Raw genomic sequence first — 72,089 nt, 5'->3', positions numbered from 1 at the left:
TCACTATCTGCCACATTATGACATTTGCAGAAGCACAGTGCTTTTGTGTTCCAAGGAGGGAACTATTCTGGTGTCTTCAGTATCAGGGTGGTCACTATAGCTTTTTATTAAGTATAAATCACTGCACATCACATACAAGTTGAAAATGGTAATCAACTCAAATCTAATCTAAAAATAGAGTACTTTACAAAACCTCTACGTGAACGCAGACAAAGAATATATAAGAAAAAGTTGGGAAGAGGACATCTGGATAATTCTGTGTTTCTTGCCTTTTCTGTGTGAGACTGCCTCTACCCTTTAGAGGCTTGACTGGATTGCAGCATTTACTGCTGCTAAAAATCCACTGAGGAAAAAAATGAATAGAGCTGTTTTCACCTGGTGAGTACTTGCTAATTTATAAGCAATGTTACAAAGTCCTTAGCTCCAGGAAAAGAGTAAATTTTGACACTTTGCCTGAATCTCTGAATAAGTCACTAGTTTTGTAGTATCTGCTTTCACCTTACTTGCCAAACAGTTTTTAAAAAAGCTAGTCTCAAATTCTTCCTTCTTTCTCTGATGCTTTGATAGATAAACTTAAATAGAATGTTTGGAACCAGCTATATTGCTAATAAGTGGAAGGCTTTAACATCAAGCATCAGTATTCACCTGATAGTAATTCTCAGCTGAAAACCTTTGTGTGTTCTCTAGAAGAGGACATAATGCAATTAAATATATAAATATATATATGTTTGTATATAATATACAAGTAACACAAGTGTACATAAATATATAAATAGAATTTATGAAATATATTTATGAAATACAGAAAGTAAATAATAAAATATATAGTAATGAAAAGGTAGTATATAAAATGGATAAAAATTTATATAACTATATATATATACACATGTTGTGAAAAAAGTGAGGAAGGGAATGAAGTTCAAATGAGCAGATAAATTTTAAATCTTATCATTGGTCCATGCTATGTCCATTCCACACAGGCCTGAAGAGCCCTGATGGCATGTGCAAATCAATGGGTTAAGTGTTTTCCACTTTGGTCATCAGAAGGAAGTGTAGGTGTAGGATGAACCTTACATATCATGAGGGTTTTGTTAACCTACACAATCTGAAAGCTTTCTCTACTTTGTGGATGGAAAGTAGTACTCATTCTTGTGCAAGCAGGACTTAAGCCCACACTGATTTGAAAAATGGGATAAAATGAAGAGAAAGGGAGGAAATACGGAAAAGAAAATTTACAATAGAGAAGCTTATTTCCAGCCTGACCTGTTTGAAGACAAACTAAATTGGAGTCCGAGTACTATTGATGCACAAACCTCTGGCCTCTCCAGTGCTGAAGGGGAAAACATTAACTTCCCTCAGTCTGCTGACCATGCTCTCTCTCTCTGAGCACACTAGGATTTTGGCATGCTCATGAGGGCAGAACACTGGTAGTTAATGTGAATAACCTGATTCTTTCTCATCACGCCTGTTATTCAGTCAGTTGCTTCCCAGCAGTAATTAAATGGGATTTTTATTCTTTTATCACTTGCTCTGCAGAATTTTGCGTCTCTTATAACTGAATTTCTCACATTTTCTGCTGGCTCCAGTTACAAAGTTTATCATGGTCCCAGTGGACTAAACTCTATAATTTGGCACTATAATTTTTTATCCTAATTTAGTACCATTTGAAAAGGTGCTGAGGGTGCAGACCATTTCATAATTCAGATGAGAATTGAATAATAGCAGTCCAGCATTGACCCTTGGGCTGTTATTTGTTATTGGCTGCCAACCAAATATTAAGCCAACAAGAGCTACCCTTTTAGCCCCCTTGCCTAACTAACATTTAACCCATCCAATGTTCTGTTCATCCAATCCATATTTTCTTCATTTTCAAAATAGAATTGATTGAATATTTTATTGTTTTCCTATCACTGTAAATTATGCCTTCTTCAGCTTACAGTAAATATGCAAATATTGACAGTATCTAAAATAGACAACTCAGTGATAAATCTTTAGAAAAATCCTAAGGTTATATCAAAAGTTCTATCTTTATGATATTCAACAGGCTTCCTCTATCTTAATAAACTATACAACAATCAGACAGTATATTTTCATTCTTTTAGTGAACTATATCTGGTTTAATAGACAATCTTTTCTCTGAAGTCTTTCAAAAGATATGGAATAGCTTAACATTTCATCCCCCAGATTTATTTTCTTTCTTGTTAAGTAGGAAGCAGTCTAGTCAACCTTAAATTGGAATAAAGTTTCTTTCCCTTCCATAGACAAGAAAATATGTCTTCCTTGTAGTATTTGTTCATGTTTGGAAGTGAATAGAGTAATAAACAACTCTTTGCTTCAATGAAGTGTTAAAACTCTGACTTCCATCCTCCTCTCTCAATAATTCTAAGGCATTCTTCAGTGGGAAAGTTCAATTAACCTAATGTTCTAAAAAACATTTTTCCTTTACATTAAAAACATACATAATTCACACAGCTGTAGTCTTACTGTATGCAGTGTATAATTGAATTTTGATAGAGACCAAACAAACAGAAATCAAATTACTTTGGGTAAAAGGTCCATTAGGAGTGATTGAGCTCCAACATCTTCCTTTTAGACATGCTGTAAAACTGCTTTATATATCATCATTATAACTGAAAGATAGAATAATCAGAGCCATGTTCTCACTGTTGGTCAAAACAAAGATGACTAATTAGATGAACCATATCATAGAGACAGATTTTAGAGTAGTAAACCTCTGTTGAAATACAGTGCAAAAATGTCAGAATGTTATTTCTGAGTCTGAGTCAGATATAACCTTGTTTAGGATTAGATCTACTACAGATGTTAAGCATTAAAATGTGGTTTTCAGTGAAAACCACCTCTACCAGTCTTTGGGATAAAAAAATAATAGTAAATAAATATTTCCCTTTAAAAAAAAAGAAAAAAAGTTTTAATTTGAAACTATAGTCACTAGAAGAAAGATAGCAGATCTCTAAGTTCTAAGAATATCAGACATGGCTTTCTCAAAAGCAGACTCTATGGTAAGTAAAATCATCTCTTTTGCAAAATCAAACAGCAGCTTCCTTCATTCCTCCAAGAACTGTGAAAGTCAACATTTTGCAGTAATGTAGTTGAATAGTTCATGTCACTGAATAGGAACGACAAAGGGACATAGAAAAGGTGCACATTAAATACATGGACACAAAGATAAAATGAGTAGAGCTTAAGTTGAAATTATTAAAATACTGCCTCTCTCAATCTGTATCACAGAGAAGAAAAATAATATATGGAAGGTAAGATAGATTATATAGAAAATACAGATATTATAAATAATTCAGTTAGAGGAGTAAAATTACTATCTCCTTTTCTGTGGGAAGTAGGAAAAAGTGGGAAGTAGGGACTCAGGACAAAGGGTAAATGAATATGCTATATCTCTACACTATTTTAAAGCTTATTTAAATAGCAGAAATACAAGCAATAAGTTTCACAAATATAACAAGTCTTTTGGGTAAGTCCAGAGAAATACAAATAGATGTAAGTTCCAGCATTACCAGAGATACTGAGGGTGGTTTTTCTGAAAGATAAGGGTTGCATTGTGTTCGGCATTATACAGAATCACCACATCAGAAGCTTTGGATCAGCTCATCAGTGGCAACTTAGCTAGAACAGGAGCCATGTGGTGCTATTGTCTTTTTTCAATTACTTTTTCCACTTATTTTGATGAATGCACAGAAAAACACGATTTATAAAAGTTCCTAGGATTAAGGGAAAAGGACAATGATGTCAAAAACAGTACTGAAAGGCTAAACTGCTAGAACAACATTTTTGAGAAATGTGATTCTGCTATAGGGAAAAAAAAAAGCAAGAACAAGTTTTGATTAGGATACAGTGAAAAATTTCACACGGAAGATAGTATTGTCCAAGTAAAATTGGGAAAGAGAGTACATTCTCTTAAAAGGGTAAATTGAAAAGGAGGAAAATAATAAAGACTGGCAAAAAGAAAGATCGTGTTATAAAATGTGAGATAAAGACCTTAGTTCTCATATTGCTGGTATTGATTAAAAAATATAACTCAGTTATTAAATAGGGCAAGTTAAAGAGATTCAAATGAAATCTAGACAATCAGGTCAAAATATTATCACATTGCTATCTTAAATCACAGTGAATTCAGCTGGCAATTCATTTAAAATTAAAATTACTACTACTTCTATCCAGAACTCAAGTCAGGCCCCAGGAATTTCATATTATAAAACATTTCATCTTCTTTGACCTTCCTTCAAATTTGGAGCTTAGGTTTTTCATTTCATGTCTTTTCATTTGAAAGGGATACAAACTTAGTTTGTATCTGCAGCAGTATCCTTAAATGGAAGCAATATCCCTCATACAGCAAAAATTAGAAGGTGCTGAGGCTTTAAAAACATTAAATATTATATGCCTGTGGTAAAGTTATGGAAGCTTGCTGATAAAATAACTCAAGTGTGCAGCTGTTTGCTGATTAAGGATCCAAAAAAAAAAAAAGAGGAAAAATGAAGTTAATGGAGTTGCAGTGTTTTGTAGTAGAAACATTAAGGGAGGACTGACCTTGATAAGCATTTGGGATTAATTACGATGAAAAGTAGTATACAAAGAATCAGTCATTAGCAAAATGGTTTTGCTCTCTCTGTAGGTCAAGATAGCAAAGTAGACTTACCACTTCATTAAAAATGATGATGATAAAATATATGTATTTCATAGCTGTCACTGCAAACACATATCAATCTAATGTAAGAGACCATGAAGAGTTTATCCTGTTGCCACTTCAGAACAGTTTTAGATTTACATTAGACTTAGAAAATTCTGAGCAAATTTCTGAAGACATATTTGTAGTTCATATGTGATGAAGAGTGATCATTCAAATGCCATATTATTTTTTGCTTGCTTTGTTCCCTTCAGGTAGACAAACTGAACTCAATATTAGCAAACAGAATTAATTTACTTCATGGAAAACTGTGACTATCAGCTGTAGAAAACACCAGAAATAGAAGTGCATTAGGCTAATATACATTGTGTTCTTGGAACAAGAAACAACACAATCTATATCAATAGAGTTTTCACTCTAGGTCAAAAAACAGACCTCCTATCCTGCCTGGTATGTCAGTGTTATTCTATAATATTAAAATGATGGACAAAATAATGTTATTTAAAATGAAATTGCTCATGGTAAACTGTTTCAAAGAAAGTCATTGTTGAACTTACATTGAAATAGTAGGGCAACTTTTTAGCAGGTAAAAACCTCCTCTCTCTGGGAGAATTTCACTTCAAAAATACTGTTGGGAATCAGTTCTTGCATTTTAGTATAATTATTTAGTAGGCTTGTTGTTCTTGATGACTGGATAATTTAAGAGATTTGCAGGTCATTTGTAACCATGGAAATCATGCTGCCTGCATATCTAATAGACTAATTTCCACATGAAGCAAGGCAGTAGTTCTGTTTATTTACTAGCTTGTTAAATGCTATTTTGAACTACCTTGTTTTCCTCAGGGGAATTGTCACTCAATTTCTGAAAAGAAAAACAACAAAGTAATACTGTGTCCTTACTGAACCTCAATGAATATGCACTTTCTTATATTTTCAGTAAATGTATATTTGATCATATTTGTAGAGCCAAACCTTTGTTTGAGTCTCATCTTTTACATGTAAGGTAGAGATTGAAAGTGTTTAAGGATTAAATGAGTTAAAGACATGCATGAGATTTCAAAATTTTCAGTTACTGGCCTCAGTACATAGGGGTATGAATTAGTGATTGAGTCAGGGCAGCTTAACTGTGTTAAAATTTACTAGCCAACTGATTGCATATGTATGTTTCTTATTCTGTCCCATTTGTGGGTCAAAATGTTTAAATCATATTAATTTCAACATAGTAAAGTATGTCAAACTAAGAGTTCTTAAGAAAAGATAGGAGAAATTTGAGGAGATAAATTAGTTTCTGTATACTTCTAATTCACTATTTATGAAAAGCAGTGTCAAATTCCTAGCTCAGAGGGCTTAAATGACAATAATAGAGACTTTTTAGAATAGGAAGTATATAGTCCAAACTCCAGATTGCAGAAATTTTAAGCTATTATTATTAAGGGTTTGTGTTTGTTTTGGCAGTTTTTTTGGTTGTTTTGGGGGTTGATTTTGATTATTTTGCAGGGGTTTTCTATGCAACCTTTAGTTAAAGAGATCTGGGATGTCAAAACATTTTCTTTTCTGTTAGTTGATGTAATCTCAAGATTCAAAGGTCCATTTTTCAGATGCAAGATGTACATCATATCTACGAAGTACCATTCAAGCAGGCATCTCTTAAAAGGTCACTAAAACCATGAGTCACAAGGTGACTCACCTATCCTCTGCAGTGTTTTCTCTGCCTTCATGACTGTGATGCTGTCTTCATGCCCCAAAACATTAAACTCACATTGTATTTTATTACTCCCATCACTAATTTAGCTAAAATACTTTTATATTTCCATAGTACTTTTTTGATTTGAAGTTCATGTCACGGCCATTGACAATTTAAACTGTCTTCATCTTCACTAATCTTAAAGCTGTCTACAAGCTATTATCAATCACTTGTTAAAATGACAATACTCTCTCGGCATCTAAATTATTTTAATAGGCAAATTGCACAGCAATGTGATGTTGAAATATTAGATGAAAAATATTTTTAAAAATTTGCTTCCCAAACTTTTTCAATTGAATGAGCACTTGGAAACAAAAGAGGAACTTGACAAAATAGTAACAACATATTAGGCTTTAATCACACAAAGCAATAGTATCAGAATTGTCATTTCTATCCAATCAGAGGAACATATTTAAAAGATAAATCAAAATAAATGTAATGTGGAAATAAACCAATCAATTCTTAACCAATAAACTAATACATTCTCTACTTCATCACCATCTCTGTATAAGAAACAAGAGATATCCCTGTTTAAATGCTAAACAACAAAAATTTCTTCCCAAGAACAGTAGTTCATTCTTCAATACTCTCAAAAATTTAAGAATTAGCATGTTTTAATTTTTGCTGTGCCGTAGCAGCCTTGCACTTTTTATATCATAGAATCATGGGATGGTTTGTGTTGGAGCAGGACCTTGAAGATCTGACATGGACAGGAACGCCTTCCACTAGACCAGGTTCCTCAGTCCCATCCTGCCAGGCCTTAAACAATTCCAGGGGTGGGACAGCCACAATTTCTCGGGGCCATCATTCTAGTGCCTCACCACCCTCACAGTAAATAATTTTTTCCTCATATCTAATGGAAACCTACCCTTATTCAATTTGAACTAATTACCCCTTTGAATCCATTTGACCTTATATGCTCTTGTAAACAGTCCTGCCCACCTTTCCTGTAGGCTCCTTTCAGGTGATGGAAGGACACAATTCAGTCATCCCAAAGCCTTCTCTTCTTCAGGCTGAACAATTCCAATTTTCTCAGCCTTTCCTCATAGCATCATTTTGATGTCCCTCCTCTGGATGTGCTCCAACAGTTCCATGTCCTTCCTGTGCTGGGGTACCCCAGAGATGGATGCAGCCCTACAGGTGAGGTCTTACCATAGCAGAGTAGAGGGACAGTGTCACCTTCCCTGACCTGCTGGACACACTGCTTTTGGTGCAGCCCAGGATACATTTGGCCTTCTGGTCCATGAGATCTCATTGACAGATCATATCTATTCTCTCATATACCAGCACCACCAAGTCCTTCTGGGCAGGGCTGCTCTTGATCTGTTTGTCCCCCAGTCAGTGTTGATACCAGGGGTTGCCCCAGCCCAGGTGCAGCACCTGGTGCTTGGTCTCATTAAACCTCATGAGATTCCCATGGACCCACTTTTCCAGCCTGTCCAGATCCCTCTGGATGTCATCACATCCTTCAGGTGTGACAACTCAGCTTGATGGGATCTGCAAACTTGCTGAGGGTGCATTCAATTTCTTCATTTATGTAATCAATGAAGATATTAAATAATACTGGTCACATGGTTTTCCTTTCTTCAATTTTTAAAGATGGTTACTATGTTTCCCTTTTACCAGTCAGCCAGGACTTCCTCTGAGAGACATGACTTTTCAGATATCAAGGATATACACATATATTTTATAGAGTCAGGTGATATCAGAAGTGACCTAACCAGTAAATATATTGAAACAAATGTGACTGGCAAAAGTGGAGCAACCTTGACATCCTGTCTTGGGAAAATTTTGTTGAGGTGCAACTGAATAGCAGGTCTACAACATTAATGAAGCTCATTTTTATAAACTGTACTAAGCAATGGACAGAAATTTTAGCTAAACATTAAATAACTTGTGATAAGTTTCATAGCAAATTTCAAGCAATATATCAACTGGAAAATATACTCAGTGGAATTCTATGACAATTAAACTAACCAATTTCAATCATCTGCAGTAAATGAATGAGTGATGTTACATTCTCTCTTTTTCCTCTTTGGGGTATAAAGAGAACTTAGATAACAAGGTCATATAAAGATGGCTAAAGCTGTCTGAAAAAAAAGCTGTAATGTGAATTGACTCAATGTGGTAATCACCTTTTTTTTCTACCTGTAATATTATGAAATATTACAGGTTGTGACTTACCTAGATACATACATTATGTCATTTCTGGACCCTATAGAGAAAAATTAATTTTTTTCATGCTGCCACAAGGAATTCAGGGAGAAGAAAGAGGAGGGCTGGGCAATGTCAGAGAGACTTCAGATTATATAGGGAGGCTGCTTAGGCTGGGATACTGTTTCCTCCACTGTATGTTTCAAGCTTCATCTGTACAGTAAGATCTCAGAAAACTTCCCGCGTCTTTTCACCTTCCTTTCCCTTCCTCAATGCATTCACATTTCTCCTGAAAGAAAACCATATGTAGAAAAGGAATTGTGAAACCCTTTGGAAGTTGCAACCAGACAGCTGGAGAGGATGAGGGGTAGTATTCTAGAGAGCACTGACCACTTTTTAGATTAACCTTCAAGTTGTGATTTGATGGACACAATCATCAAAATATATTTTAGTTCTGCATCTCGTAGGAAGAAAATGATTGACAAAGCTGACTTTCTTACATATATGTGAAAAAGATAATTATTACAAAATTGAAATGGTAGAATATATGAGTCTTAAAATGGACTTTATTTATGGGGGAAATAGGCCTCAAAAATACAAGTTGCATCCATCAAAGACGCAATAGAGCATAAACCCGGAAGTTCAGATGTAAACCCATAATGTCAGGTCAAGAAGCTTGTCAAGAATCTGTATATTTAAGTTGTAAAGGCTCAAAATAAAATCTTTTCAAACATATCATGAGCAGAGGGCTTCTCAGAGAGTGAAAGGTATCAGCAGACAAAGAAAGATTGTGAGCAACACTCATACAATAAGTTTGCATGAGAAAAATACAGAATAAAGAAGTGATTTTCTAAAATTTTGCTCAATCCAAAGGTAATTCAGAAGATTCTCATATCAGATCCTAATTTTGCAGCATGAATTTGAGGAAGTACTTCCAAACAAATCTTTTGAGTAAAAAAAAACTATAAATAAGCAAGAGCAGTGAACTGAATACAACAAAATGATTTTTAATGAACTTTTAGAGAACTCTGATATAAAGCCATGAGGATTTCACTTCTATGTGTAACCTACTTCTTTAATCAATAGGCAGAGGAATGGAAGGAGAAAAATATGAAAAAATATTTAAAGGTGTGAAAACTAAGGATTTGACTGGTATGTATCAATCTAACTGATAAAGCCTATAAAAAGAAAGGAACTAGCAAACACAGGATATATAAAGAATATTGATAAGGAGTAAATATGAACTTAGCAAGGAAAAAACGCACCTTACGAATTTTTCTGCTTTTTTAAAGTATCACTGAGTATGTGGATAAGAATGATCTAATTATATTTCTATTTTCAAAAAGCTTTCTTTACATTAATTTCTTAAATTTGGGTACTGTGTACTATTGGCTGCTCAATATATGCTTAAAAGTTTGAAAACATGATAAATAACAAAGCAGTGATGTTTTCAAATAATTTAAAATTCCTCTACATAGTCAAAATCAAAAGTGTCTGTAAGGAGCTCAAGAGGATTTCTCTACAGTCAGTGACTCAAGGATGAAATAGCATATGAAATATAAAATTAGTAAGCATAGACTAATGAACATAAAAGGAAAACAAAAGCATCTACAAAACCTAGTTATATTGAAAATCTCTAATTTGGGTATGCAGAAAGAAACCTCCAGTCAATATGTACAGGTCCCTGGGAAAGTAGATTACCCATTGATGACTTTGAATAAATAACTGCCATCTGGAATGTTACATTAAAAATATTATCTCTGATTTAAAAACAGACTATGGCAGAACTAGAAAAAATGTTATAACAAAGAACAATTAGACATATGTTACCTCACCCACATAAAGTGCAACTGAGTCTGAAAAGGCATGATAGGGGAAAAATAGCATCAAGATCTGTATAATTTTGGAAAAGAAATTGTAAAGGTGGTTATGAATCATAGTATCTTTATTTTAACATTATAATTATGGATTTTCATCAAAAGTTCATCACCTATACAGTAAACACTGTTTTTCTCACACAGCACTGTGTTGAATGCAGTGTTGAGTTCTTTGTTACAGTAATTTTGGAGATCAAACGTGCAAATGCATCCAGAAAATGGATTGAAAACATGGTCTCAGGCATTTAGACCAGTGTAATGGCATTTAGGCCAGGCCTATACTTCAGGTGTAATATTTACAGGTAGGTTTTAAATGGCTAATTACCAGAAAGCAAGAGTTGGCTAAAAGATGGATCACCCAGTGCTTCCTACATTTCCTAAGCATTGGTGTTTCTTCCAAGGACAGCATGCCAAAATGTGTTTAACTTTGGTTGGATTCTATGAAGCAGTTGCTGCATTCCTTGTCTAATATAATGTAAATAAAGCATGAAATAAAGGACTTAAATATAGACAGCTAGGTATTTTAAAATATTTGACCATATCCTTTTAACCACTTCAAAATTCTGTTTTAACTATTCTATCTATGCAAACCTTAAGTCCTTAAACTATTAAAGAATTTATTACCTTGGACTTGTGCAGCAATTCCTCCCTTTCATGAGATGATGAAAGAGATATCCATTTTAGGGTGAAATATGCGACTCTGAAGATGTTGTTGTTTACAGCAAAGGGAATCTAAGGAAATTACCCTAGATTTAGGAAACTAATTTTTGAATATTTATATTATATAAAATTAAGCCCATTCAAGAAATGTTATGTCTTGAAGTTAAGATTGTTACCTATTTAGTATAATATGAACAAATTAAGATATCTCTTGCTCTTGCTGCAATCACCAGGTTGTCTAAATGGCAAAAAAAAAAAAAGTAAATATTCAAAAGCAAATAATCTAAATTATTTGTACTTACCACACTGTAGCCACATGAACTATTACTTAACCTTGCTTCTAATTTTTTCCTTGTTACACACTGAAGGACTAGTAAAACCAGTTTGCATTGAGTCAAGGCAGGAATCATCATGAAAGTGATATGTTATGAAGTGTGTTCTTCACAACCTATCATAAAATTCACTCTTGGGAATGAAAGTTCTAAAAACCAGAGGACACTACTATAAGTGCTGCAGGTTTGACAGCCCTTCATCTTTACATACGTCTGTATCTTGCAGAGCAGATTTTGAATAATGTATGTCATGGCATATTTTCATGCCATGAATGAAACTGTAGATCAGCAAAGTTCTTCATTGTTAAATGCCAGTATTTCTAAGGGAATATAACCTGTCAACCCTGAGAGGGAGAGAAAATTGCTACTATTTTCAGAGGAATCACAGAACTGTGTTTGATAGAAAACGCTTCTAGAGGACAGCTAGACCAACCTGTCCAGTCAGAGTAGGGCTATCACTCAAATGGTGCAAATGATGGCTGTCAAATGGTCCAGGTACTGTTTGTTTACTAACCACAAATCCAGAATCATAATCCCTGTGGCTACGTCTATACTAGCAGGTATGATCAGCAAATGGCTTCACACATAGCGCTTAGCATTGCTCTACAATAATTTGCTACCTGACACAATTTTTGGCCTACACCCTTGTTAACAAAAGCTAAAATGTAAGACAATTACTGCAGCTACATTAATGATCTGATCGGAAGACTACAAAGGGCTTGAAGTAACCCAATAGGTAAGAAAGATGAGACAGTTCTCTTTGGGAGGGAGAGAGAATTTGGCTGTATAGATTCATATTGTATTGTCAAACTTGCTCTTGGTTAGTGAGATGAGCCTTTGAGTTTTTCCAGTTACCAGAATATGCTCCATCAGCTGGTTATTCAAGTAAGAAGAGAATTTCTTTTCCCTAGTTCCAAAACTAATATTCTTCTCTTCCATTAAAATATTGTGATTAAATGGTGCTCGCTGACTCAGTGCATTTCCTATGCAGTTTAAATGCAATTAGTTCCATTTACTACTGCACAAGTGAGTTTTTTGTGTATCTGTTTATATATACACAAATATATCTGTATATATATGTGTGTGTTGTAGATCTTCACTGCCATTTCTTACAAGGTAGTATTTTGAAGTTTGTGGGAAAATGGTTGTACCAGTTAATGCTGTTTGGAGAGAGGATAAATTTATGCTAAGGGCTGCCAAGATTCTCGGTTTCCTCTTGTATGGAGACAGCTTTATCCTGACACTATCCTTTAAATAACAATACTCTTAGTATTAAAAAGTAGTAAAATTGTTTGCAATAAATATAGGAGAAACACAAACTCTTTCCACTCATATAATAAACATTTCCTGATTTCTTTGTACCAAGAAAAACTTCCCTTCTGACCCTGTTTCTGTTTCTATCATGCATTGCATCAACAATGCTGATACAAATTGCTTTACGTTACTAACAGAGACTGTTAACATTTAAAATCAGAACTTAAATGCTTTAACTTATTTTACATCTAGGCTAGAGAAACTATCCTTAAGAATTGATTGCCTGCCTTTATCTCAGAGAATCAAAGAAGAATCTGGCCTCACTGAAGAAAGTTAATGAAACAGGTAAGTCTCAAATCCTGCCTGCCTTTCTGAGCACTCTTTTTGTTTTCCTACTGGAATACCAAGGACACATTCTTTCCTGTCTAACTCACTACGAGCAATCCTTGCCTAGAATCAATATTCAAGGTTGACTCTACAAAAATATTACTCTGGAAAACTACCTGCTTCCTGTAAGAAAGGGGTAAAAACTTTAATATACCTTAACTTCCTTTTCTGAATAGTAACACCTTCCTTCCTCAAAATCAGTAGGCAGAGTAAATACTCATGAACACCAGATGTCCACACTGACTCGGGAAGTCAGAATGATAAAATTCCATGTGCACACAAGAACATATTCTCAGCATTAGCAGAATGAAATAGAGACATCAGATAAGTGAAAACAGATGTTGTTAAAATGTCAAGTGCAGCAGATGTGTGTATACAAGACAAGCTTTGAAAAGATTAAACTTTGATCCTGGTTGGGCTGTAGGAATTTATGTTAATCAGGTAGAAACATTAATCTACTTTGGAACAGCTATTTCCACCTTTACTATAATAGGTTATTATACATTGTTCCTAATGGAAATAACTCTGAAATATTAACCAGTTGAGCATGAGCAGTGGTAATATGTTGGCTGTGTAGGCTTTGTGTTCCCATAAATCTGCTTTCATGAGTAGCCAGAGTTCTCAGTAAATACTTTTCTAGTCACCTACCCGCATTTTCATCCAGTGGAGGAGAGGGAAGGATGCTGGATGACACGATGTGCATTCAGGTCTCATCCTGATATGCTGTCAGCATACATCCAGGCACCATGTGGCAGTTCCACAGTTTAGATGTGGGTCATATTTTTTACATCTTCCACTTAAAAGGTAAATATTCTTCCCCTTTGGTTTTAGAGACTTCCAAATATGAATTTCTGGATGGAAAATCTGACTTGGTTGTGATTTTGGAGTTATGGCTGCATTTTTCCACGTCTGCTTCAAGATTTGCTTCATCAAGGAGAAGATTTTTGATCTGTGTCTGTTTTATAGTATCAGGACCTTATTTTGTCAACAGTCCCAACCATGAACATGTGTTACTAAATGTCTTGTATATATCTGCTGGAGAAAGGAACAAGGAACTACCTAATAGAAGCATTCTACTTCAGAGGTACTCTTTGGTGTTGTCTCCACAGGGGACCAAAAAGCTGTCAGGTTTTATTTCAGTCCTAAATGCCTACAATTTACTGCTTCATGTAACACCTTTCTCTACACCCATGCCCCAGATCTGTGTACTTTGTTAGTAGAACTGATTCAGTGCGGAGTCAAGGTTCATCAGGGACTCTTACCATTCCCCTGATGACTGGGAGCTGGTAGGCTTAGCTGTGCATATTTCTGGTATAAAAGCTGCCACATGCAGCTTTTTGGGCCATAGCTCTTTCATTTGTCTCAGAGACATATGACAGATCAGGGTTTTTTCCAAGCCTTCATGGTGATGAAATCTCAATTCCATTGTGTCCACGCTCTCTTCTCTTTACTTTCTTATAGGAAGGTCATGTTGTTGGCTGCCATATTCATCTCACATACACCATGTGGACAAAGCAACCTAATCCACCAGAGGTTCAAAATAACCGTTCTGTCTCTCTACAACCTAGTGTTACACACAGATGACATACAGAAAAGTGGCAGCTTACATTTTACAAATATTGGGTAATGATTTCTTGTTACTATTAAGTATTAAGAAGCACATTTATTTCTACCTTTTAGTATCTGAACATAATTATTCTTCAGTTTAGATTACTTAGTACAAGAGTCTTACTCAGATTTTTAGATTATTGAAATTTACAGCAAATAGATACTGCTTACCTTTAATAGTCTTTTGCTCCTGATAACCAAGAGAAACCAAGGTGCAATTATACCACTTGTATGCATCTTCTTTTTGTATTGTTCAATAAAACTACTTGATTTTTTAGGTAAGAATTTCTATTGAATGAAGTTGATGGAGGGACTTTTTCTGGTATCACAGTGGCACTTTAATACCTCAGCTCTTTGTGAGTTACAGCTGCAAAAAGCTCTAACCTTTAAAGGAATTTTCAATAAGTGCTTTTTCTTTTGCAGAGATAACACCTCACAGACTTGTGCTCTGAGATCAACTTCAAGATACCTTATTGCTTTTAGGGACTTTAAAGTCATAATAGAATAGTTTTATTTTATTACCCAGATCAGAACCTTCTCATCCATCCAAACTCGTTTAAGTTACACTTTGGTTATACTTTCAAGTTTTTATAGCACTTTTTATATGGTCTTGAACATTGCACTTTCTGTCTGTATCAACAAGGATACTTGTGCTCATAACTGGGAGTTGGCAACTAGGCACATTTCTAGCAGGTCAAACTTGCCTTGTAAGTTTTCTGTTAATATCTATTTAAATAAAATTATTCTTGCTTTTTAGTGCAAAATAATTGACTTTGAATAAGAAAGTAAATTTTAAGTTAATTTTAATATTAATTTTAATTAATACTTTTTAAATATTCCATGTCCATTCACATAAGATCCCAAAATATTCAATTGTCTTAAGTGTTCTCCTTCACTCTATATGTGTTTGAAATTTGTGCAGCCAGTATCAATTTATTTGATAAAACTAACTCCAAGTATCTTTTTGGAGAGTTTATTATGAACATAGATTTCACATTGAGCATGTTACCAAAAGTTTTAAAGCATTGTAATAAGTAGGAGAAAAAAAAGAAAGCAAATATTGGATGTTGCCTTTCTAGTGGATCATCCCACCTTTATGATAGGCTTCTAGAATTTGAACAAATGGCTAGTAAGTCACATCCTTTTCTGCATTTTTTTGAACTTTCTCTGGTTTTACTATATATCACAACTTGAGCAGCATGAAAATGTCCCAGGACATGTCTCTGCTGAGGCAAGTAAATTTTCTAGTTCTTCACTGAGTGGAGGCTCAGGGGCATGACTGGCATGAATGGTCAGTGCCCATTCCTGGTTTTTTTTAATTACACAGTAGAACAAAGTGTTTTTTTTAAAAAGTGTTTCTTTTAAAAAAAATTATCAGTGACAGAGAATGCACCATTGTATGCTTTTTTCTTTAATATATATCCACAGAAAACAAGGAAACCAGACTTTTAAAAACTCTCTGCAGGGGACAGAATTCCTAACTGTGGGTACACCCTGTCTAAGCTAAGTCATTATGTTTTCAGCATTGCTGAGAAGTCTAAAGATGTGCTGGGATTACATGCACATACTGCTCTGGGTCAGAAGAAATTAAAATGGTATTAAAAAAAAATCAGCATGCATATATGTGATACTCTGCTTGTACAGCAGCAGTGTCCTTACAGAGTTACACTCTGCTTTTCAAATGACTCTTAACTGGGATAGGCTTTGCCTGAAATATCCGATTTTCTTTCACTGAGAGTAAGAGCAGCCTTGAATACAGCACTATCAAGTATACCAAGGGAATTCAGCACCCACAGTGATGATGAGTTCTGATGAGAACATACCAGTGGTGAGTATGAGTAAAAACTGTTTAAAGAATGCAACTATGTTAAATTTTAAGTCACTCTTAAAGATGGCATAAGAGTCATATTTAACACAAGAAATAACATCTGCAAAATGCAAAGTTTCAAAAAGTGAAATACATAGGGTATTTCAATGTATTGTATCACTTCTCTGGGTCTCAAGCAGTATTTAAGATGGAGAAATTTGCTTTCTTCTCTGGTTTCTTGGTCATAACTACACTTTTATTGATGAAAATTTTTGAAAACATTCATGAATATGTTTACTATAATAATTTTCAAGTAAAACAGGAAAGTTTGGCAATGCTCATGTAATGGAAACAGCTTTTCACAGCAGGGAGTATCAGGCAGCTCTAAAAATAGAGACTGCTACTAGTTCTGCCTAGAATAACATGCCTGAAAGAAGAATACACATTTACACAGCTGGCTTTATATGACCCTTGTTTATGCAATAAAACAAAAGGAAATTACCTCTTCTGAGTTTTTATTTTTTTTAGCAGGCACTGATTAAATAATGATTAGTTCAAAGTATCATGAGTCATTTTTTCGTATGCATACTTATCCTTTTTCAAAGAGCAATTGTCTCCCTGAGGTAATATAGAACATCAGTGATCTGTGCTCTGCTCTAACAACCTTTCAGTTCAGTCGATTCAGTTTCAGCAGTTGCATAACCTTTGTTTTGTCTCAAACCATTGTCAGAGTAATGGCTCCTTCCTATGTGGAAGTGATCAAAGCTGAATTTGGTCAGAAATTGTCAGCTGAACACTTAAATTCTGTTTAGATCAATGGGAAACTTGCCATGTCTTTCACAGTGTTTCTTTAGGATTGCAGTCTTTCAGCGCTTTATTTCTTCTTGAAAGCTCTCTCTCTCACTCTCATATTTTTTCCCCAAAAAAAATCACTCATTGATACGTCCGTGTGTGTCCCATTATTCTATTTTTTTTTCTTCACAAATACTATCCAGGAAGTCTCACAGACAGTGCATTTCATTTAATTCCTCCCTAGCAAGCTCATAATGGAATTTAATTGTGTTTCCCTTATCTGAAACCTTTCTGCTCCCCTGAGTAGTTTTCTCCTTCCTTCAATATATCAGAATATTCCCTAGTATTGTTAAGATGTTAATCTCATTTATGTCCTCTTTTCTAATTATTCCATACCTGCACAGATGACAAGCAATATTTTACCAACAGCATTGCATAAAGACAAGATTTTTTTAAAAAAAAATATAGCAGTCAATCAAAATTGTTTTCCTGAGAAATCTTGCTTTATTTTTTCCACAATCCTTTATAATATTTTGAAGGAGAAAAATGAGAAAATCTGTAAAGATTTTAATTTAAAAAATAATAAAAAAACTCCATGTTGTCTGAAGCCTTTGCCTGCTTTACAATTTTTATTTAGGCAATTTAATTTTTCTTAGTTCCTGGCTTGCTCAGTCTGAAAAAAACCTTATTACTATGGAAAACTGCAAAACAGGGGAAAAGACTAAAATATATATTTTGTTCCAAAAATTGAAAGAAAGTGAGCTTCCTTTCAGGTTATCTGTCACTACATTTATGGTGGTCTTACTAGGCTGTTCTGATCCTATATATTTTTTACAGATTGATCTCAGGTTCTACCATATCTCCAAAAATAAATTAGAAAGAAAACAAAGATTTGTACGTGTGAGGCTTTTTCAGCCAATGTGTCAGACTGGCAAAATGCCCTCTTTGAAGATAGAATAGAGCTGACATGTAATTGTTGCCCTTACCTTTGTTGCCACTGACACTAGAGTCTGAACCCTCCTTGGAGACCTGAAAACAATTTTGCTGTGACACTCTGAGAAGTTACCACTGGTATTTTACAAATACTGTGAGGTCACAGATTTTGACCTATACAGAGCCAAGCAAGCCTCTGGAGGGCGTTGTGTTTTATGGGAAAAATGTTTCCATTGATTTTTAGATTAGCATTTTACTGCAACATAGAACAGATCAGTAGCCATGAAAGACAAAATTCACATTACAGTAGCAAGAAAAGTACCACAGCCTAAGATGTGCTTAAAATCTAAACTTTTTTTTTTAATATTCTTTTATACATGATTTTCCAGAGTCACAGCAGGAATATAAAGACTGATGACTAATACCATGTAATTTTATCAAATAAAAATATACCATGCTTCTTCTATGTGGCATTCAGTATTTCCTGAAAGCCTGAAAGGGTTAAAACTAGTCCTTTAGCATAAATCCTAATTTAGCACTTAATAACATTGTCATATGTAGAATCTCTCCTTCTTTTTCTGGATGTCTATAAATACAACACTTACAACTATTTTGCAAGAGTAAGCACCAAAGTTACGTACCTGATTAAATTTTAAAACATTGTCCAGATAACATACAAGTTTATTAAGTTAGATAGCCAATGGCAGAATTTTCTAAGGCAATTACCTCTAAAAAAGAGCTTGTTCTCAAATACATTCATTCTGAGGCTGCCATTTATCCACAAAATAAGTCATAATATTTGCAGAGATATGTTAATATTTGGTGAATTAAATATTTTCATAAATTACTCCTAGTAATTCAACAGATTTTAAGGTGGAAAAGGCATGAGTGCTCCGTCCCTCACACCTGTAGAGCATTTTGTGTTCTCATCTCTTCTTTAAGGCAGGGACTGAGCACAATGTCACAGCACAAGTGACATCTCTTGACCTCCTTTCTTATGAAGACAGGATGCACAACACTCATTTGAGAATAGAGAACAGATGAGATATAAAAGTGGTTCATTTTAAAAGCTACTTTAAATGTATGTGGAAAGATTTTTTCATTAGATAGAATCAGAGTATTAAAGTCTACATATAAGACTTCCCAAGGCATTTCCTATTATTAGATTATTGCTATTATTTTCCTGTTAATTCAATAAAAGCCTTTGTTTTTTTTACTTTTTTTACTTCTGGGAAAGATTTTCCTTGTTGAAGAAGGATTAAGAGTTGTCAGTCTAGGCACTAATGTGATATATGTTAAAAAAACACAAGCATTTAATATTTGAAAATTTGCCTTTTGTATGGTTTATTTATTTTAACATGATACTATGTCAAAATAAAAACTTCTACATTTATCATATTCAGCAGGCATCAAGAATTCCAACATAATGGATGTGTTGAGACAATCTGGTAAGACAACTGTGAAGAGTATTTTGTTAAATACTCTTAAATTACTGCCATTAAGAAATACCTTTTTACAAGAGAGACTTGAAAAGCAAGGGCTTGCAAAAAAGGTAAAGTTCTAAATATTTTTTGAGATACATTGGAGAAATTTTCTTTACAAGAAATTTTTTGTGTAAAGTTACTCCTTTTGCTGCCTTTTTTTGTTTCATCCCTCATTTGGACATTGAAAAACAGAAGAGGAAAAATTGGTACACACCTAAACAAAGCTTCATGTTTTTATTGATAATTATTACTAGATCTTTTGCCTAATTAAAATATTTTACATTATGAAATGCTTTTCATTGCACAGGAATATTGATTTTTTAACATAGGCTTTTTGCATGGAAAAAGGTCTACCCTCCAACTAAAGAAATAATGAAGATGAGACTCATGAATGAAAAAATATGTGGTTTTTTCCAATGTTTATGAATTCATTACAGCATGCTATTCCTTCAGATATGAGAAATTCCAAGAAATCAAGTGTTATCACGATTAACTACTAAAACATTAGACCTAAGCTTTATGGAATACTCTTACATACTCACTACCATGGTGGTAGTTTCACAGACAAACAAGCAGAGAGGAAGGAAGGTCAAAGAAAATTCTGCAATGTATTTGTCAAAACCCGGGAAATGACTAAAGGACTTGAGAATCCTGGCCCACAGCCCAATACTTATGACCACAAAATAAATACTGCACTCTAATATATCCAATCTAGCCAAAGTGTTTTAGTCTACATGACAGGGCTACCCAGAACTGACAGGATATTAATTCTAAAATTGATCCCCATTGTTTTTTTAGGCAACTTTATATTAATCCTCCTGCAAGCCACGCAATGCACAATTTTCATCTTACATTTACTTTTCATCATGTGCACATTATTTCCTATTAAAGCAGTTGTGGTGCTATCTGATAGGGTTTTGGGAGGTTTCCACAGTTCAGCGCTGCTGCTGATAGTGAGGACCTCTCTCCAAATAATCATCCTTAATCTCTTTAAAAGAGAGGAGAGAGAGAGAGAAGGTGGTGATGGCAAGTGTGGGCCAGGCTGTGAGCACAGCAGGTGGGCAGAGGCTCTCAGTGCCAGGCTCTCAGGGTGTCCCCACAGGGCAGCAAGGAGAACCCACTCCCACAGCCATCTTGGCTTCACTGCTTACTGACCCCCTGCTGAAAGCCCACCCTTCCCCCATGGAAAATGAGTAATAAAAAATTATGATGCTAAAATGAATTTGGCTCATCCCTAACTCTCCATAATAAAATCAGAGGTGCACCTAGTGTTCTGCACATTGTAAGATTATTACTTGCATGTTTACTTTTTTTTTGTTGAAGTGAGAGGAAGAATCAAATCCAAATTAATTAAGCTTCATGTAAGACTGGCATTGGTAGATACAGTTAATTTTCATCTTCTACCAAAGAGATTAGAGTTCATATCTCAAAGGTAATTGAAAGCCCATATTTGAAAGGAAATAATTCCCTTAGGTTCAGAAGCAGGATTTACTTAACCTACAATGAATGAAGGAGTGGTGCAGTGAGTTTAGCTAATATAACAGCTTTATGCTCTTCAGATATTTTTTCACTGAAATTTCCCTCCTGCTTCCTGTGTTTGACATTTTAAGGAGTACATTTAGTTGAGTTTTTCAATGAGTCTCTATGGTAACAGTAAAAATGCCCAATCAAAATACTTTACCTGCTCTGCCTTCTTGCCTGTTCACCCAGCAGAAGCTGCAAAGCAGAGAAGTGAGAATCACTGGTTCTTTCAAGTGTAATGGGAGTGTATTATAAAGTAGGAAGAAATGATCTGTAGATTTCAAGACTACTAATGATCACACTAACTAGAGAAAGAAGTAATCATTTGTCAAGTAGCAGCTCCAGCATCAAATAATTTTAGTTTCAAAATTAAATCTTTTTTATAAAAAACTGAATAATTTATACTTTGTTTTGTATTAAATCTAAGAATTGTTCTTTCAGTTTATCAGCCAACACTGGGCTCTACTGGAGTACAGCAGCAGGTGCAATATATTCGTAAATTATTTTACCATAAGTAACCACAAAATGCCAATTTTCTGGAAATGTGTATATATTTTTCTGGAAAAGTAATAATCACCAACTCCCTTTTTTGCACACGTAAAACAAAGACATATGTTAATAGATTGCCTGAATTAAAAAAAAAAAAAATAGGAGGAAAGCAGAAAAGATACACAGGATTAAACCTTCTTGTCAGGAAACCATGGTAGCCTACTGAAATCTATTGAAAGGATAATAGTGAGCAGATATTGTTGTAGCAAGAATGGCTTTTCCATCTATTACTGCTTCTTTCAAGAAATACCAGAGGCTCAGCTGAGATCCCTGAAAATGTAACTGAGCCAGTGTACTGCCATTTCCCCTAGAAACTGTTTAGCTGTCTAAGATGTATTTTAGAAAGCTATTCAGTGTGCCGTGGGGCACCTCCCTGAGCATTGTCAGAGCAGTGGTGCCAGGCTGGAGGTTGCCAGCGTTTGGCCGCCAGGAAAGCCCTCAGGGGCCGCATCCCTGCCAGCCCCTTGCAGGCCGCATCCAGGCCGCATCCTTGCAGGGCAGGCTGGGAGCTGGACGCCATCACGGGGCTGCCGCAAGGCCCTGCTTGTGCCGCCTGGTCACGGCAGCCTGCCCTGCACAGAGAGCCAGGCAGCACACAAACGCTTCTATTGCACTGCTCTGATCAACCCTGAGCGAGCTCTAACGTGGTTATTCATAGCTTAACCTTTTGAAGATCATCCATCATTAATAAAAAGTGATATGTTCATAAAAATGCACTCGTAATTAATAGGCTTCCCAGCAATGCAGGAACAAACTGCAGTGTTTTAGTGTGATTAAGAAAACTTTTCTCTGGCATTTGGTACTCAGTGGACAGCTTCTCACTTGTTTCTAATGAACCCTGGCCATTTTGTTTCAATCAGCTGAGGAGCTCCTTGGAAGTGGATAACTACAGTTTCTTAGGAGGTAAGTAAATTAATTAACCATGAAAAGATGCATTGTGTCCAAAACAGATTTAAGTCGCTCATTTTGACTTTCCATTGTTTGCTCCTTTTCAGGAACAACTGAGTGAGACAAAGGCAGAAAAGCCAAAAAAGCTGCACAAAAAATGGCATCTCAACTGCAGTGTTTGTGCTATCAAATAATTACCAAATAATTAGTGTTTGTCCAACTTTTAACCAGCAAGGTAGCTTGATAGAGTTTTGTTTAAAGGTAATGATAAATGTAGCAAGAGAGAAATAATTCAGGGTATATTGCAAGTCCCAAGTATCTCCAATTCATAAATGCAACATCAAAAATGGATAGAACACATACAAAAGTAAAACATATTCAATTATTTATGTGTGAAAAACTGGAATTCTGCATGCATTTAAAACAAACCTTGATATTTGCACAACATCATGACTTTTAGAAAAGCTCTGAAAGGGCTAAAACCAAAATTCAGCTGGAAATTAAAATATAAATTAGTGCTGTATATTTATAGAATGTGCTATTAAGAAAACTTTCCTGTCCAACCATCCAGACACCCCTCTGGCAGTCACACTTAACCACCTGAGCTTGGACTGATGCTCCTTCACTACACATCCCATGATCGCACAGTCACACCAGGTTTCGTCACCAGCTCAATCCCAGGTTCCCCACAGCAGAATCTTAGATGTCCAGATACTTCAAATAATTCAATCTTGCTGCAATAACAATAACAAAACAGCAGCTCAAGCTGGGTGCCTCTGAGGAGGGACCCCAAACAAAGGAACCCGTGGGCTTTTATACTCACACAGTCAAAGCAAGCAGAAGTCTGGGGTCATCAGCCCCAGCCGTGTGCATTCACCTGGCTGGGTCACAAGTCCCCGTGCCCTTTGTTAGGCAAAGGGTTTCATCTGTTCACTGCCTCTTGCCCAAGGCTTTCTCCACCCAGAGCTCAATCTGCAGCTGGCCCTGCATCTTGCAAACCGAGGTACCTGCCCTGAATGTACTCCTTAACAATAAAAAGCGTCAAAGCTGAAAAAAATTACAAGCAGTGTAGTTTTACTGAAGAGAAGCTGTAGATGAACAGCTGCACATGGTTTTCAGAATTTTTATTAAAAAGAACACGTGTATGTGAAGTCAAGCAGATAAGTGAAACATTTCCAAATACAGTAAGTATTGATAAATTAGAGCTGAAAAAGATTTCTGAATTCAGTGAACTTGTTCTATGGTCACATCAGATGTTATTCGTGAGTTGTTACTACTGTACTGAATTTTTGACAAAAAATGCTGCAGCAAATTCAATATCTAAAAAGTGGCTAGTATGTATAGATCAAGACATAATGTAGTATGAGCAGGTAATGACAGACATAATCAAAGGCATGGTTATAATACAGAACTACAAAGAACTGATCATTCTCATTAGCTTTCAGAAGTTAATTACATTCAAGTGATTATTAAGACTTTCCAAAGAAACCCTGAATGGTTTTTTTTGCTGTCTTTTTGCTTACTTTAATTACCCCATGAAAGGAAGTGTAAATCACAATCAAAATCAGTATAGTACATTTGTTATATAAGTGTTTCTCCACAGAAAACTATTCAGATACAGGGAAGAATCATGTAAAGGCCTTTTCCCCTCATTCTACTCTGCCTTATTGTCATGTTTTCACCCCAGCCAGCAGCTCAGCCCCTGTTCATTCTTCTTCAGTGGACTGAGGAGAGAATCAGAAGAGTGAAAGTGGGAAAAGACAGTGCATTGAGATAAAGACAGCCTAATAGGTAAAGCAGAAAGTGAAGTAACAAGTAAGGCAAAACAAGGGATTCATCCACTTCTCATGGGCTGGCAAGTGTTCAGCCATCACCAGGAAAGCTGGGGTCCATCATGTGCAACCTGGGAAGACAAACAACATTACTCCAAATTGCATTCCTCTTCTTTCTACACAGTCCAGCTTTTGTTTCTGAGAATATCATACAGTCTGGGACATCCTTTGGTTAGCGGTGATCAGCTGTCCCAGCTCTGCCCCCTCCCAATTCCTTGTGCATCCTCAGCCTACACCCTGGCAGGGTGGGGTAGAGACAGAAAAGGCCTTGACCCTGTATGAGTGCTGCTCAGCAACAGCTAAAACTTCCTTGTGTTATCAACATCATTTGTCCCAAAAAGCCAAAACACAGCCCCATACCAGCTACTTTGAAGAAAATTCACTTTATCCCAGACAAAACCAACAAAGTCTCCACGCCTTGGGCCATATAATTAATTCATATACAAATCTCACACTATCCAATTGGATTGTCCATTCCTGCCCATCTTTTTGCACATACCTTGCTACCCAGCCTGACATTGGGGCATATCACTGTGTAATTATCCTGAAATAGTGTGATAAATTTTGGAAAAGCCAGGAACAGATTTTTCAGGCACATCACATATGAACATGCTGATTTCTCAGGTATGTTCAAGGTCATGGAGAGCCATTCCAACAAGACAGAAGGCATCTACTTCACAGAAGACAGGGAAGGTACCAGTCTTTGTTTTCTCCACATATTGGCCCTTGGAGGAGAAGAAGGGTAAAGTGTAATTGCTAATTTTTTCACACAGCACTTGGACAACTGCACTGCAGATAACAAATATCAAATATGATAAAGATCTCAAGATTCTCAAAAACGCTTTAAAAGGTTCTTTCTACCTAAACAAAGGAAATATACATAGAGGCCACATATGTCTAGCCATTTTTACATGAAAGAAAAAAAAATAGTAATCCCAAGGCATCTATTCCAATACCTCTAATACTATTCTGTCCCATGATGAGAAAATTGAAAAAATAAGTGACACGATGACAAGAAACCTGAGAATCAATGTTATACCATTTAAAATTAAAAATTCTTAGTCATGTGCCACTGGCTAAACTGTGTATCTGTGATAGATACATAACATTTTAACATACCTGAGATATAGAATTTATTTTTTGTCATAAATTAAGATTAAAGATAATGATTTCCTCTGTAATCAAATTTAAAATTCTGTCTTTGAGTCACTCTATCTCAAGGTTAAATATACTTTGTAATACAAGACAATGGATTGCTCTGTATTTCATGTTGGTAGAGTACTGCTAAAATGGTATTAACAAAGAAAAAATTGAACACAGACTTGCTTTGACAGTTTTTGACAAAAATAGAGACATAGGGAAGTGCATGAAATTTGGGGGTTTTGTTGTTGTTGCTATTAAATTGCCAGTGTTCACAGCCTTCCCAAGTCAATTTGTCTCTTAAATTCTCAGCTTGTGCCATAGATGAGGTCAAGCACCAAGTGGAGGCATTCATAATCTTCTAAATGAAATGACCATCTCCACAAGAGATCCCACTCCTTTAGCAGCATGCAGTTAAGGGATTGCTGGAGCATTACTGCAGGAGACAAGGAAAGTCTAGGTATCAACTCAATAGCAGAATCCTATGGAAATGGCAGTTTCAGCAATAAGCCATATGGGTCACAAATGAGGTAAGTAAACTCAGAAAATCCTTTCAAGGCAAGTATTTCCCTCAGCACTCTACTACAGATTCTGAAACTGAGATTAGTGAAATGGTGTATTTTACTGAATCCCCAGAGTGTCATAATTTAATAGTATTTCGCAGCTACAGTACATCATCACATTACATTACACTCTCCCTGTCACCATACAAACTACAATACCATGAAGTGATAACGCAGTGTAATGAGACATACAATACAGTGTAATGCGATATACAAGAAAGTCAATGCAGCATATCTCAAAAATTACCCCCATTTAAAGGGAAACTTAATACATATTTCATATAAATGTACAGGTCATTCATTTTGTCCATTTTTTTGGGTGTGTTTAATCACTGTGCATCTTGATACTTCCACAGAGAAATTTAATATTATAGTCAGAAGCAATCATATTTTACTAAGAAAGCTGAAATCATAAAACCGAAACCATTTTCTATGCAACTTTCTGAAAGGATTTTAAAAGTCTTCCAAAAAATGTTTTTACAGGAAAAGAGCTCAAGCAAACTTACAGGATCCTCATGTCTCTGAGAGGTGGTATTCATTGCAATTAACATTGTCTACAGAATTAAAAATCAAGTTGTTTGGTGCTGGCTTCCTCCACACAAGTGCACACTAATATGCTTATATCTTGGCTATTCCATGAGTACCTTCACAGGTAAATATCTAATCTTTCCTAACTGCTGCTGAGATGTGAGTTAGGGAATTTCTGCCTTTGCAACAGGAAAAAGTGGTCAAAAACTAGTAATAAAACCTCTCAAGAAAAAGCTAATAAGGATAAATTTAGATGCAGATGGAATTAAGTACACATTATGAGTTTCTCCAAAGAAAAGACATTCAAGTATAAGGTAATTAGAGGAATATTACACGAACATTACATTTATATGGAAGAACAGCTATTACTTAAAAGGAAGTCTAGATGAGAATCCACACAAAACACACTTCTCAGATCTCCCCACTATATGGGTAAAGTAGCTGATTTTTTTTTGCGTGTCAAAATTAATACTTTGTATTGTCAATTCTTTAAATGTGTGGTAAGATTGCCCAGCTAGCCTAAAGAAGCTGATTTTCTCTCACAATCCTCGTCATTTATCTGGAGCTGTGTCAATCTGCAGCATACCCTCTTCCAACTTAAAAAGCTAGGTGTTTTTCACCTTCTGTCTGCTGAGAAAGGAAGATATAAATAGCTAACAGGAGAGAAAACTGTGTACCAAAGCACCCTACAGCCACCTCCCACTTTCACACATGTGAAGAGATTGCTTTCAGCATGTTTCAGTGAGGATTGTAGGGTCAGCACTGGGACAGCAGGAAATGGAACTCAGGCTAGGAAACTGTTCTATGTCTGTCAAAAACTCATTTAACTTTGGAACTACAATACAGATTAAGTTAGAATAGATTTCAGGAAAAAATAAAAAATATGCATCCAGTCTTCCACCTCTGTAAAATAAGTATTCAGTGTCCTTGAACACACAAAGTAATTTTTTCGTAGCATTTTCGTATTTTAACTCATTCTTTTAACAGGTTCTAAGTATATGTTTTACTAATTTGCAATCATTATATGATTTTCTAATTCTTATTGTTCTACAGAACTTGTATAAGAGGCACTAAATTTGAACTGCATTTTTTGAATCTTGCTGAGATGTATTAATTTAGGATTGTTACTGTCAAGAGTGAAATATTCTCCTAAACATGCTGCTTCACATCACAAAACTTCACAATTGAACTGGCATTCTATTATATCAAACTAGTAAAGTCATCTGCCATTTAAAATAATCAGTAATAATGGCTGTTTATATGGAATGTAAAAATGCCTGCTCTCAATTGGAATAACCTCAAAACCTCAACTTGTCCCACTCCAGCAAATTCAGTGTTTATGAATAGCATTCTCTTCTTTACTAATAATTTTTCAAAAGCCTGAAAGATGATGTTTTTTAAAAAAATCCATGAGCAGAAAAAGTTTTGATCAATTCATGTGTAGTCATTAGTGAGGTGAGTGGTTTGCCTGATTATCTTTCACTTTTTTCCTTCATAGAATTAAAGCTGGTAGTTTACTTAATTGTAATTATTTGCATATTCAGGCATTCACATTAAAATATATTGAGGTGGACAATTACAGAAAACAGAATTCACCCAGAGGCTTGTGTTGCTCCAGGACTCACTCATGTGATGAAGACTTCACAGCCAATGGTGTGTAAATGTGAAAAAGAGGTGCTCTAAGACATCATGACTTTCACATAAGATTTGGAAATAAAAATAATATTCTTAAAGCAAGATATATTAACTATTTTCAACGCTATTAAAGGAACTAAAGCAGAGAAATGTTGCAGTGTTAACAAATAATTGCATTTCCAACAAATGTGCAAGAATATTGTTAATTGATCAGAAGAGCTAAGGAGGTAATTACATTTGCAAATGAATAATTTCAAAATTTTGCTACCATGGTCTAGAATAGTCCCTTTTCTGCATTTGAAATCCATTGCCTAAATCTTCTTAGTTATCCTAGATGAAAGGGCTGTACATTTTTCCCCATTCTGGCAAGACCTCTAACACCCTCTTGAAACAGAAAAAGGAGTTTTTTAGCTTTAGCTCTCCTTTATATCTCACACAGGATTAATCCTCAGAGATGAGCGTGGCCAAAGGCACAAGATAGAAAGCATAGTTATTACTTTGGCAGGTTGTTAAAGTCTTTTATTTGGAATCTAACATTGTCTTTGTTGTTACAAGGAAAACTGTTCAGCATTCTTGTAGTATTTGTTCCATTCCAGTTTCCTGGCACATAGCCCTTTTGTAAGCACTTCAGAGGCTAGTGCCTGTGCTTAAAAAGGCCATTTTATGTTTGCAGTATGGTCTTTTTGCCTAGAGTCATGCTAAGAAGAGGAATGAGATATGCTGCAAAATTCTAACACTGATGCCTGTTTTCGTTCTTCTCTGTACCCATGTAGTTGTGAGGGCTTTGCTCTACACATTCATCTCCCCTGCAGAAACTCCCAGTATCTTTCCCTAAGACAACCTAGGAGACCTCACAGTTATGTGGGAGAGCCAAGATACTGAAACAAAAAAAAGAGATAAGGGATAAGACTGCAAAAATATAATTACATTATTAATAGCACATTTTCTTCTATAGTGGTAAAATCCACATTGAAGCTTTTAGATCTGCATCTTTTCCAGCTTGTTCCATTTTGTCCACTCTTCTGAATATTAACTTCATACTTGTGTTCAGACTTACAGTCTTCGTTCTCCAGCATGCTAACAGAGTAAGTTATGAATTGGTTTTTTTTTTGTAAGAAGTTATGTAATGACCTCTACTGTGGATGTTCAAGTCCTGGAATATAATAGTAAATAACACGAACAATGAAAGAGCAATCAGGTGCATTATTCCTTGGGTTACACAAAGTTTTTCTTATCTATTCAGTGCAGCATCTCAGTCCCTACTTTTAGATTAATACAGTTTCATTAACTTCTCTTTACTGTACTCCTTTTCATGGAAGTCCTAAAAACTTCCTGGCAATGTGTAAACAGGAATCTCCATTTAGAAAAGAAATCTTAATTTATAAACCATTATTTATTTCCAGAACTTATATAAAAAAAAGATATTCTTTTGTAAAGTGCAGTCTTTTATCAGGGTGAATGACAGCAGATTTGAAAAGAGCGGAACATATCTTTGTTTGCCCGTCCATAGCTGAGGTAATGGCATAGAGCACTAAACCAACGTCTCTTAAGACACCAAATAAGTTTTCTTTCAGGATTAATGGTCCACTGCTAGTGTGAAGGAGATTAAAACTAGAAGCAAAGAGACAAGAGAGTCCAGGGCTGCCCCACGGTTCATTTCTATGGAATTTGTTAGTGAGCAGAGCCAAGAAGTCAAGCATTTGGGTAAACAGTTCAACGTGAAATTGCTTACTGAATGCTACCAGACATTATGGTCAAATGCGTCTGCTGCACAGTTAGGCAGTAGATAGAGTGATTTAGCACTGCATACAAATCACTGGGATTCTGTGTGCTGGTACCAACTGAGAGGCTGGCAGCCATAAGGTTGCCAGTCACCACGTGTCACTTCTTCATTTACATCACATTGGTATTCAGACAGTGGCAAGCAACCCCAAAAGTGAATTTATTGCTACCAAAAAGTCAATATTTTACAATAACTGTAGGAATTCTGAAGCACTAATTTAAAAGACTACACAGAGTAAACCATTTCCTGTTTTATACACATGTATATTGCTGCTCATTGCCACGGATACTGAAATTTAGAGTAGTCCTGTGAAGCTCTTAATTTCAGACACTTGGTCTTTCACAAAGAAAACTGTCAATATTTGTTTTAACTAGTAAAACTAAGTTTTTAGAGACCTCCTCGACTTTCCTAGAACAATTATATATTGTACACGGTTCATTTGTCTCTCACTTTTTAATTTTCTTAAAACAACATTTCATTAGGTTTTTTTGCCCTGAAATGTGACATCGGGCTGTCAAATCAAACCACCCTATTTCCTTTGGAAATATCAGTCTTGCAAAGAACTATCCTTCTGAAAAATAAAAGCAAGTTGAACCAACAAAATGAAAAGTAAGGAATTCTCTGATTTTTTACACTTTCCTTGTAGCATATAAAACACCAACAGAACTTAAATTTCAGTATCTTTTCTATGCTTTTGATGTATGAAAACAGAGAAACATTCAACAAACCCAAATACCTAAATTACATAAGTACTTCCTTCATCATCACTATTTGTTTTTGGAAGTACAGAAATCTCTATTCCCTTGGTGAATATGAGACTGATACTCAGCATTCATTTAATTCAAACATTACCTGATCACATGACTATGGAATTGTCCTTATTTATGTAACTTGGCTTTCATGCAATGGATGGACTGAATCTCCTACTTATCCTTCCCAGACCTCTAAATCAGATTTTTTTTTGTTATAAATTGGCAGCTTGCCCTATTTGGGAAAAAAATAAGTCATCAACAAAGACACAAATCTATCAAGCAAAATTTAAATTCTAACCCAAAGGCATGTATTTCCCACCTGACGCTGTCTTTTTGTCTTCATCTCAAGATACATTTCAGTAGATATTTCTGCAGCTGCAATAGAGAAGAGATAAAAGGCAGCAATAAGCTTTATTTTCATTAAAGTTCTGCAGTTTGTGAGAGGGAGCATTCATTTTGAACTGAATAGGAAGCATTTCTCAGCAGCTAATAATGGTAGTTCACAAGTCTGATTATGCCAGTACTGCCTCCTAGAAAAGACCAACCGATATAATTGATCTTGTAACATTTAAAGGCTCTTCACTTCAAGCGTATTTTATTGCTGCCTGGCTACAATTATGTTGACCAGAAGTGAGGCCAGCTCTGAGGTTCACAACTCGGAGGAAAATCAGTTCAGCATGTAACCACTTCACTCCTAATGGCAGAAGTTGCATGGGAAATTAATTTTCAGGATCACATTAAGTCAGACTGCAGAACTATTGTGGGATTCACTTGGATAAAATTGCTCTAGCTGCTGGAAAGATGAGTGTCAGTAATGATATTTATTAAACAAAATGAATAACGTTTGGAAGCCATGGAAACCAGAGAACTAAAATTGGGTATATGCACTAAGTGCAAGAGGTCACCAAGAGCTTTTAAGACAATCAAAAGACTTCAAGTACAATTGCAGATTAGATAAATTCCTAAGCATTTTCATCCACCCTCTATCTCACAGAAGATAATAAAGTAAAATTAACAGAAAATACCAGAATGTATAATCAAGGAAATTAATGTCCAGGCCTGCTATAATGAATGTCCAGGCCTGCTATAGAAGAATATTTTCATCCTTTGAATATCAGCCTCAGTTAAGCTTCCATTCTTTATGATCCAAAGACCAATTCTTTACCTAGATAGACTGCAAAACCGAAAAAAAAAAAGGAAGGGATAGAGGGGGCAGGAAAATCTCCTAGCTAGAATTAAAATTCATGAAAAATGCAGAGAAAGCTTTACATGGTCCATAAAGGTGTGAATCTTATAAGTAAAACAGAATATGTTTGACAGAAATTAAATTAGAAAAGGTAATGGATTAAAAAACACTTAAAGACACATGGTTCTGAATCATGGGGGGTTTATTTTGCTTTTCTCTGGAAGACTACTGTATTCTAAATCTTTCAAAATATTACATTCATGTTTACCTTTATGACTATTATTAGTTCAAGTGACTAGTTGAACTATTTACACTGTGTAAAGTTAAGATTTTAAGACCACAAATGAGAGAGATAGAAGAAGGAAGAGATTTAACAAAGCCCAATAGGTTTGTTTTCTAAAAGGCTAATAGAGACCTCTGCTTTTGAAATATAGCAAAATATTTTTTATTTGGAATTTTAGCTTAAGTAATTCTTTAAGAAAAGAAAAAAAAATGTTAGGTCACTATAAATGCCACAAAAATTCTACAATACATTTCCTATCTCTTGTACAATGTAAAAGAAATAAATGAAAAATGCATTTACACAACCTCTTTTTTTTTTTTTTTAAACAATGGTCCAGTTGTTCAGAATATCTATATCTTAACTTGGAAATGAGATCTCAGTTCTTTCACAGAGTATTTTGCATTGCTTTATGGGCAATACAGCACTTAATACACTCAAACTACTGTTTCATTAGTCATATTATCAGCAGGAATAATGGTGTTAGATACTTTGCCTTAAAAATATGTGTTTAAATGCAAATATACAACTAAAAAATAGGGTTTTTAAAGGTTTTTAAAAGCAGTCAGATTTACTCTGTAGCAAAAGAGAAAAAAAGATAATGTTACTTCCAGCAGGAGCACTCAAATTTAAAACACCATCTTATTGTGTTTCATTTGAAGTCACATTACATTATAAGGTACAAATACAGTGAGAGTTAATCAAGCATACCTAGCATCCAAAGCTGACAGCTTTCTAAGATAATACAAGAGGTTTATTTTACCCATTAGTGGGAACATCATAAGGGTGAAAATGTCCTTTAATACTCAACTTCCATAAACAGGCCATCTGTTTTCCATTAGCTCAATATAAAGATGTACTGAAATAAAGCCAGACTCCTGCATTTGATAACAGTAACATCCTTTACCATACCTAGAATTACTTAGTTATTCACCTTTAAAAACTCAGAGCCACTCAGATGCCATTTATGTGGCACATTCCATGTTCTGGAACACCTGCATTTTGCAACATTTCCCTATATTACTGCACTGTAAATATTTCTGTGCTAAATTGATGCAAAAATCTTTGTACATGTGAGCATGCTGGTAGGGTAGAGAGCAGAACCTTTAACTGGGATATCTAATACTTAGTGTGGAAAAAAATAAGCAAACAAAAGGAACATGTGTAAATGACATGGCTACATTTCTTTAAACTACTCACCTCCAGCATTTTCTCCCAGCTCCTAAAAACCTTTTTCTTATTTGAATGGTCAAGAGTTAATAAGATGTTTCTCCTCCCTTCCATGTTTTTCAGAAGTTGGCAACATTAAGGAAATATCATTCAGAGAAGACAGCAGTCCCATTCCAGATCTTGCAATCAGAATTGGATTAATCTATTTCAACAGTACAGAGATGGCTAAGAACCCATGGTGCTAGAGATTCACAGCATTACATCTTGGTTCTCACCAGTGAATGCTCCAAGGAATGATCTGAAGTAATCTGTTCACATTGCCAAGTGTCTTTCTGCACCCTGAAAACCAAGGTGGATTTAAGAACAGGAGTTGTAAAAGCACCATAACAATAAAAAGTAGAAATCTATATGTGCTTTGTTTAAGTCTCTACCTGAAATAATTTTTAAAACCCTTTGGCTTTTTTAATTGGTAAAGGATCTGAACTGGTGTTCTTTTCCTTGTAGTAGTGTTTTGGTTTTGTTTTTTTTTTATTTGTCTGCATATATTGTACAACTACTTTGTGATTAGAAAAAAAAAAAAAAGAAAACTTTAAGCTGAAAATAATACTTTCCACAATTAGTGAGGAACTTATTACATAAAGGATACATGCCACCAACTGTTTTCACTATCCTAATCAGGGAAGGGGGTTATGATTATTTTAAATTTATTTCCCTAAGGTTATGTCTTTAAGGAATTTGAGAGGTCCACTTAAAAATTGTTTTCTCTAAAACCTGGATCCCTGCAAGATTTGTAGAGAAAGTGATACACATATCTTATATCCATATATATATGTATATATATTTGAATACAGATATATTTATGTATGTATATGTATATGTATATGTATACGTATATCTGCATCTGTATCTGTATCTGTATATATATAAAGCCACCAAGTGTGATTGAAAGTAGGAGTGATCCAAGGTAGGATTGAAGACAGAGAAGATGAAATGTTAATGTCAAGAACTGAGGAAGTCAATGTCTCCTCATTATAAGGGAGGAGGTATTCATAAATAAAATCCTTTATGTCTGGGGGAAGAAAATCCCCAAGAAGTAATGAAAAAGTAACTAATCTTGTAATTTGCTGTAGCCAAAAGCCACCAATATGTCCTCTAATTTCCTTTCTTACTAGCCAAGCTTCAAAGGCTTAATTTAATTCATTCTGTGGTAACTTTCCAGAATGGCATCTGCCTCTGTGACAATGATGCCTGATTATTATCGCTCCCTAGTCTCAAGCTTGCAGCTTGTTCAGAGCACTGCAACACGATTATTAAGTGGTTTAGGCAAATCTGATGCTAATGCTTGCATCCTTTTCTTTTACTACTATTTGTTTGAAGATTAGCCTAGATGTGTTAGTGTATAATCAAAGTCCAAGCTGAAGCACTGTGTTAAAAATCTGCTGTGAAGAATAGGGAGTAGTTAGCCTTTCTTTCCTTTCCACCTGCAAAATAGACAATTTCTTTTTTTTTTTTTTCTTCTGATGTTCCTCCCCTCCACACACTGGCTTCCTTCTCGGACTCATTTGGATGAGGCAGCCTTTTAATACAACATGCAGGTTTAAATATTGTCTGACAGGAAGCAACTGAAGTGATTATTATACATGTCTTTCAATTTATATTTCAATATGGAACTGATAAACTTCACGGGGCAGCTCTTCAGCTGATGTAAGTCATTATAGCATCTTTAGCTTCAATGAACCTTTTTAATTTTATCATAGAGGAGATGGCTCTTTTGCTGTTTACCATATTTAGAACTGCTATTCAGCGACTCAAGTACTGCTTTTGAAGCTCTGATTGAAATTACTGCTCATTACAGCCTCTGTTATTTTTTTAAATACAATCATCCACATAAAATGCACAAACATTTCATCTCTTCTAATATTATTTCATTTTAAGTTTGTTCTCCTGCAGAATTACATATGACTTGATTAATCTCATTCCACATTTTAGTTATTTTCTTGGCCAATTTTCTTTAAAATTCTCCATATCACAGTGCAGTGGTCTCCATATTTTTGAGGAGCCTCTGCCTCTTTTTCATTCCTGTCATTTTCAACCTTAAGAAGATTAATTCAGAAATATTGAATTATCCCATCTACTTTTAAGATAAAATTGATATTTTCTCTAGATTGCTGTCATTTAGAGAGAGCACCATCTCTACTAACTTTGCCAACTGCAGTTTAGATGTCCAGTCTAATTAAGTCATCCAACTCCAGCTGTCACCAGTGGAGGGAGGTAAGTTGAAAGTTGACATAAATCACATTTCAGGGCCATCCACCCCCCTCCACTTTTTAAAAAGAACAAAGAGATCTGGGCAGAGGCACCATTTTAAAAAAGATCAAGGGAACGCTAAGGAAAGGAGTGAAAGTCTCCAGTGTTCAGCAGTAACTCCAGCAGTGCACTGGTCAGTGTATTTAATTAGGAGGGTTTTGTTCTCACCTGTCCAAAACCACTCAGCTTAAGTACTCCATTTTGGACTGAAGACATTGCTATAAATTGTTGGAGGTGATGCACACTGCCTCATTTAACAGCCCTAATCTCTCTGTCACTGAGTCATTACCGTTTTTGTTAGCCCAGCCCTAGGGAGTACAGAAATGTGACATAAATGAAAGAACTTGTCCTGAGCAGATTTTGACCCTTATCACTGTGCTCTGCTAGCTCCAGCTGCCTCAAGGAGCAGCTGATGGTAAGTCTGTGTCATTTGTCACAGCTCCCGTACCCACTGTGACAAGGAAGAAACCAATATGACATTTTTTGAACTAAGTATCCTTCTAAACTGAGGCCACAAAGTTAATTCCCACTAAAGGAACAGGCAGAAGAGTCAATGCACTTCAGTCATCAGGGTGTGACAAACTACATTGAAACATGAGTGCTACCTCAGCCCCATGTCCAGAGGGCAACTCCCAAAAACCTCATCCTCATGGCTGCTAAAGCTGAATGACTTGAATGTTGGGAGCCAAGTGTGTGCACTGATATACAAGCTTTCATCTTCATGAGAGTTATTACCTCTCCGTCACTGCATTACTCATGGAGCAAGAAGCATAATTTGTACAACATTTGGCTGAATTACTCTGGTTTCTTTCATACTACACCACAGTACATCATACACAGAAGTTAAATTCCTCTGATTTTAAAATTTTCCTATTTAGTAAGACTGATGCCTCTGTATGCAACTAGACCCACAGACAAAATTCAATTCAAGTCTGCAAAACAAACAGCTTTCAGTTCAAATGTATTCTTAAGAAAATTAATTCAGTAGATGCTCGCAAAGTCAACCTGTTGATTAGTGGAATAATTATTACATTACATTTTAGATGCTTTCAGGTTGCCTTTATCCACTGCAAAATATTTGTGCCAAAAGAGTGGTGATTTTGATAGACAGTAGAAACCTGTGATACAATAGACATTATGATTCTAATAAATTTGTTTTTTCAAAGCAAACAAAACCATCAATTTCATTTTGACAACCAAAAAAATGTCTACACAAAAAGAACTCCAGAATATACTAGCTCAAGGCCTCACCTCACAATAAATACTCAACACCATTACCTTAGAATAGGTTCATAACTATCAATTAATTAATTTCTCTTATTTCTAGGGCAATATATTTATCAAGTTGGAGGAAGAAAATACAGCTAAACTAGTTCATGTAGAAGACACAGGGAAAGCAGAAGGCCTTGGCAGAAAAGGTAAAACCTCAGGACACATCTTGGCCTAGTTGTTTAATCTGCTGTTTGATTCTGGACACAAATAATCTCAAATTTTGATATGCTTAATTTCAATAATTTTATGTAATCTACTCTGTACTTCTCATTTTCAATAAAGATAAGTATGGAAAATACAAAATGGGAAACTGCTTAATGAAATAATTAAATTCTGCAAATGCAATTTGTCCTAATGATACCAGATGCCTCACCCTTGTGTAGTAATCTCTTCTTAAATAACCACCACACATTTAATCTCCTGTGCTCACAGACACAATTTTAGTGGAAAAAAGAGAGTTCAATTGAGTTTCCATGTAATCAATTAACTTGTACATATTAAACAGAATAGAAGCTCCTAGTCCTGAAAAGATATTTATCCTACTTACCATGAGTCCTGCTTATCTTGTCATGGTATGATAGGAATTATTCCTACCCCACCCAACCCCCGACATGGGCTGAATTTGCCATGACAAGGTACAACGTTTGTATTAATCACACAACAAACTCCATATCCTGCATTTTAGCATCAAGGCTCCAGTACTTTAGGTTATGGGATAGTTGGGTATCACTCTTTTTAAACATGCAGCACAAGCACTTCTGGACTTAAGAGTTTTTTATCCAGATGAAAGACATTAAGTAAAGCCAGGACAGACAAGTACATTGTGGAAAAAATGGCTTTGTCATAAACTCTAGCTTTAGATAGCAAATTATGAGATTACAGCTCTTTAAGCCCCCAGTGAAAAGACTCCTTTCTTACCAAGGCACCTTCAAAATGCTTCCTAGTCTTGTTTGCATCAGAGACACCCAGACAGGTGACTTTTTTATCTCCCTACAAGGCAGGACCTCAGGTACTTTCTAATTTGTCTTCTCTCACTGATGTTCCAAGAAATAGCAAACCAAGGACATGATACTTTCTTAAAGAGAAAGGAGGCAATTTGTGTCTACAATCCACTTCCTAGCTGTCCTTGCTCTTGTTCTTAAATTACTTAGCTATTCATCAGAAAACCAGTTCAGCAGTATTTGGGAAGGTACTGGAATAGTAATAAGACTCAGAGACCCTCAAGCTGGTCTTCAGCCAACAGACCTTGTTACGAACAGAATTTCACAGATCTCATGAAATACAATACTTTCAATTATTTTATGTGTTCTGTGACTGAAGAGACAGATTCAGACCTAATATGAAGGAAATAGTGCCACCTGCTGTGGTACCAGTAATATTCCCTCCAGTACGCAAGTCTGGGAAAACTCCGGAAGCTGAAATGCAAACAGGACGAATTGCTCAAGAGTTAACAGTAATTAAATCACAAAGGAAGTTATAGCTTCCAGATGTCATTATTCTGGAGGAATTTTTTTTTTATTGAGTTAATGGGATTTTTTAAAATTAAATTTTCATTGATATATTAGACATGGCCCTGTTCTCCATTACGTTGAAGTACAATTGTCTTTTTTATTCTACTTTGTTTGCTTCAGCAGACAGTGAAACTAAACTCTTTCTGATGTGTCATCTATGTAGTGTGGCATACAATATGCATGTCCCTATGTTTTGATTCCTCTTTAACTTTCTGCTGTCACAAAACCAATATACTATTTAGAGATTTTTCATCTACACTACTAGTTCTGTCTTCTTGACAGAAAATTGATTTTTCTCATCCTGATCCATGAGCCAAAATAAAACTGCTGTCCTATTACTCAAGATCTTACAATACAATCAACTACAGCTTTAAAGCATGTCATTAGAGACAGAGACATTAGAATAACTATAAGCAGTCTGAAGTAGTTCCTTTATTATAGAATTAAACATCCCCTAGTTCTCTGCTGATAACAAGACAGAGACTGCAAAATTCTTTGCTGCATTTACTGAACACTGTGCAAAGAATAAACCTCCCTTTTTGCTCTTTGGAAGTAATATTCAGAAATAAATCCTACTATAACTGGTATTCTATCATGCTCATCTTGAAGCAAGATGGAAACTCACATTTATTTCTGCATTCACTTATTTTGAAGATACCTTTAAGTTCAATAATTTAATATTATTGCTTGTATGGTGAGTTTACAGAGATAAATGCTGTTCTGACCACATCACCTCATCATCATGACCTAGGATCTGCTACTTTACAGAAGGCATACGGTGACTTACAGAGTGTGCCGATGCTTTCTGATAATGTTGTAGAAGTGTCCACATCACATATCTACAAACATGATCTATTCTTTTCTTGAACTCTCTCTAGGAAACTATTCCAAGACAGAGCTCCATTACTGTTGAACTCTCTTCTTCTGCAAGTAGACACACAAGCCAGATTTTTAAGACACACATATGTGGTCCTGCATGGTGATGAACAACCTGGCCTACCTATGCTACAGTGTTCAAGGATGCTGAGAGCTACATCCCACTTAAACTCTCACAATAAATTTATTTCTGTACAAATACAAACTTGCAAGGATTGTTTCTTCTGATATAGTTTTGTTTTCCTGGAAATGAAAGTGTGCGAAAGACACTGCCACTAACGATATCGAGGGGTTGATGCCATGATGTTACTTCTTTTACTTGTTTCTTAAATTTTATCTAGAGAGCCATAAAAATTGTCATGGTCTCACTTTCTGAGACAAAGGAACATTTTATGTTTCTCCTGTAACTCACAGCAGACTTAAAATTAATTTCAGCATCCACTGCAGATAAAAAAATTTAAGCGACAGATTTAATATTAGTACTGTAACTTCTACCAGTCAAAGACAGCAAGTAAGAAGAAAGATGTCTTTATTCTTACTGTTGACTCTAGACTTTTCTAATTTATACAAGGGGGCAGAGAATCAACCAGATCAAGATTTCAAGAGATGGTTAAAGACCCCTCTTCCTAACCTAAATTATCTTTCCTCATCCAAAGAATTATGACCAATTCTGTAAAACAATATATATTCCTCCTAAAGGAATGAAAATAGGAGTGCTTTTTACTAAAGTTGATAACATTTCTTTTGTAATACATTCTTTCCCAAACTTGTTGGCAATACAAGAAAATTCTTCTATTTATTAAATTTTCTGTCATGTTTTAAAAAGTGTAATATTACAAACTAAATTGATTTGACTAACAAGTTTCATAATTAGTTTATTTTGTGATAGGATTAATAAAATTTCATAAATTAAAAATTAATTTGTCCTAGGGTCTAATATGACATAAACCAAACCTACAAAATTTGGGTTGTCTTAGTATGTTTAGGCTTAGAATAATGGGATTTTAGTAAAATATTATTTTTTATTATTCTGTGTAGTTTTCTACCTAAGCAACAGTGATCTTCTTAGAAAATAATGACTTATAATTTTTTACATAACTTCTCTCTTTTTCCCTCTTTCAGACATCAAATTTTTGGTTTATTTCATTCTTTCATTATTTTATTCTATGAAATTAAATTAGACATGTTTTCATAGGTGAAAACAAACATGAAAAAAGTAAGAAAAAAGGAAAGGAAAAGAACATATCAGTATTTCATCCTTTGCTTGATGCTAGTACATAGCAAAGAATGAAATTCTACAGTCACAGTTCTCATGGGTGGGCCACTGTGAAATCCTATTGATCTCAGAACATATAGTTGAAGAATCATTACCATTGAATGCACTTTAGGTCTACTTACAAGGCCTCATTCAAATAAACCTTTACCACATTTCACACTGGAATCCAAAATAGTTTTTGAATTATAAAATCAATTCAGCCTGGTAAGTTATTGTCACACAAATATACATATATATATATATATATATATATATATAAACAAATATGTCACATAATGCCACAAGAGGGTTATTATGTTAGAAGATAACATTATTTACAAGCATTACCCTACATTTACACATTTAATCACATTTACTTGATCTTTTATGTTGTCAAGTGTTTGAATATGTTTACTCCTGAAACCACTGACTATAATATCTAGTTCTGCAAATGGACAAGGAAGTCCATTTTCTTCCTGTAAAGACTAGTTAAGATTAACATTCCTTTAGAGAACAAGTACAAATCTTATGAAATTCCTGTTTTATGTGACTCCAGACATTTATGGGAGTTTAATTTATTGTTCCATTTTTCTAGAATACTACAAACCAGAAAGTACACATATAAGTAATATTGTATGTATCCATACATGCAGAATTACCATATATACATAATCAGAATTTGCAGATTCAAAATTCTGCTGAAGATTTTGTGGCTAAATATAAGTTATTTCCTACAAAGTTCAAGTTTCAGAAAGATTTTTGTACAACAAAAGTCTGCATGACTATTCAACTGACAAAGAAATTATCCCAGTGAAATGTCCTTGCATAAACCAACAAGCAAACTAGGTTCTATTTTCAGACTTGGGTGCTTGAAATAATAAAAAACTTGATAAGCCTTCATGGCTGAATTTTTTATTTTTTTTTCATATAGTTTTAACGCTCTCAGACATTCTAATGCGAATGTTTTGGCTTTTATTTTTACTTCTGACTATGAAGATGACCCCTATGTATAAGTGCTAATGAAGCAACTCTGAAGCTCTGAAATTTTAAAAGGATTATATACATTAATATTTTAGAACTACTGCATCTGTAGAAATACCAATCCAGTTAATTTAATTTAAAATTGAAAGTTCATTTAATTTAAAGTTCATTTGTAATTTGAAAGGGTGTTTTGTAAAAGTCAATTTCAAGTTTCAAAGGCAGAGTACCTACTAACTCAGTTGTTTCCAGAAAGCTAGAAAGGAACTTCTTTCTAACATTTCCAGATGAAAGCATTCAATCTAATCACACACAGACACACAGAACTTCCACCTGACTTTACAGCCTGCTCTGATCCACACATTCATCAGCACGGGATTTACCTCACCTACATATAAATAGGCTGATGCCTTCATGTGAGGTACATACTGAAGTCTCTCTTCAGTTGAGGTGTCAATGGAAAGAGTCAAAGGTTCTGCAGGACATGAGTGACCAACTAAAGTAACTAACTGAAACAGGTCAGGTAAACCACAGCCTAAAAATGTCTGTTTCTTCTCTCTGGCAGGTGACTACATCAGTTCTAGATACCTGTTGGTGAGATATCTATGTTTGATCAGGCTAATCCCTCCTGTAAAAGCAATTAATGTTTGACCTTTAGGTATGGTGCCTTCTGGTGCACTGTATAATTGCAAAGGGTGGTGCTGCAACTTCCTTTTAATAAGGCAATAAGAGGATTCTTAGTTACTGTGTGTGCCAAGTGTCTTTTCTGAGAAAGAGAATTGGCTAGGATTCAATGGAGAACAGAAGCAGAGTGATGCAATAAGCTTAGAGAGACTGGAAAGATATGCACTTTATCTGGGCATAAAATCAAACAGCAGTAAAGACTATTTTAATCACTTGTCTTAGCTGATGGGCATCCAGATGAGACCATGAAGGCTGAAAGGGCATGCTCTTTCTGAACTGATCTGTAAAGCCATTACTCATATTCTTCTCACCCTATGTCCCTTACAGGACCTTTTCAAGCACAACACGTGTCAGATGTCACTCAAGCTGGATCCTTCTAGATGTAGAAGAGAAAGTATTCTTTGCAGTGTTCTCAGTAAGGTCTCTTTAATCTGAAGTAGTCCAAAACTAATGCCCTTGAGAGCATGCTGCAAGACATCACTTTTTCAGAGAGCTGCTGAAGCAGCAAACTTGACCAAGGAGGGATGTATAGTAAAAATGAAGAAACTCTCATCTTCATTATTTATCTGCTAAATGGTGATTGAATATTATGAGATGTAGTACATTTCCATTCATTTTAACACACTGATTGGTTCTCTTAAAAAAACAAACCAAAAAGCTTATAAAGAACATCTAATGTGTAAAATGAAAGCCTTTTGTCACTTTATGATTCAAAACCAGAGATGGGAACCCTTCTGAAAGAATATATGTGAAGTGTTGGTAGAGGAGAACAAATTATACACCTCTAACATGACAAGAATGTGTTTCTAGTACATTATACAGCTAACCTGGTAAACAGTTATCTACAGTTATTTTTACTTTCCATCTAATTTTCTCTTTTCTATCTATCTTTTGATCCTACAAATACTTACATGTATATTTAACCATTTAAAGCCTCTTTCTAAACTCTAAAACTATGCTTATTTCACTAAACTGAAGCTCCCCTGAACAAGGGAACAATTTAGCCCTACTCAAGCTCCATAATGAAGCACTGTCTTCTCCATGCACAGACTTGCACATGTACATTTGGAGTGGGTGCCATAGGAAGAAAGGTTGTGTAATCACTGAGCACTCTTTCCGTGTTCTGAGGACATGAGGCTACCCAGCAGATGAGAGTAGACTCAGCCTACAAATGTTTCTGTGACCAGAGTTAAGCACATAAATTTTCAGCGTGAACTGAACTGGAGGTTTAGTTTGTGAGCACTAGGCTGTCATAATCTGAAGAGCCATTAAAATATTTTCCCATTTTTACCCTAAGGCAAATTTTACGTGGGGATCACAATTTTCTTTCTCTTGGTAGGGTTAAAGCCAAACGTATTATGAGTGACTTTAAATGAATAATAGCACAACTTTTAACCATAAATGCCTAAAAGCATTTGTTTAAAAAGTTCACTTTTGCTTTTCCTAAGAAGATCTCTCCAGAGGCTTGGAATACGGCTTTGAAAAAGTACTTTAGTTAGTAAGAAAATTAAAGCAATTGGACGGAAGAGTTCTCATGATAATATGTTACATTTTAAAGATGTTGCTGCCTAAAAAAAAAAAAGCATAGCTGCATGTAGATCTTAATGATGGTTCTCTATTTCATTCAGATAATATTTTTTGAAAATTAATTTTTGTGAAGATTAATTTTTAGAGTCAAAATACTGATTTGAATATTCTTTCTTTCTTTCTTTTCTTTCTTTTCTTTCTTTTCTTTCTTTTCTTTCTTTCTTTCTTTCTTTCTTTCTTTCTTTCTTTCTTTCTTTCTTTCTTTCTCTCTCTTTCTCTCTCTTTCTCTCTCTTTTTCTCTCTTTCTCTCTTTCTTTCTTTCTTTCTTTCTTTCTTTCTTTCTTTCTTTCTTTCTTTCTTTCTTTCTTTCTTTCTTTCTTTCTTTCTTTCTTTCTTTCTTTCTTTCTTTCTTTCTTTCTTTCTTTCTTTCTTTCTTTCTTTCTTTCTTTCTTTCTTTCTTTCTTTCTTTCTTTCTTTCTTTCTTTCTTTCTTTCTTTCTTTCTTTCTTTCTTTTTCTTTTTCTCTCAAATAACACCTGTAAAAGCAAATAACTGAGTCAGGTAGGATTTCCTGTCACTGTGACCCTGTGCTGTCCCATTCTGACATTGTACTTACCACCAGGCTGACTGAACCATCTATACAGTTACTCCTGTAGGTCCACAGATCCCTGCACCTGCTGCCTTAAGCACCGTGTGATAGGGCCTGGAGGAATGCAACAAAAGAGGAGATACAGAAACAGAAAGCAGGTACAAATATAAAACATTTTAACTTAGATTAACAGTTAGTATAAAATTGTTAAGTCCAAATGGCATAATTTCACCCTCAATAAAATCAATGGGAAGGGAGTTTTTCTCTGTGTGTGTGATTGTTTTGTTGCTACAGTTTATTGTTGCTAAGATTTTAGCTTGAACTTCATTTGGACCCATACAAAGACACCATTTTAAAGTGTAAAGAGATTTCTTCAAAAATACCAAGAATATTCAAGTTAACTGCTTCAAAATAACACATTAATGGAGAAAAAAAGAAAGAGAAAAATGTCTTTCTTTAAAACGGAAAACTGGTGAGCTATTTTTGCTGGAATTTTCCAAAAATTGTTCGTCTTAGAGTAGATATCTGTCATGGGACATATCAGTCTGAGCTGTGTAAATATGGCAATTATAGGTGATTCAAAGCAGGCTCTTAAAGACAAAAATTTTAGTCACCCTTAGCTAAAAGCAATTATTGGAAGTGAAATAATATGAATCAGTAAAAAAATCCATGTAATGCATAGGTGAACAGACCTGTATGGTTTTCTCAAGGCCTATCCATGTGTACATAATTATGAGTACATGGTTAGGAAATTGCCTTTGGAAAAAAACTCTTTAAGCAAAGGCTGAAAAAAAACCCAAGAAAAGCACAGTTAAAGTTGTCATTTTTTAGAGCATGGCATATCTGATTCTTCTAAATTTATTTTCAGAATTCAAAAGGCATCATTGACTAATTATCTCTCAAATGCAGTACTATTGTTTAAATTGTACACATCTTAGTTGAAAAACACTTTTATTTCCCTAATGACTTCTCTAAGCATTTTTTCCTGCCATTTTGTAATACACTACATACATCTCCTGGATACAATGAAAAGAAAAGAATTTTCCATTTATCTTAGGAGTCAAAGGTACTTCAAACTTTAAGACAGGAATACTTTGGGCTGATTTTCAATTGAGGTTTTAGTAATTGAAAAAAACTAGGATTAGTTCTTTTGAATCGTTAATGCACATCATTTTCAAGGCAGTTTGAATCCTTTTCATTGAGGTGTTTCCCAAATCTCTTTATTGGGACACACAAAGGTACCTTCTGGACATTTAGGTCAGTTTCTGTGAAGACTTCAATTGGCAAGAAGTAACATTCACTTCATTAGCTTTACGCCTACTTCCAAAAGCATAATGAAAACAAACAGTTATAAACTGAAAATATTTGCAGCATTCCTCAATTCTTCTGTGTCCCTTCCTGCCACATTAATCACAAATATAGTTGTGCTTTGGATATTTCTAGATCTTTTCTGAAATGATTAACCAACACATGTCACCTTCTACCCACATTAACCTCATGCTTATTACAAAAATATGAAGCTACTGAACAGCTAATGCCTATTTTAATATCCAGTTCTTGTAGGCTGGAAATGTCTGTGCCACAGATAATCTGTCAATTTGTGATATACAGCTTTTTAGCAGAAGCTGGTTACTTGTATTATGCAGAGTAATCTTTTCACAAAATGTTGAAGATTAAACAGCCACACCAACACTATCATCCTAAGTAGAATAGCAGTACTCAAATACTGACTGACTCTTGAATTTGTGTGGTCTCTGAGCAAAAATCACTCCTTTTTTTTTTCCTCTCCACTGGAATATGAAAAAAGTCTGTGAAACGTGTGTTTTGTTGTTTCGGCTTAAAGAGGTTCTACCAGGTAGACAATTATGAAATAAAAACCTAAATGTCTCTCACAAATCCTCAGCACTTTTGCTCAGCTGATATTAAGGCTCTTGGACTGAAAGAAATAGGATGACTGCTTCTCCCAATTTAAAAAGGGGAAATATCAACAGAAAAAGCTGTTTACTGGAGCTATAGTAGTAGCTAAACCAGCTACTACACTGTGTGGGAAATGAATTTTAATTTTCACAAAATTGCTTAGTAGGTTGGTTTGCTCAGCCAAGTAATTTTTCTGGTTAATAGCTTTTCAGGAGATTTTGCCATTGCAGATATATTGGAATTCATATTCTGCAGTTATAATACAAGTGGGTTTTAATTCAAGACCTGGTTAAAGCAATTTTGGTACAGATGTAACTATTGCATCATTTTTTCAGTGATAATGGTGTTAGGTGGATCCCTTAAGATTTAAAATGGATCCAAAATAGTTATGATTCCACAAGAAAAGTCATTAGGCATTTTCCATCTTAATCCATTGATACTTAAATATTTCATGGCACCCTTTACATTATGAAGTCGTGTGTTATATTTTCAAGGTGCTATTAAATCATTTGTGAAACCTCCTCATGGAAAGCTTTGCAGAATCTCAACTGCTAAAAACTAGGAAATAATTGTTGTGCCAAACCTTAATCTTCATATTAATATGAAGGGGAAAGTTTTTGTAGTTAATACAAAAATATTAACTATTTTTAGACAGCAGCATTTTTGAAAAACTTTCATACTAGCATCTTGATTTTCAATGTTAGGTTCCTACACCTTTCTTAAAAGTTTTATAAGCAGAGGGGGAAATTTTTTCTCTCCCAGGGCTACAATTCTATAATCACAGTATGTGCTTTTGCTTCCATCTCCAAATACCCTTTTGGGTTTATATTCAGACTTCACCTCATCCTAAAGTAGACATCCAATGTGGGTCAGGAGAATGATACATGTGCCTAAAATTATTAGCTCAGATGTGGATTTCAGTGTTGGTATCTAAAGTTTGGAGAGACAAATGCACCTCTGGAACAAACTTCCCAGATTGTCATATCCTATCAAGAGGAAGAAATTTTTCGTCATGCCACTGCATAAAAAATTACAGAATTCATTTTTCTGACCATAGTGATACAATAGAGTTGATACAACAGAGTAAATATTATATACACATATATTTAATAATGAGCATAACACCCTATGTTGGTTTTCCACTGTAAAATTAAAGCATCCAAGAGATTGTCATTTCATGTGCTTAATTAGGGCCTTTCTTTTTTTCGTAAATTTAATCTGCTTTTTGCTGACATTGATGTCAATAGTAGTTTAAAATGTACAGTTTGTTTAAAGAAATCGTGATACTGCATTTCATAAGAACTCAAGTTAAACACAAATCTGTTCCAGAAAAATAGCCCTTAAAACCACCATAAACTAACAAAACTTCTGTTGCATTTCTAAAACTTTTAATTTCTCTTCATTTTTATTCCAGCACCTTCTAAATGATCCCATAATTACAAATGGCTTTGATGTCAGGTATTTTCTGTTTGTACATTACTTCATAAATTTACTTATTTGGGTTCATTTGGGATATTAATGTCCATTTTCTTTCCACATATAATGGAAAGTGGCCTTTTTTATTATCAGTTCATTTAATATTATTTGCTTCAAAAGAATAAGCCTAGATTTCTCAATACTATTATATTTTGAGCACTGTTTACCTTTTATAACTTTTTTCCCCTATATGCTGTCATTTAAATTGTAAAGAGTCTCAAGCACTGGTTCCTCCTTTCAGTAGCACTGCAAAATCTCAGTCAATCTGTTTGCATGAATTATTGCTTACCAAGGGAACACAAAATCAGTCACTTACTAACTCCTGAAATCAATCAGGTTATGTAATACAATTTTAGTTTAACTAAGAGTTGTAGAGCGTTTCAAGACACAGATGCCCTTACAAAAAAAACTCTAAACTTTTGCGAGGTTTCTTAATTTCCCTAGTGGTCATTACAATAACCTTGCTTGACTTTAGGGGGTGCCCTTCAAATCAGGTTTCAATTTTTCTGCCAGTGCAATGGCAATAACAATGTCTCCTTTCCTCTTATAAAATGTTAAAAGTCAGTCAAGAAACAATAACCAACAGCAATAAATTACTAGCAAAAGCAATAGCTGTCTTCCACATATATTGATGTAAAAACTCAAAATGAGACAAATTTTTTTCACTGCTAAAATTATTTTCCAGAACTCTTAATTTGGAAATTTCAAAATGTTTTTTTCCAATTTGGCAAGATCTTTTCTCCTCCAGAACTGCTATAACATCTGCCAGGAATTGTTATTCAGCTATCTTGACTATTGCCCTCCATGGAACTGCCTTTCTACCTGGATAATCTTTAATGACCCTTCCAACCCAGGACTACATTCTGGATTCTAATATTCTATGATTGCATTTAATGATGCCTTTCTCAGGAAAATTTTCTTGGCCAGAATTACATTTCCATGAGCAATTTCCTCATAATTCATCCCAACAAATCAACCTAAATTTCTCAGATATATCTGCAGTGAAACGTCTCATGTTCATCAGCAGAGGCAGCCACAAATGACTTCTGCATCTCCCCTGAAAAGGTGTGAGGTCTACCAGTTAATATTGCTCCCCAAGAAGCAGCCTGAAATTAAGAATTCTGTTCTTCCTCCAGTTTAGACTGAAAAAACCTGTTTCCAAAATTGTATTTTTTATAACCTTGTTCTCCTTTGCCTTGCCACTTTTGAGTCTAAGTCAATAAAAGGGCTATCAAAAGTCTGTAACAAAAACTGTTGTCAGAATTTCCTGACTCAATTCCCAGTTTACACAGCCCTAGGTCTGAGCACTTCTTAAATGTGAGGTACTTTGGAAGAGTGAAGTAGAAGGATATCTTGTTGGGATCTTCATTCTATTTGAAGGTGATTTTTGCTGTGGTGTTTTGCCTCAGCAGAAGTTTGGCCTTTCCAGAGCTTTCCTAAAGAAAGTCTCCTCTTTTTAAGTGATCCTCAGAGAGGCCTTTTTGTGTATCTAAAGGGAAACAGTTAAACTGACAGTCATATATCCTTACTTTGGGGACCTAACTTAGGTGTCTAAGGACATCAGCTCATCTGTTTCATTTAGAGTCATTTAAAAGCTATCAATATAAATCAGCCATTGTATCAGCTGGTGGGGAGGAAATTCTTAAGTGACACATCTAAAACCACGTGAAACATTTATCTTAAGGAGGGATGTAACCAGCCTAGACTGAGGCCAGCTGGATTGCACCTAAAATTAGGTGCTTAACTGCTTCAGTTCAGGCATTCTGAATCATACTCTGAATCACCCTATACATCACAGTCCACAGAGATTAAAAAAACCCTTAAAAATTAAGTGTTCAGCGTTTGAATACTTGAAATCATTGCAAATATATCAACATCTGAGTAATCTTGTGTAGGTGGCATTTATTCACTTTCCCACAGAGGCCATGGCTTTGATGGTATCACCAAGGAAGTGGGAGCAGAGGAAATGAGACGTTTCATCACATTTATTTGAGTCCCCAGTAGATTAGCACCTTCCAAACAAAAGACATCTGAGAGGAGGGTTGAGCCTGAGAGTGGTCCCTGTGATGCCAGAGCTGCAGTGCAATCCACAGAAGCAGGCATGAGTAACTGTATGGATTCACTGTGACTGCTTAGTCAGGCTGGGTAGGCATTGGCATTCATGTTTTTGTAAGTTGAGGAGGGGTTGACTTTTTTGACTTTTTTTTCCACATGTAAATTTTTTTTTTTTTTTCAGTGTTGTTCGCTTCATTTTGTCATTTCATAAAGCATATTATGAAAGCTATAATTAAAGGCCATTATTCACATATGCAACAAAGAAAGAATCCAAAATTCTATCAGCAGCTGAAATACTTACTTACTGTGGTTTCCCAAACTGGGATAACTGGGGAAAAAAAGAATCAAATTCAAATAAATGACTATGGAAACAAAGAGTATTTAGACAGACCAAAATCCATAAACACAGAAGCTGTTTGAAATATCGCCAGGCATTAATTAAAAAAAAACACCCTGTAACAGTGAGTCAATTAAAATAAAATATCAATGCAATTTGAGGGCTAAATATGTATATGTATGATTGCATGGCTGAATTAAACGCAATTGTGATTAATAAGTTAGATATTTTATAATAAATGCCACATGTAGTTAATTGCAAGCAGAAATCACAGAACAGGGAATGGTAATATTAAATTGACAGTTCCATTAACCTCTGCAGATCTCCCACTTACATGGGTGCATGGTCTGCTCAAGGGCAAGGGTCTATGTACAGTCTTTTCTTATCTCACATAGTATCAATTGAAGGAAAACTGGAAACTATTAGCAGTCTAACTGGGAATACAACAGTCTCCTTGTACACACAAGTAGAGAACTATTTAAAGAAAATAATGATTTTGCACTCATTAGGCATACAACCAGATTTCAGATAAGGATTTTTGAACATTGTGAAACAATTACATATCTATATCTAGAACAGCATTGAAGTTACACATTTAGTAAGAAAGAAAGGTTAGAAAGACCGGGGTTACTTTCAGTGGTGTATCTTTCCGTTTCAGTTTAAAGGTGTTTAGAAAATACTTCATTTTATGAACAATGAAGATCAAAGGTATCAAAGTGTTTTAATGTACTAGGTCCTTTTTCACCCCTCGGGAGAGTAACTTTCACTTCTGATTTATGGTACACATTAAATTAGCTTGGTAGTAGTCTCCATTAATCCCCTTGTCTATATATACGTCCGGATCCCAGAACCACCAAGTAATTTTGTTTGACTGGCAAGCTTTGCTCAGGAGAAACTCTGGTCAGTGAAAGTGCATTGCAGGTCACTGCTGACATAAACTAGCAGAGAAAAGCTCAGTTTGCCTATACCTAGTAAGAGTCCAAGTGGAAAAAGGAGTGACTGACCAGAACCCCCTGAATTCACCACAGACCTTCTGACAATAGCTCACTGTATTTTCCCTAAAGTCTCTTGACATTCCAGTTAATTTCAGTAACTCATGCTGACATAATAAGAGCAAATTGCTTCAAGACACATTCATAAAAGCAATATACTTCTGCTCTCTTTTAGGTTTTGTTACTTTTGATGCTGGCATAAAGTATCCAAGTATCTGCTATTCATAAAACAAGTGTAGCTCATGTCACCTAGTGCCATAGTGAAATTGCTTTTTTGTTTTTATTCATGATTGTGCATATTGTATCTTTATTTTATCTCTATACTTTCTAGGTCTATTTCATTTTCCAGTACAAGGAAAGTGTGTTTTGTGGGTTTGTGAGTTTTCTCTTGCAGACTTATGGCAGAAATAGTTTGGTGGATCAGAGTTTTCCATCTACCTTTCTTGAAAACTGAGAGAATTTGGAGTAGTTTCTCTAGACATAAATGTTCAAGTTCAGCTGCATTTAAATATTAATTATTAACTGGTTGCTACAGTTCAACCAAGTTTTTGAATAGCATTTATTCTTAACTGAACAACCCCAGTGAAAATCAAGAACTTATAGATAGTAAAGAATTTGGCTTGGTTCTAATATTGTGTGTGTCTTCTTTTTCAGAAAAGACTTGTCTAATTCAGGTGTTTGCCAGTGTAAAAGATGCTAATCTTCATTTGGCTGGCAAAGCTGCTCTGTCCTTCAAGTGGTTCTGCTAATCTTATTATGCAGGTGAAGGAGCCATTGCCAGACAAGCAGGGTTTTCAGTAAATCCATATTTCAGCACAGCAGCCTAAGCTGTGTGCTCAGAGCAGCTCTGAGCACAGAGCAATCCTCGTCACACAGTGGACAGACAAGCAGCCCTGCACAGTTTGAATGTCTTGCTCCTAATTGTTTGGCTTTAATCAGCCTTTGCCCTTGAGTATGTTTTGTCAATATAAAATATTGGGTTCTCTCCATAAAGAGTATTATTGAACACACTAAGCTTGTCTTGCAGTCAATTTACGAGAGAGAAAATGTCTCTCTGCCTCTGTTGGAAAGGGCAGAGAGAGGCAGATAATTTATACAGAATCACTGCCTGGTTTTGGATACAGAGAATATGGTTGTAAGAGAATCCCTGAGAAGTTCATCTCTTTAGGACTAGAATGTCAGAAAGATCTGGTTTGGTTACTAGTTTGGGTTTTGCCACAAAGAGGCACTATAGCAAGAGGTGTCATAATGAAGTTAACACTTTTTTTGAAGCTAACCCATTTGTTAAACAGTCAAAAGACTTCCAAAGGGCCTCTTTATCTTGGTAATAGTGAGATTTCCAGAGACCTGGAAATCTTTGGTAGCCAAAGCCTGCTATTCTTTCCACCAGAAAGAACTGGTCATATTACAGCTTATTATTTTTCAGTTTCTACCTGTTGATAGCTCTGCTATTCCATCTTTTCTTTTGTGGTGGAAAGCAACAACAAGAATATGATGCAAACAAAATATCAGATAAGGTTGTATCTCTGTGTCCTATAAAAATAAATAGATAAGCTAAAAAGTGTGTTTCAATACTGACTAAACAGATGGGAATTTAGTTTAATACCTCCTGCTCCAGTATCATGACATACGCCTGTATTTTTTTTTAATATATTTACAGCTGGCCTACAGACAGAGCTTGGTCTGTCAACACCAGTAATAATGAACCCCGCCACAAGTTTTTTGGGGGCACAGCTGTTAAATGCTCATGTTGCCACTAGTGTGTACCATGTGTAGCGAAAAAGCTGCACGAGCACACAGGAGGAGGTCTGAAGGAAACCAGAGTCCCACAATGTGGTGACACAAAGGCAGAAACACACAGTTCAGCTGGATGGAGAAACAACGTACCATAGACACTGCCAAGAGGCTAAACACTGAAAATATTTTATGTAATTCCAGCAATGATGGTCCCTCGAAAAACATATGCAGATCTGCCAAAAGGATCCTTTTACCCTCCTTATCCCTAATATTTGTGGATGACATACTATTAATTATGTTTGACAACTCTCAGAGAGAAACTGAACTATTACATCACCTGTCATTCGCCTAACAAATGGGCACTCATAACTCCATCTTTGTCTCCTTTTTGAGCAAAGATGAGCACAAAAAGCAGCTTCATCCATGCAAAAATGACATTTGTATCTGTCAACCAGTAAACTGATAAATTTCTCAGGTAAGGTATGTATCCCTTACTAACAGTTTTACTCTAAGGATTTCACAGATATTACAGGTGTCTTCAAAACATTGTGTCTGACAACTAACTTCACTGTTTCTAAGAATTTTGAATTTATAGGCAGGGTGTTTATGAAGAGCAAAAGTTAAATTCAAAACTATGTACCTTTAAAAACACAACCCTTTTTGTTTTCTGGTTTCTTTCTATTTCTTCACAATCTTGTAGTGTGTCATACTAAATCTCCCACACATTTTATGTGTTTAGACTTCTGTATGGTTTTCCTGGAAAGACTAGATGTTGAGATTTTCAAAGTTCAGAAATTATTTTAAAATCCTAGAAATAAGTAGGAAAACAGCAAATAAAAATAAGACTCTGAAGTGTCATATAAGGATAAATTAAATAAGTTGCACCAGACTACAATAACTGAAAGTCAGTCTTTGTGGTACACCAGATCTCTCATATCTTTTGGTAATTGCCAGAAGTTTCCTATATAAGTGACAATAATATGTGTAGGCACTCAACAAGACATAAGAAATTATATTTAAAAAGTCATATTTTTTAATCTGATACTCAACATCAAGTAATTGTAAAAATATAACAAACGTGGTACAACATATTGCTGTGACATGAAATAGCGTAATGATGGAAGAAGAACAGACAAATCACTTTTAATATTGTTGTAAGGTATGGCAGCCTTATTATTAGGACTGTTTAGACCCATTCGTTAGATACTTCTTTTGTTACATATCTAGCTTGGTTTTAAATTTCAGGGAAATTTAGATAGGCAGCTGTCTTGTATAATAGAACAAAAATAACCAAGATTGCACCTGCAATAAAGTTGTCACCAGCTGTAGCATTTGTGATAGAAACTTGACCAGCTGAATGCTTGGCAATGCAATACAGTGTATTAATATATATGTCAATAATATGCTAGTCAGGATTGCTGCTGTTCAAAAGAGAAAATCTAATACATTGCAGGGAAGTTCTATCCTTGCTAACTGACTAATCTTTAAGTTCCACTTCCTCTCTTCTTGTTGATTGAGTGATATTTTGTGAAGCACCTACAGCTTCATGCTACACAAAATGCAGAATTGTTAAGGTACAGCTCTTTCTTTTTTTATTAATTAAAAAAAAAAAAGAAACTTCTTGCCAGCATATATTACCAATCAGGTTAAAAAGAATTATATTTATGGATGCAAATTAGAAATTAGTCAAAGAATGAAGACATTGAATAATGATAATATCATAATGCTTCAAAATACTTATACATGAAACAAAACAGGACAAAGGTAAAATTATTTAAGAGATAGTAACATGGGGATACCTTAACAATCCAGAAAGCTCATGGACACCCAAGAGTTGAAAATATGTCCTTTTTGATGTACCTTCAGAATATAATCAGCTGCAATTCTTTTCTCAAGTCTGTTTAATCAGAAATGATTTTTCATGGCCTAAAGTCTAAAAGAAATAATCATACCAACTGCTGAGTTTTCTAAAGTGCAACTGGACAGCCTAAGGGGGGGAAGAATAATGTGCTCCAGTGGAGCAAGTTCTAAAATATTCTATGGCAGATGGAGTTTTCTCTGGAACAACTAAAGTACAGATTACATTTTAATTAAATGTGTGCATTGTCTTTTTAATTATTGCATTTCTATACTGTTAGTCCTTCCTTGTGAAAAGGACATAGAAAAGATTTTAATTCAATGTTAGAATGCAAAACATGTCAACACCTATTGAGAGAATGCAGCATTTTTTAGCTGCATTTTTTTTAGTTAATACTGATTGGTGACTTCTGCTTTAAAACCCAGTTTTCCATTCCATTTCCTGCATCTTTGCCAAAACATAACCTTGAGTTGAAAGCATCATTACTAGAATTCCTGCCATTATTATTATCATCAATATTATGAAAAGGGGAATTTCAAGACAAGAGTTCTGCTATTTTTCTGAATAAGACTGGGCAAGTACTGCAAAGATTTTTCTTTGCCTGCACTTTGTAGAGGAAAGAAGACCATCTTATTTAATTTCTACAAAAATATCTCTAAGTTTGATTTAATAGAAGCTGCTTTCTCTGTGCTGAATATAGCACATATCAAGAGGTGGCATAAAAAATTCTGGTTTGCACATTTGCAAAATTTTGGGACAATCTTCTCTATGACCTTTCCTGGAATTTTGATGCTGAGATATGAAAACTTAATAGTCATTAAGTACACTGTTTTGAATGTAATTATGTAAAATAGTTTAGAGTTAAAAAAGGGTGAATGATCTTCTAATATTTTTATCTCATACACAGATTTGCCTCCCCTATCTCATGGGTGGGCTATTAACTGTCTCCAGTGACTTGCGACCTGGATTCATTGAAATGCACTTTATTTATTCATAGTGCATAGCACCCATCTTCACACCACTGTGAATGAGGTGGTAATAGAGTGTTGGACCACCACTTCGGGGAGCTTGTTCCCAGGGAAACCAGGCCCTGGGAGGTTATCCAGAGCATTGCTAAGAAACAGCTGAAGCACAGCCTGGCATCTGCTCAGTGCTGCTCCTGTAGAAAGCAGCAGGGGAACTAAAGGCAGCGAGGTGGTGGGGTTCATGTTTAGGTCTTGGATAAGCATAAACACCAATATAGGGCTTCAACCGTTTTATTGAGACTGGCAAAACTGATGAACTGCCACTGCCAGTCATGGACTGTAAGCTTTCTACTGAATTTGGAAGACCTTGGGACTGATGCTTGCCAGGTATTATATACATGAAACTTCCTTCAGCTGCCTACTCTCTCTGTGATTTGATTTAGTTGACAGCAAATTCTTTAATTGACCAGGTGTCCACAGCTAATTTGTTTTGCTTTTTTCGAACTCTGTGTGGTTTAAAACTCATAATTTTATACATATAGAAATAGTGGGGAATTATTTTATGCAGAATGAGGTATCTACAATTCTCTCACAATTTAATGTGGAGAAAGGCAGGCCTGGAAGGGGAAACAGGAAATCTGGTGTAGGGAGGAACAGGCACGGTCTGATCAAAGATAAGGAAGATGCTTGCCATGGGAAATCTCGCATGTATAAACCACTCGCCAATAATCAGCTAAGGGAATGCAGACCTGGCAGTAAATGAAACTAGTTTTAGAAGTAATAAAGAAATCAAAGCACTACTATCTATTATGCATGACACACCATATAGAACAAATTCAGATGTAGTTTTCAAATGTAAGTCTCCAAATACTAATAAATGAATAAGACTAATGAAAATAAGAAAATGTGTAATGTATTTCTCTGAATAAGAAAAATGTATAAAACTATGTTAGAGAAATTTTAAAACAACAACAAAAAATCCACCCCTGCATGGAATCAAAGCTGATGACAAGTAAAATTGTCAAGATGAACATCATATTCCACCCATCAAAGAACTAGATGATCACAAATTGCTCTAACACCTCCCATTGCCACCACCAGAGTGAACCACCTACCTTAAGGACCTATAGGACCATGAAAATATGAACATTGCACCAGGAAAAGCTGAAAAAGGAAAACGTGTGCACAACAGATTTAACTCCATTATTACTTTTTCTCTTTCTGTAACAAAAGATTTCAGTTATGTTATTAGGTTACTTTTGTATAAATGTCATGGTTTAGGAATGGTTTATAGCTCCCACTGAAACTATGTTCCTCTCCCTCACTCTCTCCCTCTCCCTCCCCTGCAGTGGTCTGGAGAGAATTGGAGGCATAAAAAGTAAAGATAACAGGTTGAGATAAAAAACAACTTACTGGAAACAGCAGTGAGATAAGAAAATGAACAGTAAAGGCAACTCTGCTAGTGACAGAAGGTACAAGAAAGAGGCAAATGGTTCACACAGAAGCAATACCTGGGCCAGTCCCTCCAGGCTACTGGGCCAAACCAGAAGGGATCTCTTCTCCCTGGAATAAACTCCTCATCCCCCCCACCTGCGGCAATGACATAAGGTGGTATAGAGAAATAGCCAGGTCCCATCCATGTCCCCTCCTGGATACTGCAAAATCAACCCTACCCTGGTAATACAATAAAATATGCTGTATCTTTATGTCAATATTTTGAGCACAGCTCTGCAGATCCATTGATTGTGGTGAGAGATACATAAAAAGCAACCTGATTCCCTGTACTCATGAGGCCAACAGGTTCTTTTTAAAATCTGAATTGTCTCTGCCTTTGGCTAACTAGCAGATGTGTAGTTCTTTCCTCCTGAAGTGTGATGTGTGGATTCTTGCCTTTCATGTTTGTGGAAAGGAAAACATTGTAAGCCAGTCTGTCTCACTGTATTTCTAATAAACTGCCCACAAATATAAGAAACATAATTTATGATGACAAGGAAATTACCTTCTTTTTCTTGTTTGCTTTTTCTTAGTTTGAGCATGGATCAAAAGTCAAATGGAGTCATTCAGGATAATGATCCTTCTCAGGGGCAAAATTCACTGCAGTTACTTAAAGACCAGGTAATTATGCTTGAAAAAGCATAGCATGAATTTCAGCCCCCAGTTCAACAGCAAGTCCCAGAGCAACACTACAGCCCCTGTGCTATCACAACTTAAATCTATAAGCTAAGGAGCTATTACAGCCTCTTCCATGACACTTTAGAGGTTTTCACTTTTATTTTCTTGTCTGCAAGCCTACAAAATTGGCAGTTAACTTCTCAGTTTCTCTTTACTAGCCATGCTACTGTGAAGTAGATTGGTAAAATATGTACTATAGTTCAAATGCTATTTTTAAAAATAAATGAATAATCTTATGAGAGTGGGTATAATATTCCAATTAAAAAAAATATGAAATGTTTTAAGCTTTTTCAAGAAAACTGGAAAGAGAGTTTGTTTTGAGCTAAGATTGGTGGTTTTTTTTCAAATAAAGATATTTCACAGAGGGGATTAATGCTCTCTAACTCAGTTCCTATGACCCCTTCTCTTAAATGACTGTATTGGAGTTCCAAATTCATAGCCCTATGTATATGGTAATCTGAAACAGTCAGCCTTCTCTTGGACTTTGGTCCATAGTAAATTAGTCATAAATAACAACTACTCTGAATATAGATCAAAGTGACTACCTTTGAGATTTTTGCAAAGATAAATAAATGTCTGGAAGTTTAAAAACACATTAAAGGTTATTAAATTTGCTGAAAACTGTGAAAAAATATACACCTTTATTGCACTTTTATGTCAATAATTTTTTACAGTTTTTTAAAGTCTGTCATGCAAGTCATCTAGAATAACTGCTTCTAAGTAAGTTATCAAAGAATAATAATTTGTTTCTCTACAGTGCCATATGTTACCCTTCTAACTAGCCACAATGAAGCAGATTGAGAATAGACAGTTATAAATATCCTGCAGAGTATCTCATTCCACCGTTGTCTCTCTAAATGAAGGACAGAGCTCTTATAATTGGGGAATGTAACCTCTAGAAAAAGTGGCGAAACACATTCCCTCAGGTAACTCTGACCCTGTTATTCAATCACTGAAATGAGGCAATATAACTTTCAAAGCACCTTTGTACCTGGCAACAACAGCATCACTTTCCAGCAGGAAACAGCAAGCTTTAAAATGTGCTGGTTAACGTGTGAACAAATTAGCATGAAATGAAGCTTGTGGAAAAGATGCAACTAACTGGAAAGGTACAGTAATTCTTAATATAAACTTAGCAAGTCAGCTCCATAACAGCAGACCTTCCAAGATGACACTGTTTTCCTATAAAGATTACAGCAGAAAACTATAGCCTAATCCTGTTTTACACAGAAAATATGTCAGCCCTGAACTGGAAAAGTAGCCATATTGTATCCCTGAAATAAGGGTAAATCAAGGACAGAAATATATTGTTTTGACTAAAACAAACAAGAGACTATCTCAAACAACAAGATAGCTATCTATATCCATGCCTTGATGTGACCAGTGAAGGTCAGCTTTGTGTGTCCTTCTCGAGGTTTATCTCAGATTGTGGTCTGAGGTTAACACTAGCTTGTCGCTGTTCAGATTTTACATGGAGATCAAAATCTTTATTTAGCTTCCTTGAGCTAAAAACACCTTTATTTTTGCTGTAAACACAGTCTTAAGCAGTGTTTTTCATTTATCTGAACTGCCCTTGCATCTTCACCAGCCATAGAGAAAACTGGTTTCCTGAATATCTGATCTTTATCTGGTGAACAGCAATAACATTGCATCATACACATTTTTATACCTGAAATCAGAATGTGGTTGGACCCCACAGACCCCAAGCCAGGAATTATACTCAGTGCCAGATGACTGAAGAGTTTGAATGTAGAGGGAATGTCAAGGTTATTTCCCTGACCATATATCCTTTTATGGAATTAATCCAGAGGAGGCCAACAAAGGTGATCAGAGCACTATGAAGACAGGGTGAGAGAGGTGGGGTTGTTCAGAGTCAAGAAGAGAAGGCTCTGGAAATGCCTTAGAGCAGCCTCACTGTGCTTGAAGGTGGATACAACAAAGTTGGGGAGGGACTTTTTCCATGAGCATGTAGTAATAGGGAAGGGGGAATGGCCTTAAACTGAATGAGGGTAGATTTTGATTAGATAGAAGAAAGAAGTATATTACGATGAGGATGGTAAAATCGTGGAACAGGTTGCCCAGAGAGGTGATGGATGCCTCATCCTTGGAAATATTCAAAGTCAGATTGGATGTGGTTTTGAGAAAAGTGATGTACTTGAAGATGTCCCTGCTCATTGCAGTGGGGTTGGATGAGATGCTCCCTTCCAAACCTTTCCAAACCCACTGGCCAGCGTTGGGACACCAGTACAACCATTCTGATTTCTGAGATGTACGCTTTTAGGAAGAAGAAAATTAAAAAATGTTGGATGTGGAGCTCCTCTTATCTAACTGCAGTCATTTGTAACTTACGCACTTGGCTTAAAGCTGGTTTCCTAGACTTTATAATCAAGTGAAAAAGAGAATTAATTCAGAAGAATAGACAAGCCCAGAATTTTGCAGGATTATCCCTTTCGCCATCTCTGTCCTCCATCTAGATAAACCTAATTTTATATGAATTATAATCTGGTTTCAGTCAAATCTACATTAGACCTAACTCACAAAAAAAAAAAAAAAAAAAAAAAAAAAAAAAAAAAGCCATGTTTGTCAGTACTTCTGTGATAATGCTTTTTTGTTTGGTGGGCTAGTTTTTCTTTTTAACAAAGCAAAGTGAAAGCACTATTCAGCTGGATGCAGTGTCCCTTGAAAAGTAGCATGCAGCATTAGAGTGCAACACAACAATTTCGTTTTCAAAACTTCAGTCGCAGTAGGGTCTAATACTCTTACCAGTCCAAGAGCTACATGTCTATTCAACATGATTGTCAAATTAAAATATTTTTTCTGACAGCTAAATTAAGAACAAATAAATTACAATTTTATTTGTAACTCTTTTTCCATTTGGGAGATGCTCATGACAGTCTGTCCCTGCAGCCTGTCAGACAAGCTTACCTCAGAAAGCGCCTAAAACACACACACCCACAAACAAAATCTGTAGATCAGATAAAACAAAACACTGTTCCAACAGAATGCAGAGGAGCTCCTAGGAAAGAGTTTTTAGAGGCCTCCACTGATTGCTGTGAATTAAGCATAGGCTTTGTCATATAAGCAGAATTTCAAAACAATTGGCAGCTATTAAACACTTTAAGAGGTTTCTTAAAGTGGTGAGTAGATGGAGCTGAGCTAAGATGAATACAAATTAGGGAATTTATATCTTGTGAAGACTTCAGGAATAGCAAGTACTTAGTGGGCTGAAGTTATTTAATAGGTTTATATAGCTCAAACTCAAACATATGGACTTCCCAACATAAAGTGTTGGCTGAAGTGTGAAGTATTTCTCAAATCTGACTCTACTCATCCATGTTTTCTGGGCAAAATTATTTTAACCTGAATTCAGGCTGTTTTCAGACAGCACATATGTTCCAGGCTTTTAAGAAAGGACCTCCAGTGATGCCCTCTCTCTGACTGTGGACCCCTGATACTCCTGTGGGCACTAGAAGAAAAATGGGATAGATGTGGCAGGCAAAGCAAAAACTGGGATGTGTGTGCTGCATCTGCAGCAAGTGAATTTCATCTTAATGTCAGATTTACAGGGAATGGAAAGCTAAGAATAAGGCTTGAGTTATTCCAGGGCTGGACTGAGCAGTTTCCCACCAAGCAAGAAATACAGCAAAAATGTCTGCTTCTGAATTTCACTAGAGTGGTTATCCTAATATCTTGAGTGGTAACAGGAAACTGTGACTTTCTCTTTTGTCACAGAACCTGAGCACCTGTGCTTGTACAATACTTTGAAAGAACAAGCTTCTTCAGATGTCCTTCTGTTTCAAACAGAGCTTTGCTCTAAGCTTGCCTTCCTTTCCAACTGCCGTGTCTCACCTTCAGCTACCTATCTTGGAGCTTGCTCAAGGAAATGAGATATCCTTCAATTTTCACAACACAGTAGTTACTGAGATTTTTTTTTACAGGATTCACCTTTTTTTACAGGATTCACACAGAAATATCCTGAACCTTTTAAAATGTTTATTTTTTTTATTATTTTTATTAAGCCATTGCCACTACCCCTGGTTCTTCTTCAGCATCTGGAACATTTAAATTAAATCTAAGGTATTTTCTGTAAATTACATGTCATTATAATTACTAGATAAACTTTGATGGTTCATTCTATGAATTGAGGTATTTTTAGAAGGTCACTATAATTTATTATTTCTTTTAAATTTATGAGAAGTAAAACTATTACAGTGAAATGCAATATATACTGGCAGAAATCTACCTACTTTTAAAATTGCTGGGGCTTGTGCTAGAAACCATTTCATATCTGATCTAATTATACATAACTTAATTTAAACTGCATACTGCAGGTGAAACGACAGGAATGCAGCAGCTTTCCAACACCACCTCTCCAGTGAGCCCTTAAACAGGTGAAGGTCTCTAAGAAGTGACTTTCCCTGATGTACTCTCCTCCCCTAAAGCAGAGCTCCATTTTTTCAAGGACATGCTTTAAGAAAGAACTTTTAGATTTCAGGAACATATAATGTTTTCTGTGGGCATGCCTAATTTCATCTCACAATTCCCAGCAATCTGGACAGACTACAGCTTTGTCATGAAAGAAGAGGGGCTGTGCCTCCCACCTAAGCAAACTTTGATGTATTACATCAGGAGACATTGTAAGGGAGAGTTGCATGCAAAAACAGCACCTGGAAAAGAGGGTGAATGAATAAAACCAATATCGTTTTGTATGAGTTAGAAGCTCCTGTGCACAACAGGCATCAGTTCTGTAATTTGTAGGACATTTCTGGGAGCACAGTTAACACATGGCAGACAAACACCCCAGCTGTCACTCCTGATTCATTTGCAGGACTTCACAGAGTGGACATGCTGCCCAAGACCAGCTTTGATGATGGTTCATGCCTCAGTGCAAACCAAACAGATTAATACCAGAAAATTCATCCCGGAGAAGTGCTCATGTTGCTGATCACTCCTACCTAGGTATAACATTAGGGATAAGTTTTAATGGTGGATTTGGCAGTGCTGGGTTCTTAGTTGGACTTCATCATCTTAAAGGTGTTTTCCAACATAAATTATTCTGTGATTGAATAAATATAGGCATTGAGAGGTCCTTTTTGCCAGTAATAAGATTTTGAGTCTAACAGCTGAAAAACTGAGAAGCCAGGCCTGAGCTGTGATAATTTTACTTGCAGGAAAGGTTCGAAGGTTCAAACTTTGTGAAGTGTTTGCTTACAGGAAGCTGGGGGAGGATATACCCCAAACACTCCATCCCAGCTCTACCTGTAATTCTCACTGCTGGTCTTCCTTTAGAAGTCTTGACCAAAACTAGACCACAGCCATTCCCTCTTTTGGCAACACACGCTTCTGGACAGCTGAGAAACCTCTATGCTAATTACTCAAAAACAGAAGAGGAGTTAGGGTATCAAAAATTTGTAACACTTTAAAGGAATAACCCTGCAGCATCTTTATCTAAATGAAGAAAATTAATGGGTGTTTTGATTTTGCTTTTTCAATGCCTTTTTGGCCCATCTATAATACCTGCAAATTCCTTACATACATTTTGACCTTCAGAAACTGTAAGATTTAGTGTTATAGAAGAGCATTTGATTAAATTAACATTTAATTGTAACTAATGTCTACAGCCACAAATAAGGCAGCGCAAAATTAAATTATTAAGACCCCTCTCCATTCAAAATATGGAATTACAGTCCTTTAGAATAAAATGATACATTATCCTATTATCATAAGGGAAGTCCAGGCTATCATCTACTAGTTATAATTAAAAATTATTTTAAAATATATACAAAGTAAGCAAATGAAACTAGAATTGAATCTCATGAAGACTGACTTTCAAATCTTAATTATCTCTTTTTAATGCAGGATTTGCTTTCAAAACTACTTTTTTCTTAATTAAGCAAAGAAAACCTGCACTTCTGTTCTGGGCTACTGCACTCCAATTCTTTATTACTTCTTGATTGTACTATTAATGCTTTAGAGACATTCCACAGTGCAAGTCTATGACTGATTTGACTTGAAATACATATAAATAATTTTAGAAAATCTTAGCATATACCTTTTTCTCTTTTGTCTCACAGTATTTTAATTTATGCAATAGGATTTTTAATTAGTGTCGAGTGATCTTTCCATGATCACAAGCTATAAAATCATTCAGGGAAAAGAAAAATCTACCAGGTGACAACTCTGAAAGTGCTTTCATAAAAACAAATCATATTCTCCCTGTGTTATCAAGCTACATCCTAGATGATAAATTCAATGTCTTTCACAGATAACAAAAAGTCTTCCAGCTCAGCAATTCTACATGAGTCTATGATGTCTGTGACCTCTGAAAATACTTGTTTCTGGCACAGCAAAAAAGGACTTCTGGTCTAACCTTGGAGAAATACCATAGGTCACAAGCACTGATTTTTGTAATACTCCTGATACATTAAAATAAAACCAGTTTATTTCCAAAGATACAGATGCCATTTTCATGTATACTTTTGGTCTCTAGAAAAATAAAGTGTAACTCAGGGGACCAGAATGAATTAGAAACTCCAAAAACTGAAACTGGTCCTGAACATGTAGCTAGGAAGAAAGTAGAGCAAGAAAAACAGTTTAATCTATCTACCAATTGCCATGAGACTTGCTTGTAGCAATGCATGTACCACAGCTGGCTAGCAGTTCATGAAGGGTGTGTATCCAAGGGAAATTGGATGATTGGCTAGCCCCTGCATTGACTAAATAGAAGAGTGAGACAGAAAATCATCTAGTGCTTTAAGGTGAAAAAGAGAGGATGAAGAGAAAAGAGGGGAGTAAAGGTCCAGTCTTCTGAACCAAATTCTCTTGAGGTTTCAGGCATAAGAATTTTGTCAAGGTAAGTAAGTCAGAGGCTTTGTACAGCAGCACAATATACCAGAATTGATCATGCTGCTTACCATTCTGTCCTATAACTCAAGAAGTAAAATATCACATTCTGTCTTCATTTTAGGTAATGATAGTCCACCACAAACTAATTTCTCTACCCAGTCCCCTTGTTCCATCATTCACTTCTGTGAGTCCTCCCCATGTCCCTTATTTGCCATTCTCACTATTTCAAGTCCCAGGCTGCTGTTCCTTGCTGCTACTCTCACTTTTACAGTGCAATTCAAGTCATCAAGCCCTGTTATGCCATAAGGCATTTGTGACTTCTGTAGTCAGCCACAGGCAGAAAGTTGTCACAAGAGCAAGACTTTTTATTAGGAGGCAAATGGAGCTCTTTAAGACAATAGCTGAAAATATAAAGAAGGAAACACTCATGATGGTAGGCTTCAAAGCACTGGGCATGTAGCAAGGCAGAAAATTCAGAAGACAGAGATATGTGGCCCTAGCAATGAAATGAAATAAAGCTTAGAGAACAAAATAGATTGGAGGAACAGATTTGAAAACAGTGAACATGAGAACTGCAATTAGCAGGGAAAATAGGGCTATGACCACTCCTTGCAAAGAATTGGCTTACATGAAAGAGAAAAACAATATCCTGATCTATCTCTGCTTCTAAGCCACTTCAGCTTTCAATAACAGCTTGAACTTTGAATTGAAGAGAGAACATTGGTACTTATGCTGCCTGACCTAACAGGTAAACACCACTCAGTAACAGCTACAAGAATTAGATCAACTATGCAAAACCATACAGTTTGGTAGAGTAGCAGATTCAAGTAGCTTCTGCCTACAATTAAAAATTTACAATGTCTGAAAAACCCAAGCCTTCCCTTACAGCTATTTTTCCAGCCATAATTCTGCTTTCTTTTCCAATTGTCTTCTGCACCAAAAATGACCATCCTTTAGATTAGCTCTAAGGCAAAGGCTTAACCAAATTTTGAGGGACAAAGAAACGCCACTTACACAGCTGAAATTCTCTTTGATAAAAATCAAAAGACCCACTGCATACATTGAAGAAACTTCAGCTTCTCAAAATATTAGGTATGCAAATCCTTTGCAATGCAGACTTTTGTGCAACCTAAATCTAGGGCTTACAACTAGCTAGACATCTTGCCTCCTTTTTAAAAATTGTCTCTTTATTCTATTTCTTCCCCTATTTCCTTAAATTGTTTTGGTGATGACGTCAGTTTTTCATTAGACCATTTGCTAGAATATCCTATACCTCCATATTATTTTCTCAGCTTCCAAGTGTGAAATGAATTAGCTGTTCACTAAGTAGAGATGTCGTACTCTCAAATCCCATCTTTCTTTTTGTGTTTTATATATATATATATATACATACATATATTTTATTTTTTTAAGAAATCAAAACAAAAAAAGAAAACCTTGACTTGAATTAGTATGATTCTTCCAATTTTTAGGGAATCCTTTGGGGTTTAATCTTGCTTCAATTTAGTTGAATATTTTCTGGTTAGCTTATATGAATGAATTTTATCTTCTTTAATAAAAAGAATATTGAAATCATATATTTCTCAAGTATTCATATGTGGTTGTTTCCACTGAGTTAAGCAGTGTTATCTGGTTTTGACCTAACCTTTTTCCATTATAAGAGACAGCACATTTAAGAGAAACAAGTGTAATAAGCAGGATGCCTGCTAAGCACATTTTGCATTATTTACACCCAAGCTCCAGTATTTAAAAGCAAGAGCTAGAAAGAGGATAAAAAAGGCTGTCCTCCATGAACATCAATCCAGAAACAGTGAGTAGTTTCCAGAAATCATCCTTACCTCCACTGTAGCCAGCTAGAGCCACAGGCAGACAGAGGAGATGTCTTGGCTCTGGTGGCCACTTACCCTCTCCACGAGTCCTCTCAGTACAAAAGTGTCATAACCATGGTGAGTGGCACCATACCATGTCTCCATTGTTTTAAAATATGCTCCCTCAGTGAGGGAAGAAGGACAGGAAAACCATGACAACTTTTGATCTGGTACCGTGAAAATTATCAAGGTCCACCTGCTGGTAGGAAACTCCCTTAAGGTCCATTCCTTACTCAGCACTGGAGGTAAATTTCTAGTTTCAAATAGCCTAATTTGTAATACTTTGCAGGTAAATGCTCTATTTTCGAGGGAATGGAGAAAATTACTGTGTTGTTGATATTGTCAATAGTAGATGTAAATAGTGATTCTGTGGATTGTACACAGAAGACTGACCATTGTGTTTTCCAGTTCTAAATAAAATGTATGATCCCATAACACACAGAAATTATCTCAATTTACAGAATGAAGATATTGTACTCTCTACTGTCAGCAGCAATACTAATTTCATTTCTACTTTTTGAAAAATTATAACCTTTCTTGGACTAGTAGAAAATGGTAACTGATCCAGTTTGCATGTCCCTGTGTATATTGATAACTTTGTCTTCTGAGACTGAAGACATCCATCCAGATCCTGCCAGAACCACAATGCCTAAGTTGCCTGAGGTAAAATAATTAAATTTAGCACACTGTGAGGTCTGTGCTTTTAAGAAACAATCTTAAAAACAAGGTACAGACTTTGTGCTTGGGTTTTAAAAAATTCAGTACAAAACCTGTAACCACAAAAACCTCCCATATGATCATTATTCTGTCCTCTGACCACTAGGTAAGGGCATAGCAATCTCCTCTCTCCATATCTGCACAGAGACCAGCAGCAGCCTCCAGGAGTTGTAGAAATGTAAGTCTGTTCCAGAACAACAGGGGAGAAATAAAAATAACATTGTGTATCCTCTCTGAGTGCTGTGAAATATGAACATGCTACTACAAGTTCTCCTTAGTATGCTATTTTTTCAAAGCTCATTTCAGTCCAGTAACAAGGCCAGAATCTTAATCTCATCTTCAAAATCCCAAAAGACATTTTTGTTTTGTTTTCCCTTAAGTCTAGCAGAGCTTGTGTTGTTGAGTTTTTGTTGTTCTTGTTTTGTAGCAGTTTTTTTCAATCTCGTAAGAGGACTGTGCACAGTCTCTCCTCCTCTCCCAAGACCATATTAGTATTTACTTCTATCAGCAAGCAGTATCAGTTCTCTCCACTACAGAGTGAGAAAGCTAATACTTCAGTAAATTGTTGCTGCCTCCTGTTACATCTGTTTTGTTCTGTTCACTAATTGCCTGTCACAACCACTGAGCCATGGTGCCAGCCATGCTGCCACTTCCTCTTTGGTCAGCTTGTCAGCTCCTATTAATCTGAGCCCTGTTGCTTTTTCCACAGCCAACATATTTTGCACTCTGGATATAATGAAAATCTATTTCTTCAGTGGTATACGAAAGTGACAAAATTATAATTTAAAAGAAAAAAGGTTAATGACTTTTTGCGTGAAAGTTGACAGTTTCCTACTGTAGCAGTAAATTATTTTCTTTGATACTGCTTCAATTTCAGGACTATATATAAAGGTTTACATATATTTCAATCTGATGCAATATTATTAATATTATTATTCATTATTAACTCTTTTTCTTGCATTATATGGGAAGAAACTTCTAGAATCAAACTTTTTGAATGTGAAAAAACTAAATCTGACCATAAGTAGTGATATCTAGAATACAACAATTTTAAAAGAAAGTCATCTGATTTTTATGCTGAATTTTTTTAGCCTTTTTTCCCTTGGGAAGGAATGCAATTGGTTTGAAATTGATCAATATATTTGCTAGACCAGATAATTTTTTCAAAACTTTTATATTCTCCACATTTTAACTCAGCAGCCTGTAGTACAGTTGTGAAAGATGACACCTTAACAGGCAGAGAATGAGAGCCACAGGACCAGGGAATCCCTTACATTGGGAAAGATCTTTAAGATCATCAAGGCATCCAAATTAACTGCTAATCCACATCTCGTGCTTCATCTAAATGTCTTTTAAATACCTCCAGGTATGTTACCTCAACTGCTTCTCTGGGCAAATTCTTCCAGTGGTGGCAACTCTTTGCTGAAGAAACATCACTGCCCTGGTCCTGCTGGCCATACTAGTTTTGACACAGGCCAGGATGCCGTTGGCCTTCCTGGTAAGCAGGACACACACTGGCTCATGTTCATTTCCTGCTGACCAGCATCCCCAGCTCCTTCTCCTCCAGTTTTCCAGCCACTCTTCCCTCAGCCTGAAGCACTGCGCAGAGTTGTTGTGACCCAAGTGCAGGATCTGGCATTTTGCCTTTTTGAAATGTTCTTATTCCCAACAGGTATCCACAAGGTTCCACAAGGTAAGGCATGGACAGTTACTTCTGGGCAGCTCAGATGTAGCACAGCAACAGTGCACTCCCTTGAAATTGTTTGTCACGCATTAAGCTTTTAAAAAATGTAGATATAATATGTCTCTTAAGGAAATGAGAGCTCAAGGTGACACATAAATTACATGACTGAGAAACAGAGTGATGCTCTCACAAGCAATTAAAAGTGGCTATGGTAGATCTTGCTTTTTTAGGATAAAATACCCTTTTAGTTTTTAAATTATGCACAGGGGGAAAATAATAGAAATATCATTTCAGAATAACCAAAATCATTCTGCTGCACAAATTTCTGAGTCTGACTTCATATGGGAATCAAAGTCCTAAAGCTTCAGGGCTGAGCATATGCTCTCAGATTATACAGATCTGAAGGACACTTTCCCCAGGTTGGATAATTTGGCCGTCTATGCTATCGGCTCCTCGGAACAACCCGTCCTTGCTGTGCTCTTGATGAATTAGCATGCTTTCAAACAGTTCCTGGGTGCAGTTCAGGGGTTAGGATGGGTAAGAGACCTTTAACAAACCTGCTGACAGAGCAGAAGCTGCATGTTATATTTACAGGCAGGTTTATGCCTGTTTTGCCCTCCATGCTGGAGAACAGCATGGAGCACCTTTATTTTTATTAGCAGGCATTTATTCTCAGAGTTCTATTAGAAGAATGACAAGGCAAAGCCACCTTTCTGTTCCCCCCATTTCCCTGAGCTGTGCCCACGAGCAGGAAGATCTGGCACTGGAGTTTTGGGATTCTTGGGTCTGTAGCAAACTCCCCAGAGGCCATGAGAAGCCCTGGATCCACAGTAATCTGCCTGACAGTGAGACATTCAGGATGTTTTCCAGCCTGACATGGAAATGTAAGACCCAGGGAGTTACTCCGGATCAAAGAATTTAGTCCTTTAGGAACAAAATTACCTTATGATCTCTCTTTATTTGCTCAACAATAAAAACCCAAATATATGAAAGTTCTGCAGTTATGAACCAAATACAAACAAGCATTTTGCAGACTGGGAAACAGCTTCATGCCGTTATTGCCAGTGGTCATGCCATTATTAACAAGGTTGGTGTGGATTTTGATATTCTGTAACACCGCAAAAAAAAAAAAAAAAAAAACAAGAAGAAGGAAATTAATCCAAACCTTACAGCATTTATACAAATAAAATACAAATAAATACATCATAAATATTAAAATCCTAATAATTGTGTAATTACCTAACTTCTGTTTGAACTTCTGATGCAAAGGGCATGCACATACAAAGAAAAAAACATGCTGAAAAAAAACAAGCATTTTTTCAGAGACCTAAGAAGAAGTAAGGCTCATTACATAAGTAATACATTCTCAATAAAAGAATCCCATATGAATGAAAACATGATGATATAGTAAAAAATAACAAGCTGCATGACATGACACTTCATTTCTGGAGGACCTGGCAGATCAATAACTAAGTCTGTGTAAAATTATTCACATCTCTCCAGAAAATATGACCTGAAGAATGAGTTGATGTGCATCACATTTTCTTTCAAGCAACTGGGATGTAACATAAAATCTGTTGAAAAGATCATTGGGTTTTTTTTTTTCTCCTTTAAAAAATGAGATATTAGGATGAAATTTTTCTGAAATATAACATCAATGAAGTTATTGTTGGGATAAACTCATGCCTGTGCACTTACTTAAACTTTTTAAATTACTCAATTTAAATTGACATGTATATTCTTTTAAATCATTCCTTCATTCTGCTTTGCAAGTTGAAAAATAATTGCCTTATATTTGATTATTTCAGTTTCTATATTCTTGTGCATTTTGAAAAGAAGAATCCCCAAATATTGTCTTTCCTATTTTGCTGGTTAAGCACTTCAATTGCCACAGGGCTGGACTGAAATTGTTCAGGACATGATGAGACTGGATTTCCCTGGGCTTTATCAGCCAGTCAGAATTTAGGCAAGGCAGCCAATATATTAGAATGAAATGTCAATTACAACGCTCTTCAGTGTTACAAGTTTCTGAGGATGACTGGGAAATAAATGCATGATGGTTGGAAAAATTACTTTCTTTGTAGTTTAGCTGTAATACTGTCAGCCAGCAAAGAGAGAAATCTTATTTTCTGTTCAATTTATTTAAGGGTCTTCACAACTCTGCAATGCTCAGACAACAAGACACGCTTCCTTAACCAGGCCAAGGTACCCAGCCAATTCCTACAGTAACAGCCTCTGCTAATATTTTCAATATGTCTTCCTGTGTAAGAATTACTTCTTCTAGAAAAAAGAGAGCAATGCATTTAAAGTTAATTTCTCTTGCACAAATTGCTTCCACAATATTTATTCTCCCATTGAATTAACATTATCTTGGCTAGAAATTAGAATTTCTCTCTATTTTAATGAAATCTCTACAAAGACAAGTTCTTAATCTGGAATGACCTTACTACAACATCTCTTAATTGTTGATGGCAGCAAACGAAATGCAAGTGGACACAGAACAAATTGCTTCATTAACAGTATGGTCTATACCTAAGGAACTGTAACCCACATTTCCAATTCATGGACCAATTCATCTAATCATTTATCTCCCACAATGAGATTACACTGCTCATGTAAGCTAACAGTATACTTACTTGTCACATTATGAGAATATGCTGTTTAGCAGCTTATAATAGGTATTATTAGCCATTTAAAATATTGCCTTCACTTCCAAATACAGAAAGATCATAATATTTTAAAAGCATGTTGTATCTGAGAATGCGTGAGAAGGCCACATCAACAAATGGATTCCCACTGAGAGATCCTTGCGCTTGTCAAGTGTCCTGTTTAGAAGTCGACTTTCTCACATTGGCAGTAGAGCATCACAGGTCTCATTGAAAAATGAAAGCATCAATGATAATAAAGTTATTAGCTAAAAACTCATCCAAACACTGGAAATTAAGTAACAT

Source organism: Ammospiza nelsoni, chromosome 2 (assembly GCF_027579445.1).
Source record: "Ammospiza nelsoni isolate bAmmNel1 chromosome 2, bAmmNel1.pri, whole genome shotgun sequence".
Classification (NCBI taxonomy): domain Eukaryota; kingdom Metazoa; phylum Chordata; class Aves; order Passeriformes; family Passerellidae; genus Ammospiza; species Ammospiza nelsoni.
The sequence above is the reverse complement of the archived record's forward strand: the minus strand, read 5'-3'. Positions refer to the sequence as shown.